This window comes from Nicotiana attenuata, chromosome 2, assembly GCF_001879085.1.
Source record: "Nicotiana attenuata strain UT chromosome 2, NIATTr2, whole genome shotgun sequence".
In the NCBI taxonomy this organism is placed as follows: domain Eukaryota; kingdom Viridiplantae; phylum Streptophyta; class Magnoliopsida; order Solanales; family Solanaceae; genus Nicotiana; species Nicotiana attenuata.
In genome coordinates, this window is record NC_031990.1 from 3,377,763 (window position 1) to 3,449,483 (window position 71,721).

Below are 71,721 nucleotides of genomic sequence, written 5' to 3' on the forward strand. Positions count from 1 at the left end.
TTGAAAGTTGTTTGTGAGAAAGGAGTCGTGCCCTTTTATAGTGTAGAAAACAAGCAGAAGTAGGTAAGAAGATAGTTTGGAAATCAATTACACAAGGTTTCCCTTTAACTAAGGGATTCTGATTTTAAACGGGTAAACTAATTAAGGAAGGATATTAATCAAACACTTCCAGAGGGGTAAATACATAGAGGTATATTTAAGGAAAAAGTCTTGATAGTACGCGGTTTGTGCAAATAAGGAAAGGAAATCAATTACCAGCCAGTAAATCACAAGGTCTGAATGAATCCAGTCAGAAAAGGTGAAGAAAGGTTTTACTTAAAGAAAATCAATAACAATCAATCAAACCTAAAAAGGATTCTGAATCAATCATAAGTTGGAAAACCTTTTCGAAAGAGAGAATTCATCACACATATAAAAGCATACAGCCACGCTTAAACACGAAGAAAGTTGTCATGCTATTCAATAGAAGAGTCTAGTGTAGGTGAATTTAAAAGTTCAGAGTCGTAAACAAAGAAGTTCAAACTGATTTCATAGACTCAGAATGAGTCTGAAAGAGTCAAGGGTTCCAAAATAGAACCCTAGTTCAAACACATGACCAAACCTTGGTAGAACCCCCAAATTCTAGAGTTTCCAACTGGAGTCAAGCATAGGGATGAGGAGGAAACAGGCTCAGAGATTTCTTTTCATAATTATCATAAGAAGACGAGCAAATACAATAGAAAGTTCGAAGCATAATGAGAGTACAAGAAACAGTAGCGAAAAACATGCTTAAACGGGTCTTAAAACAAGGTAAAGTAGAAGTGAAACAGTAAACACTTAAGAACATGGTAGAGAAATACAGTAGAAGAGCACAAGAACACCGGAACAGTATAGCAAAAGAACATATAGGAAAACACAGTGGGATAAACATGTGAGAGCATGGCATAGAAACACAGTAGAAGAAAGAACGGAGCACAGTAGAAGAACATGCATGCATGATAAAGGAAAACATAAGAACGCAGTAGAAGAACATGCGTGGTGGAAAAGAAAACATAAGAACATAGTATAGACAAGTACACACAAAGAAAAGAAAAAGAGAAGTCAGAGAAACATTTTAAGCTTTTCAGAAAACCTTAAATCGGAAAGAAGTAATTTTTAGTTTGGTCTTTACTTTTATGAACCAATGAAATACCTATGGTTTGATACATAATAAATTGTCCGTTATTTTTTACAGACAATCGAATAGGTTCGATAATCAATATCCCCTTCTTTATCAATTCTGTAAGAGTTAAATTCTTCTGAATCAGCATTATATCCAAACTCATTTCTCTCCTTTGGATTGACGATATAGCAATTTTTCTTGGATTTATCAGTCGAAACAGGAGACAATATACCTTGATATTCTCAATCATTAAAATTGGGGAAAACATTTAAAAACTCAAGTAGAGAACAGATATGTAACAGATATAAGAAAAAATCAGAGAAAACCTCGAATAGCTAGGGTTTCAGAGGAACCCTAAACGAGAAAGGCTTGGAAAAAGGTCTGATCTGAGTCGGATAAGTCCGAACGAGGCTTAAAACACCATAGTGTGCCGGAGTCGGGCCGGAGATGACCATAGAACCTTGAATCGGTGAAGATATGAATGGACACCATCGAGGTCAGACTTCGAACCTTCAGATACCAAATGTTTAAGAGCATAGGGAGATGAGTTTAAGCCCTCCATGGCCTGAGAGTCCATGGCTTCCGCTGAGATTGAGGTTGAAGCCGGTGAGAGAGGCTAGGGTTTCGAGAGAGTTTGAGAGGAGAGGGATTTCAGAGGCGGATGATAGAAGAGAATGAGGGGATTAGGGTAGTCTTTGGGGATTAAAAAGGCAAGGAATGATCGTGGCCGTTGATCAAAAATGATCAACGGCCTAGATTAGAAGAGAGGGTCGGGCGGGTTAAATTGGTTGGGTCGGAGGCAGGTTGGATTGAAATTGGGTCGGTCTGTTAGGGGTTTGAAATTGGGTCAATTAGGGGGATCAATTTGGGCCATAATTGAAACGAAATGGGGCCAGATTTTAAATAGCCAGTTTTACCTTTTTAATTCATAAAAATAGTAAAATGATTTCAAAAATAAATTAAAAGTACTGGATCAGTTAATAATATACAAATATTAATTTAAAAATATTGGAACCAATTTCATAATTATAAAATGTTATTGAATCTTAAAATAGGCTAAAATTGCAATTATATGCAATTTAGCTTTTAAAATACCAAATAAATTTGTAAAAATGTATAAAAATTACCCTAGCTATATTTTGGTATAAATATATGAATAAAATAAGTTATTCACCAAAATGATAATTTTGGGAATAGTTATTGATTTTTGTACTGCTAAAATGGGCAATAAATTGATTTAAAAATCCTTTAAAAATTAGGAAAAATACTAAAACACTTGGGTATGCTATTTTGAAAGTATTTGCATGTAAAAATACATAGGGAAAAATTGGGTATCAACATTGACGACAGCCTCCGAGTCATCGAGTTTGCTTAGGCTCGAAGGCCGTTATTCGTGAGCTCGGAGTTGCCTTGTTGGGGCCTTATGAGCCTGGAGTTCCGACCTTGGGGTCGTGCGGGTGCCAAATTGTTGACGCTAAGTCTCCGAGTATTTCGGACGCATTCAGTGGAGGGACCCCTGCTGTGAGCATGCTGAAATTTCCTTTTTTGGAGTACGAGATGCTGAAAGATATTCTTTTATTGCTTGGCGTAAATACATGTCGTTTTGCTGTTGTGAGCTTGGCCCGCACGGGCGCGGCTCCTTGGACTGTCTGGTCCGGTACATGATTCCCTATTGAAACTCAGTCTACCATTCCCCGGCCCTTCCGAGCGGACGACGCCTTCAAGGGGGAGTGCCCTTAATCGTTTGATTGCAAAGAAGGCTTGCGATCTTGTCGGATCCTCCTTAGGGGGTACGTTGCTCCGCTAAGAACCTTGCTGGCGAGACCCTCTTCGGGGTGGAAGTCTAGCCGAGGGGAAAGAGTGCGACGGTCTCCATCAAAGCCTTGGGATCTTCGGGTAGAGTTAGCACTTCCGAATGCCCTGGCCGGGTGTCTGCATACAGGTTAGTGAAAAATAACGAAGGAGAGAGGTATCGTTTTTGTCGTTTCTTTCACGATGTATCGAAGTAGAAATCGGGAGCTCATATCATTTCTCGTCGTTTACGCTCCGAGAAACGAGGGGACTATCTGTATACGGGTAAAACTGGTATCGTGATACACCCGGTCTCCGACATGATAAGCAAGCTCGAGATATGATAACAATGGGCCGAAACCGAGGTAAAGATCTTATCGATTCGGAATCTGGGACCATGTCGCCCACCCTCGAGAATATCGGGATCATGGTTCGGGATCAGTCCTGGCCTTGAATGACTTAGAAGAACATTTTCAAGTAATCGAGCACAACCAACAGAAATTCGTGATATCCATGACCAATCGGATATCACGGCGGGGATCTCGGCATGTAACGATAGGGAACCGGTAATCAGTTACTCAGAAGATTTTTACCTTTTATAGAATTGTACCAAGGGTGGGACTCTCTTACTATATAAACGGGGTCTAATTCACAACACACGTTGTAACAGGCATTCCATGGTAATATATTATTATTTATCTCTGTCATTAGCTCTTCTTTGTTCATCGGTGCTGGCTATAGTGAGCCCGGATCGAGGGTGAAGATTTCACTAAAGCTAAAACTATCTTATGTGTGTGGTTTGAATTTATTTTTTATCTTTAATGGTTCAATTTAATTCAATTTATTGCTTTGTATCAAATTAATCCACGGAACCTTAAAACCACTTACAAATTCAATTGTTATCCGATTTTGAAAGTAAACAAGTATTTGATAGCATTTAGTCGGGCACCCATGTGATAATTTAAGTTTCTTTTTAACTTTCCTTTTGTTTATTTTCTCATTTAATATTGGTTTAATTAAGTTCACTTGTCAATTCTAGAATTTTCTTCTTTAATTAAGCCAGAAATTTTATTTTTTCAGTTAGGACATGTATGGTCAAAAAATAGTTTTGGGACGTCTCGGAAATATTATTTTAGAGGGTCTTTCTCCTCCTTTTAAAAAATATCTTAAAATCATACTCTTATCCTTGTCAATCATGTGAACTTATTCGATTAAGCAAAATTTAATAACGAAAGATTTTTGGAGCTTATGATCTTAAACATGTCATAATAATTATGTCTATAAGAGTTTTGAATCTTGTGATTTTAAAGATGTGTAACATTTGTGTGGCTAAAAAGTTTTTCTTTACTGGTAAAATGAAAGTTTGCAAAATTATTTTCAAATTTAAAAATAAGTCATTCTTTTTTAAATAGACTATAAAAAGTAATTTTACATGAATTGAACCAAGGATATGTTTGAAAAGCCACCTGGTAATTGGAATTGGCAACCTAGTAATTATTCAATATAGTAATTACGATGACCTGTTTGTTTGTCATAACAACATAGTAATTATTCAATATAGTAATTACGATGACTTGTTTGTTTGTCATAACATAATTATAAAGTAATTACAATCGTATTGTTTGGTTGCACAAGTGTAATTACGCAGTTACATTAAATTTTAAATGAAGTAATTATCAAAACAAGTAAATTGGAACCATAAATATAACATAATTTCAAAATCCAAAAAATAAAAAAATAGTTTAGCATATGTCAAATTCCAACATAATAAAAATTAGTTACAACCGAAGACTAAGAAACATAATAAGTTTATAACCTCACTCAACAATAAAATTCTACTTTAATGACATCACTCATCATATGCTAAGTTTGTTAATGACTCATTATTTCTAATAGGAGGTGTTGTTTCAAAAACTAGAATAATAATGCAATTACGCTAAATGAAGAAAATAAAACAAATAAGAAATAAAATACATTGAGCAATTACATGGTATCACAAGAAGTAAAGGTCGAGAAATAAAAGATAATAATAGTATACAAAGAAAAATATATTTAACAATTAAAAAGTAAAAATAACATAAAAAATAAAATAAAAAGAAATTAAAATGATGAAAATAAAAAGTTATAAAGAAAATAAATTAAAATAAAAACAAAAATAGAAAAAAATATTAAAAGTAACATTGTTATTACACAGTGTAAACATAAACATGCCAAACTTTGTAATTACTCCCAAATCCAATTTTTAAGTGGCTTTCCGAACAAGCTCTAAAGGGAGTACGTTCTATCTCCTTAACCTTCACAATCTTGTTTTTCCTTTCCAAATAAAAATAGAAAAAAAAATTAAATTGAGATGAAGTAAACCCTAGTATAAATTAAAGCCTTCTCCTCATTGTTTAACTTCCGATTTATAATCCCATATTCAGATGATCATATTATTTAGTGATGTTACTATAGGGTAGAAATGACACAATGTCATCAATCTAAAGAGCTGCTATTTAAGAATTAGCCAGCGCATTCAGTATTTTAATTTTTTAATTTTCAAGACAAAAATATTCTCAAGTTCTGATTTTCAATTTAAAATTCAGGACAAAATAAGTACATGCTAATCTCTAAATAACATATTCGAAAATAACTATATATATATTGACCCGCCAAAGTTTGACCCAACTCACTGATTTGTAACCCGTTAATTCCAATTGTACTTACAAGTACCATCTAACTAATATACATATCGTTGCGAGTTGAGTTGACGAATAAGTAACACAAACGCAGTTGTTGTGTTCAGAATCTTCCTCAATTCTTATTACATGAGCTTTTCCTTCGCATATTTCCATTGTCTATCTGCATTTATTTCTGGGTCCTTAAATTTCTTCCCACCATGGTATGTTTTTAAGTGCTTGTACAGTTTTCTTGTTCTCTTCAGTATTTGTTTCTCTTTGTTTCATTTTGTTCGGATTTTTAGTTGCTAAGTCCTGAGTATTAAAAGGCAGCTTGATGCACGAAAGCATTGTAATTACTTCGGTTAATACTCTAAATTTTTATAGAACTAATATTAAGAGGTAGTTTGGTTGGGAAACAAGTAGGATTAACTATCCTGGAATTGTTATCCCACCCTCCATAGGGATAGAAATAATACCACAATACCGGATTAGTTATACTGCAATTTTATCCCAACCAAATATGGATAAACTCATCTCCAATTTAATCTCGGGATTAATTATCCCTTATAACTCGTACCAAACGAGACCTAAGAGTTCAGAGTCAACTCTAAAATTCACTATTTCACAATCCTAAGTCTGTGGAAGGGCCCACCCCAAGGGGGTGTGATATAGACAGTCTACCTTGACACGAGCATCAGTGGCTGATTTGAGCTCTTGCAAATAAAATCAGGAATATGATGTGTATATTTAATTATCACCAATTTTGGGCTTTCGGAATTTATTTAGTTTTATACCACCAGGTTCGCCACAGAGAAGGAAAATGTGTATTCTCTTCATTGACAGTTGTGAAAGAACTTTTTACTTGTGATTTGTTGTTTTGCGATACGCTGATTAAACAAAGGCGGAGCTAGAAATTTATATGAGGGGATTCAAAAAAAATATTAGAATGTCATAGAGTTGATCTTGTGACATAAAACAACTTTTGAACCCCCTTTATCATTACACTAGAATTTTCCCTTGTCTCAAGGGGATTACCAATTTATAATGCAGGGTAAGACTGCTTACAATAAAACCTTGTGGTCCGGCCCTTCTCCGGATCCGCACGCAGCGGGAGCTTAGTGCACTGGGCTGCCCTTTTTGTATATATCAAAAAAATTCCACCTATTTGCTCGGTATAATTTTTCGACAAAATGCCTAGTAGCTCCGCCCCGGGCTGTTTGCTATGTTTTCTTTACTTGTTATACGTAGTTTGTGGATAGTGAAATTGTTTAGATAAAATAAGAACTTTCATGGATAGATGTTTTTCAATTGTTTGTTATACGTAGTTTGTGGATAGTGAAATTGTTTAGATAAAATAAGAACTTTCATGGATAGATGTTTTTCAATTGTTTGTTATACATAGTTTGTGGATAGTGAAATTATTTAGATAAAATAAGAACTTTCATGGATAGATGTTTTTCAATTGTGTATGAATTGTTTTACTTCAACGTATTAAGAGGTTTTATGTCTTTTAAAACATATAGAACAATCATTTACCTGGTTATAATTGTAAGAATGCCAAGCATAGCGCAAGCTTGGCTGGATTAACTTACTAAAGAAACCAAGTGTCCAAAGTTCTGCTTGCAATCACTTTAACTAGTGGTGGCAATAAAGAAAGACTGGTGCTAATTAAAAGACATCGCTTCATCGCTTAAAGAGATGAAATGATGTGAAGCTAGCGATTCTTGCTTCACGAGCGAAGCCATATGCTTCAGTGAAGTATGTGTTTCTAAAAATGATGTTCAAGGTGATCCAAATGAGATTGGTTGGTTATTTGAATATCAACATTCAGAAGTTGGATTAATACAATTATTGTTGTATATTAGGTAGAAAATTAGTATATTAATTTCAATTTGATTGTTATAGTACGAAATTCTTCGGAAGAAGGTGGGTGTGGCCCCCTGTGGATGACAAGATGCGGGAAGCAAGGCTCAGATGGTTTGGGCACGTGCAGAGGAGAAGCCTTGATGCGCCGGTAAGGAGGTGTGAGCGGTTGGCCGTGGTAGGTACGAGAAGAGGTAGAGGGAAGCCTAAGAGGTATTGGGGGGAGGTGATCAGGCAGGACATGGTACGACTGCGGATTTCCGAGGACATGACCCTTGATAGGAAGGTCTGGAGGTCAAGCATTAGGGTTGTAGGTTAGGGGGTAGTAGAACTTTCCTTACTTCATTCCGGGGGTGAGGCGGGGTTGGATTAGGGTTGATCTTAGATAGCTTGCAGTTTATGCTGAATACACTCTGTACTTGCTGTTTATCTTAGCCCTGGGCCTTAGATACTAGTTATTGTTATTGCATGTCTTTTATCTTTTGGTTGTTATGCTTTCGTTACTATTACGGTTTATACTGGAGTTACTAATGAGTTGTCTTTTCTTATTTTCTTGTTTTTTTATTTCCGTTTTTCTGAGCCGAGGGTCTATCGGAAACAGCCTCTCTGCCCTATCGGGTAGGGGTAAGGTCTGCGTACACATTATCCTCCCCAGACCCCACCTGGTGGGATTTTACTAGGTAGTTGTTGTTGTTGTTGTTGTTGTTGTTGTTGTTGTTATAGTACGAAATTCATATATGTTTGGCATTTATTGCTTTTTCCTGAAGTTTGCGCTTTACTTCAAAGAATCGTGTGTGTCCCTTCTCACTTTTTGTTTTAAGCTCCATAGACCTTGTCGCTTTTTTGCGCTTTTTACTTTTGAAAAACACGGAGAAAGACTATCTGCAAGGTGAACTTAGCCTACTCAATATCGAACTAGAAGCACAGTGTACAAATTGCAATACAAACGAAGAAAAATGCTAGCTAGGTGGAAGCTACCCACTAGTTTTATATTGCTTTGCCTATAACTGTATTTTCCATACTTATTTCGCCATGTTCTGCAGGTGACAATATGTCTACAGTGTGGTGACAAAGGATTCTCTAACGCCTTTGTTTTCTGTGTAGAATGTCTAGAAGTTGCTGTGCATCGGTGAGTTGACACACTACTAAATGTCATTGTAAAGTTCAATGATTTTACAGTCTCTTATTAGCTTTTGTTTTTTGAGTTTTTGTTCTCTCTTTCGTGAAAATTTCAGGTTTGCCATTTTGCTTTAATTGATGATGGCCGGAAATACATTAGTTGATAATGGAACTAAGATTAGTCACTGCAAAATCACCAGAACATGTGCTTGTATTTTTAACTGTAATTATAAAATGAAAATATATTAAGACAGTTTTATATTCTTCTTGGTTTGGAAATATGACTAGTGTTCTTGTTCTTAGTCTTGATCATCAAGTGATCTGCTGTTGCTAGTCATAGTCTATCCGTATCATGTGTCAACTTCTTTTATTTCCTTGTTGTAACTTTTGTTTTCTATGGCATGATTGTCTTTAAATAATGATAAAGATTTTAGGTAGATGTCTTTCTTTGATTTTCTAATCCTCGGTTTTCTTTTAACTCTTCAGCTACTGCCTTGATAAAATTCCGGAAACATTTGATGAATATGTCTGTTGGGTTTGTGATGCTTGTGAGGTCAAGGTGCTGAAACATGTCGAGAAATGTCCCGAGATTGATTTGGTAGAGCATAGTCAATTAGGAGATGATAGAGAAGGTAGGAAGATTAGCGAGAAGGAGAAATGTAATCCTACTTATGTGATTGATAAGAAAGATGTAACAGCACTAGTAATTAGCTCTTCGGAGCAATTACAAGCAAGAACTGGTTGCAATGAACGAACTCAATTAGCTGATCTTTCTGCCTTGGCAACTAAGTTGTCGAAGGGAGAGACTGATTGTTCACTGACCCAGATGGTTGGGCAAAGTCTTCAACCTTGTGTTTCCAAGCAACCTCGTGAGGCAAATACTCAGCTCGACGCAATGGGTGATTGTTCTGCGATCACAGAAAAGGGGAGTATATTTTCGTCTAATGATTGTCATGGAAGGGAATCAAAAAGAGACAGGAGATCGACACCTGAAAATAGAACTGCTCTAAATGGAGACGCTTCTCAATCTTTGAACGGCAAACTGCCAAAAGATTTTATACATGGTGTCCAGGAACAAGCACAGCCTGTTTATGATCCTATTTGGAGGTCAGGAGATATCTCACGTATTATTCGCTTGTGAGATTTTATCATCAATATGGACCTGGTTTAGTAAAAGGGTAGCCCGGTGTACTAAGCTCCCGCTATGCGTGGGGTCCGAGAAAGCGCCGGACCACAAGGGTCCATTGTACGCAACCTTACCCTGCATTTCTGCAAGAGGTTGTTTCCATGGCTCGACCTTGTGACCTCCTGGTGTTATGTTAGCAACTTTACTAGTTACACCAAGGCTCCATTTCATGTACCTGTTTTATTGTGAATGAATTTTTTGTTTTCTTGCACTTTTTTTGGCAGGGGTGGTTTTAATATATGGAACCAAAAGTATGGGATACTTGGCGGACTTGTAGCGCATTTATCAGTCAAAGCATGCCAAAAGGTTTTTGAAGAAGCAAAATTATTTCCACCTTTGCTTAACCTGGAAATGCTTCCGAAATCTCATATATGGCCTAAGAGTTTTAACACATCAGAACCCTCTGATGTTAATATTGCATTGTATTTCTTTCCTTTGGATGCGAGGTAATTACTCTATATTTTCACTATTTTACACTTTGTTTATCATCAGATTGAAGGGGGTGCCTTGGAGCAACGGTCAAGTTGTCTCCGTGTGACCTATAGGTCACGGGATCGAGTCGTGGAATCAGCCACTGATGTTTGCATCAGGGTAAGCTGCCTACATCATACCCCCTTAGAAAACGGCCCTTCTCTGTACCCTACGTGAACGCGGGATGCTTTGTGCACCAGCCTGGCCTTTTTCTTTCCATCAGATTCGCTTGTTGTCATTCTATTTTTTCTCAGTACAGACATGTGATGGATTTTGATCATTTGGTTGAGGAGATGATTGGCGAACAACTTGCTCTCCGAGCAGTTGTGACAAATGCTGAACTATTGGTTTTCACTTCCACGGAATTGCCCCTGCTTCACTGGAGTAAGTTTTTATTTGATATTTGATAAACGCTGCTTCACTGAAATTTCTATTTAAGTTGCTTGAGAAAACTGGTTGGCAGGATTCCAAGGCAAACACTATTTATGGGGCGTTTTCAGAGCAAAGCAGGATTCTTGTAGCTCTCAAATTGCATCGAATGGGATTAAATCTATGATGCTTCAAACTCCAGGGAATGTTGGGGAGCAGAGAGTCCTATTAGCCCTTTAAGCAATAGCGCAAGCCTTGCGTCTAGCACTTCCTGAAGCATCTGAACTCCGAGCTTTTAGCTTTTCAATGGATATACCTCGGTTTTATTTCATCTCTTCAAGGTTTTTTCTAATGGCAGGCCTGTGCCTCTATTTCTGCTTTCCAGGGTACCTCTTCATCTAGTATCAGACGATTCTATTGATTTCTTCTCGGTGCAAAACATAAGGTTTGAAAACCTAGGAGTTTAATAATGAGCATAATGGCCTGCTCATTTTTGTACTATTTGACTGAAATGAAAAGTTTGTGGCCTCATGAATGCATTCAAGGACTGTTGGTAAGTAACCTGGTGAAAAAAGCGAGGAAGCTGACTCACAGGGCTTTGGTCTAGTGGTAAGTGCAATGTGTGATGTGTGGGTTAGGCGCACTGTGTGGGTTAGGCGCATGTCACGGGTTCAAACCTTGTCGCACACATATGCTTGGTATTTAAGTAGAGAAAGGTAGAGAAAAATTAAGAAGGGGGTGGAAAGCAGCAACTTCTAGTAATGTCCTGTGAAACTCTGTACCGGTTACCTATTACTTCCCATCAGCACAAGTACCGGGTAACTCTGTGCACTTAGACTTGAACAGATAGGAAGAAATTACCTTGCGTTCTTGCTTCTGTTTGGGATTTTAACCTGAGACCTTATAGTTTTCAACACATTTCACTATCCACTATTAGCTTGGATGTTTTGCTCATGTAGCCGAGGTTTAATTCTTTATAATTTATTCTGATTCAAGAATAAAATATGAAAATTTATTGAAATTACTTAAACAATAATGTCTCGCATATCAATATTGATCATAATTCATAACAAGTTGCTTCTTGTATGCTATGTGTCCAAACCATGAGCTACTTAGGGGTGGTCCGCTTCTATGGTTATTCATATAGAGGAGATAATTAAGTTATAGAAGATTTGCGAAATGTTAAAGTAATCAACTAGGAGGAATAATTCTATCTTTTTCTGTTTATGTAATACTCTTATCTGCGATATCCTTGAAAGTTTGACACAATTTCATTGACATCATTATTACATTAATTTCACAACTTATTTTATTACTTAATAATCATAGAATAGCTTAATAGATACTTATATTTGCACCATTTTCGATATGATTCTACAAGATCTAGTTTCATTCAAGTAACAGATTATAGCCAATGAGGATTTAGAATATCATACATTGATTAATCAAAGAAAGATTCAACAATGAAAAGAAAGACCGATTCTTTGGGATCCTTCCTTTTTTCAAACAAAATGAAAGAGATAAAATCAGGTTGATTCCCGAAATGCATTTTTGGATACTCCTCAATCTCCTGGTTGTATGGGTCTAAATTTGGCAACCACGACCGTTACTGAGTAGGGCGAAGAATGAGGTTACCATGATGCATTGTCTGATGGTCGTCGTGGCGAAAGGCAACGAACAAGGGCGGTCAGTCGACGCGTGGCGTCCACTATAATGTAACCTTAGTAGGAGACAATAAGAATATGCCTTTCGAATATTTTCAATGTGGTACTTTTTAGGGTTTCTTGGGAGATTTCCCTTATAAATAGGAAGAGTGAGTGAAGAAAAAGAGGGACGGAAAAAAGAGGACAAAAGAACACTTTGTAAACGTATTATCTGAGAGGGAATACCAAAAGTCTTGTTCACCTAAGAAGATCCTAAGATTCCCCAATCATCTTACACTTATTCCCCCCCCCCCCCCACCCACACACACATCGATTTCATCAATTAAGGTTTCATTGTGCATTTAAGTTTTCACATTTATGAGCATTTATTTGGTTTTAACATATTTGTTACATCGTTCATCTTGCTAACCCCCTCCATCACTTGATCTAGATTTTATTGTGCTTGACTAAGATTGCCCTCATCATTATCATAAATTATTTTAATCAAAAAGGTTTTGACATCTTTTGGTCAAACAATTTGGCGCCGTCTGTGGGGCATCTCTAGTTTAGATTTCAGTTTCATCTAGATCATAGAAAGGGATAGCCACATCTTCCTAGCTTCGCACAAACCAACAATGGCAGGAAAAGGAGATGCAAGGCTAAAAGCAATAGCACGTGTCACAACCAACATCTTGAACACCATCAACGAAGACAGCAGGGAAAATAACGAAAATGCAACACCAAACACCACACCTAGGGGAGACGCTTCACCTCCTCCGCACGAAAGTGTAACTGCTTCGTGCGAAAAAGAAGCCTCCACGTCTACAACAGGAGAGACACCACCGGTAGTAAGAAAACTACTGGAAGAGTGGCTAACAAGCACTCTGAACAACATGCTTGATAAGCCCGCCCAAAGGGATAATAGAGACATTGCACACGTAGATGTCACGGCGATCGCTGACGAGCAAGATGCTCCCCGCACAGGTAACACTCGTATTACTGTTGATGCAGGTAATGACACGCTCGCAGCCGTTTTAAAGAAAATAGAGGAAATGGAAAATGAGAATAAGGCACTCCGTGACCAGATGAAGGAGCACCAAGAAAGGGTCGACAAAATACTGGGCGCCCCAAAGTTGTTACCAAAATGGGACGTTGGTCGATTCATCGAGCAACCATACAATGAGGAAGCGCCCCCTACGCCATTCCAAAAACCTTCAAAATGCCACCATACCTGAAGATATATGACGGTACTACAGATCCAGAAGATCATATCATCCACTACATCACAGCCGTAAAAGGTGACGATCTTTCGAAAGAACAGATACCATCGGTGCTGTTGAAAAAATTTGGCAAAACCCTGACAGGGGGAGCCCTAACCTGGTACTCACAACTACCAGCACGTTCGATAGCAATGTTCGAAGAAATGGCGGACAAGTTTGTCACCACCATGTATGAGCCAAAAAGGTGGAAGCCAGAGTAAACGACATATTTGCCGTTAGGCAGATGCACGGCAAGGGACTCAGGGACTTCTTAGCTCGGTTTAACAGGGTGAGAATGAGCTTTCCAAATGTGTCAAAGGGAATGGCTGCACCGAGGTAAGAGCCGACGAGGACGACCTCAACGGTCCAATCCAACGGTTAACGTCAGTTCAAACTAAAGCAAGGGAAGATCATCGCAACGACGGTAGAAGAGATCAGCTGGGGGCCCGTCTCGGCCGAGAAAGGCATCAGCCCTACATCAGGACATCTATCCCACCTCCTTTGCGGCACACGGATGGTCCTTCTCGGCATGCAGCGCCACATCGACACGAGAAAGGTATGCCTTCGCTCCTATCTACTCACAATTTTTGTGTCTCTCCTTCAAAAATAGTGTATGCACTAGAGAAACTCGGTACAAATGTACAATGGCCGCAAAAGATGAAGTCCGACCCAAGCACTCGGAAGTCGAATGCTCTATGTGAATTCCACCAGGAAAGGGGTCACAAAACCGAAGATTGCATAGGATTGCGGCAGGAGGTAGTGAGAATGCTAAATCAGGGACACCTGAAAGAATTGCTGAGCGATCAAGGATGGGTTAACTTTGCCCGCGGACGCGAACAACCCTAGGGACCTCCAAAACCGCCTTCTCTCGCTCGCACAATACAGATGATCATTGGCGGGGGTGATGACACAGCAATCAATCATGTAAAGTTCACCACCACCCATAAACTCAAACGGTCGATCACTCATGAACGGTATGATGACCTCGAAGATAGTATCATCTTTGATAAGTCAGATACCGATAGTTTGTCTTTCCCTCACTACGATGCTCTTGTTATCACTTTACGTATTGCAGATACTGATGTAAAAAGAATAATGGTAGATGACGGGAGCAACGCGTGTATTATCCATCCTCGAGTCCTCATACAGATGAGACTCGAAGATAGAATAATACCGCGTTGCATAACACTAACATGTTTTAATAATGCAGTTGAGCGAACTTCTGGAGAGATAGTGCTACCCGTCCTAGCCGGAGGAGTCACCCTGGAAACGACGTTTCACGTCATGGACCAAGATACAGCCTACAACGCTACATAGGGCGCCCGTGGATACATGTCATGCGAGCAGTGCCGCCTAGTCTCTATCAAGTAATCAAGTTTCCTACTCCATGAGGGGTATTCAACTTCCGGGGCAAACAACGCACAACACAGGAATGCTATTGCATCGCCTAGGATTGCGCACACACTCAACAACTAAAAGGGGCAAGTACGGAAGCATAGCAATCAGCGATGTCGGGAACCAAACTTAACGTACGGACAGACGTTATCAAGGACCCCGACATCGTGGAAGCATCCGAGTCGACAATAGAGGATCTCGATCCCATCCTATTAGACGACAATGACAACACAAAAAAGGCTTATATCAGGCATAACCTCTCAGAACTAGGTAAGCTTCGTAAATTCTTAACTGACAATGCCGATCTGTTTGCCTTCTCCCATGCAGATATGCCAGGCATCCCGAAAGGCATCGCCACACACAAACTGAATGTTGACCCCCTCTATCCGCCAGTGCGGCAAATAAGGAGGAAATTCAACGTCGCAATCAATAAAGCCGTCATCGAAGAAGTCGATAAGCTACTCGCAAACGGCTACGTCCGAGAGTCAAAATATCCTTAGTGGGTCGCCAATGTGGTCATGGTAAAGAAGAAAAATGGAAAGTGGCGGATGTGTGTAGATTTCACAGACCTAAACAGGGCATGCCCAAAAGACTCCTTCTCATTGCCACACATCGACCAGCTCATCAACGCAACAGCATGACACGAGTTGCTAAGCTTCTTAGATGCCTACTCGGGTTACAACCAGATCCTCATGGAGGAAGAAGACCAGGAGAAAACCACTTTCATCACTCACCAGGTAACGTACTACTATAGGGTCATGCCGTTCAGACTAAAGAATGCAGGGGCAACGTACCAGAGGTTTGTCACCAAGATGTTCGAAGATCAACTCGGCAAAACAATGGAAGTCTACATCGACGACATGCTGGTTAAGTCGAAAAGGAAAGAAGACCATATCGATCATCTGAAGTAGGCCTTCGACATACTAAGGCAGTACGACATGAAACTAAACCCCGAAAAATACGCCTTTGGCGTAACCTCGGGCAAATTCCTCGATTTCCTCGTGTCGCAAAGAGGCATCGAGGTCAATCCAGATCAGATTAAGGCCATCGAAGGAATACCAGAAATGTTAACCAGCAAAAAGCAGGTGCAAAAACTGACAGGTCGGATAGCTACCCTGTCAAGGTTCATCTCACGGTCGTCGGACAGGTGTCATAAATTTTTCAGTGTGCTAAAGAAAGACAACGAGCTCCAGTGGAATTCGGAGTGTGTAGACGCCCTAAGAAAACTGAAAACCTACTTGTCCTCACCACTGTTACTCGCCAAGGCAGATCCAGGTGAATGCACCCTCGTCTACCTAGCCGTCTCCGAAGTCGCGGTGAGCGCGGTTTTGGTCCGCGAAAACAATGGTACGCCATTTCCGATTTACTATATCAGCAAAACTTTAGTTGACACCGAAACGAGGTATCCCCACCTCGAAAAATTGGCTTTGGAGTTGGTCGTAGCTTCACGTAAGCTCAGACCATATTTTCAGTGTCACCCCATAAAGGTGGTGACGACTTTTCCCCTCAAGAGCATCCTGCACAAACCCGAGCTGTCAGGTAGATTGGCCAAATGGGCCATAAAATTGAGCGAGCATGATATAACATATCAACCGCGAACTACGATAAAATCGCAAGTACTCGCCGACTTTGTCACTCACTTCAGTGCAGAAATACTGTCCAAGGTCGAGCAAGAAGCGCTTCGCGCCTTCCCTGGGCGACCCGACCTCTGGGTCCTCTACACCGACGGCACATCCAATGCATCAGGATCTGGATTGGGACTCGTAATCGAAGTCCCAGCGAGCGAAGTGATTCGCCAATCCATACGATGCCCTGAAATGACTAACAATGAGGCTGAGTATGAGGCCAAAATTGCAGGACTGAAATTGGCACTCAAATATGGCACACAACGAGTCATCCTCCATTGCGACTCTCAACTTGTCGTAAACCAAGTTACTGGGACTTTCCAGATCAAGGAGCAAAGGCTACAGAAATACCAGACCAAAATCCATAAGTTGCTACCAGAATTCGACGAATGTTGACTCGACCAAATACCACGGGCGCAAAACATCGAAGCAGACGGTCTCGCCAAGATCGCAACAGTAACTAAAAATATCACCAAGGAGAACGTGATCACCCTCCTCCACTCATCAATAGACCAAGTCGAGGTACATTCTGTAAATTTAACTTGAGACTGGCGGAACCGCATCATATCATATTTGCAGGAGGGAACACTCCCACAAGATAAAAAAGAAGCCAAAAATCTTCGTATACAAGCAGCCAGGTACAGCCTCATAAACCACGACCTTTATAAAAGGACGTTCGGCGGTCCTTTGGCCAAATGCCTTAGACCAAATCAAACAAGGCGTGTGCTCGAAGAGGTACACGAAGGCCACTGCGGTGCCCATATAGGCAACCGGGCCCTCGTCAGATGTCTTATTCGTGCAGGATACTACTGGCCCACTATGAAAAAAGAAGTCGCAGATTACATCAAGAAATGTGAGCAATGCCAGAAGTATGCCCCTATGATATACCAAGCGGGCAAACTCCTTCATTCCGTCACTTCTCCATGGCCGTTTATAAAATGGGGGATGGATATCGCCGGACCCCTCCTGGCAGGGCGAGGTAAGATACGCTTCCTTTTGGTTTTAACTGATTACTTTTCCAAATGGGTGGAAGCAGGTGCGTTCGCTCAAACACGCAAACAGGAAATCATCGCGTTCATCTGGAAAAATATCATATGCCGCTTCGGCATCCCCAAAGAAATCTGTTGCGGCAACGGACTTCAGTTCATCGGTAAAAAGACAACTGAGTTCTTCGAAAAATGGCACATCATGCGGATACCCTCCACGCCATATCACCCCACCGGCAACGGTTAAGCAGAATCCTCCAACAAAACAATATTGAATATATTAAAGAAAAAGCTCGAGGACGCCAAAGGGCTATGGCCGGAACTGCTACCAGAGGTGTTATGGGCCTACCACACAACGCCAAAAACCAGCACAGGTGAAACGCCGTATTCACTGGTCTACGGTACCGACGCAGTTATACCCGTTGAGGTCGGAGAACCAAGTCTGAGGTACTCCAACGAGAGTGGACCAAACAACGACGAAAACAAAATACAAGACCTGGACGAGGTAGAAGAATGGAGGGACATGGCTCACATAAGAATGATAGCCCAAACACAACAAGCAGAAAGGTACTACAACAAGAAGGCCAAAGTACGACCACTCAGAGTCGGGGATTACGTCCTCAAGGCCAAAACACAAGCAACAAAAGACCCGAATGAAGGAAAATTGGGAACAAACTGGGACGAGCCATATAAAATCACAGCAACGGCAAGCAAAGGAGCATTCCAATTAGAAACAATGGAAGGAAAACTACTACAAAACAACTAGAATGTCGCCCACCTCAAATATTTCCACTTTTGAGAAATGACGCTACCTAAGTCGTACTCTTTTTCCCTCACCCGGGTTTTGTCCCAATTGGGTTTTCTCGGGGAGGTTTTTAACGAGGCGACGAGGGGGACGTCTCAATGTTCAAAGTACAATTCATTGCCCAGCTTGCCGATAGCATCTCCAGGCCGAGCAGTGAAGGGACTAGGTATAATGAAATTACTCCACTGAATGTACAAAATCGACATGTATCTCTAACGCATGAATGAAATTACTCCATTGAATGTACAAAATCGACATGTATCTCCAACGCACGAATGAAACTACTCCAATGAATGTACGAAATTGACAAGTATCTCCAATGTATGAATGAAACCGGCATATGGGACACTCTAGGGAATAAAATAAAGCATGTTACCCCCACACCGTCCTTCGGAAAACACGACGAGTTAACATCTTGACACGGTCAAAATAACCCCCACGGCCAAGGCCATCTCTATAAGAAGAGTTCGATACCATTCGAACCACGACGGGTTAACATTTTGACATAGTCGAAATAACACCCCACAGCCAAGGCCATCGCCATAGGAAGAGTTTGATACCATTCGAACCACGATGGGTTAACATTTCGACACAGTCGAAATAACACCCCACGGCCAATGCCATCTCCACAAGAAGAGTTCGATACCATTCGAACCACGACGGGTTAACATTTCAACACAGTCAAAATAACACCCCATGGCTAAGACCAATATTAAAGAAAAGAGTTCGACATCACTCAAACCACGATGGGATAACACTTCAACATCAGCTCAAAAGTAACATCCCTATGGCTAAGGCCAATATTAAAGAAAAGAGTTCGACATCACTCGAACCATGACGAGATAACACTTCGACATCAGCTCGAAAGTAACATCCCTATGGCTAAGGCCGTTACCAAAGAAAAAAGTTTGACATTAACTTGAAACAACACCCTTACGGCAAAAGCCGACGCCGAAGACAGGGGCTTGACCTCGCCCGAAACGCAACGGGCCAACATTTTGACAACTCGAAGCAAGCACGACTGTGACAAGGGTCGTCACCAGATAAAAAACGCAAAACACAACAAGAGAACAATTCAGAGGTACACAATAAAAAGTAACTATTCCATTACAGTTGTTATATTACAAAAGTTTTTACAAAGGGCTCAAGAACGCCCCCACAAAAATGGCAAAGCAAAATAAATACAACCAAGTCCTATGCCACATCACCCCCGTGGCATATTCCTCATTGTACCAAGAATCGGAGGCAAGCTTGTCCGCATCATGGAAATCGACATTGTCTCCACCAGGCGTGCCGGGGTCATAACCACACGCCTCTTGAGCGGCACGTGCTTTAATACGCACCTCTCAGAGTTCTGCCTCAGATATTCTCCCATCAGCGTGAAGAGACTTATATACGTCAAGCTGGGCTTCGGCATGAACCCATAGCTCATATAATTCTCGAGGAACGACAGGGTCGGCCGAAGAATGGGATGTAGAGGGCTGCGACTGTCGTCGCACGTCCTTCGCATTTGAAGAAGCAACTTGTTCATTTAATGCAGACAACTCCGCCTCCAGATCTCGGATACGTCCTTCAAATCTCGCCACCTTAAGCACAGATATCTCCACCTCCTTGTCCCGTTCTGATCTGCAAACACGAAGGGCGTCCTCTAGCCGATGCCTCAGAGACGGCAGCTTCCCTATCCCTTTCGGTATGAGCCAATCCATCAGCACTCGCACTCAGCTCGTATTTAAGGTCGACGACCTCCGCCACTTTCCTGTCAAGCTCGGTAACCAAGTTGGCCACCTTCGCTTAGAGGTCGGCATTCTCGGCCATCACCCCCTTACTCAACTCGAGCTCATCTTCCTTGGCCTTAGAGCCGACTCAAGTTCACTGCAACGGGCAATGGCCTTCATCAGGTTCTCATCTCGCTCTTTCAGCTCTTCGACCTTCTGCGCCAATTGATTCTCTTTCTGCTTAAGCCAATCGTAGAACAGCTGAAAGTCGTTGTCCTGAGTAAAGAGGCCGGCCAATGCACAATTCTTGGTGCGGTATTCTTGATATTTAGTGGTCATCTCCCATAGATGGCCGTCCTCCGCCTATCCCTACGTTCACGCCCGATCTCCATGATGAGGGTCTAGTATGAAAAGCAAAGTCAAAGCAAAGAATGAGCCGAGGATACAAAACAAAACCAAAAACTAGAAGAAAAGAACGAAGCATCTACCCGTAGAGCCATGCCGGAAATGCTCCGTGACAACTTTGCGTCGCTCATCGCCTTAAGTGTCGCACTCTCAGAAGCAGCGCATAAGGGGGTAAACACCGACGCTGCATGCTCACTGTTCGACAACAAGTCGTAGTCTCCAAGAACGACAATATGTCGATCGGAACCCTCTGTTCTTACTTCTACACGAGTATGACGTTCCAAGAAATCTCGTACATCTTCTGGGTCGACGTCCGAACCCGGACCGTCGCCCTCGGCGTGCACGACGCCTCCAATGGCAGACAATGCGCACCCTCGACAGAGCACGCAGAAACCCTCCTTGGTATATTCCTTCGATCCGGGGAGACCTTCCTGCCAAAATGGCATCTGCCATAATAACAGGCACCGGTGCCGTCTCCGACGCACCAGTTCTGCTCTTTCCAGTATCAGTGGCAACTTTCTTCCCGAGTTATACCCTCCTCATTTTTCTCGACGGAGATTCATCCCTATTGGAGGGCTCGTCCACAAGGTGATAGACTGCTCGGGAGGAGATCTCATCCCGAACAATCATGTCACGAGAGGAGTCTCTAGCCTGTACGGGCTAAGCACGGCCCCCTCAGATGGACTCAGCCAAGCTAAATTGCATCCCCGTTGATGCGACGACCTGGCGAAATGCAGGGACTGGGGCCTTCTTCTAGGAAGCCCTACGACATGTCATCATAGGGAGTCGTATCAATAAACGGCGGCAAACAGGAAAGGTCAAAACAGAAAAACATTTACCAGATGGAACCTTCGGCCCAAAGCATTTCATGAAAGTGGGTCAATCCCGAGTTTCCACCGCGTGAGGTAATAAGCGGGCTACCTAGTCCTCGATACCGGTGATGGGACAAGGTGTACGCCTCACAACTGCATGGGAAAGTTACAAATAAGTACAAAGTTGGAAAGAACAAAAGTAAACTACAAGTACCAACACCTACGGTTATGATTCCACCGTTCTGGGAATCCAGCAGGGTCCGACACCATATGCTCAGTTCTAACAAAGAAGTATTTATGCCAAAATCTGCGGCTTGCCCGATTATCCGTTCCGACCACTAGCCCCCTGGTCCCACGGTGCCTCAAATGTATCATAGTTCCCCTGTGAAAACTAGGGGAAAACAAATGTAGAAGGTGATGAGGCCAACTTCACACCCGTGTACTTCGTCAATACCAAAAATATCTTGTACGTGTATGTAGAAAGTTGCGCCGGGCAAACCTCATAAAACAGACAGAATTCCTCCGCTAACAGAAGAAGAGGAGGAGTGGCCAATCACAAAAGGGTAAATGTAAAAGGCACAATACCCCGGTCTATGGACATCTACAAAGTCCCTCCCAGCCGGAACCATCTCAACATGGGAGGGAATGTTATACGTAGATCGAAGGTCATCTATTTGGGCCTGCTTAGTCTCAGAAATCACCGGAGCAGGAGAAGGAACAGGCTCTTTAAGAAAATCATTCCGAGACATGGGGTTTCTCGGTAGTATATTCTCCACGGTGGGAAGGTTGTCCCCTTCCTCTAGTGCCATATCCTCACCACTAGGGGGAGGTACCATGGAAAGCGGGGTGGTGTCGAAAATCTCTTCGTGGCAACGATGTGTTTTAGGCATCTCGATGGCAGAGGGTATATTGATAAAACACAGAACAAAGAACGATAAACGGAAGAAGGTGAGAAGAAAAATCACGAAAGTAGAGCTGAAGATACGAGAAGAGATGGCCAAAGAAGATAATACATACACTAGAGAGGAAATGACCAAAAGTTCTCAAAAGAGCCAAACCTTCATATGTTTATAAGGTTGGATTGCACCAGAATTGAAGCAAAAGGCTGCAAGTGGCACCAAAACCAAAGCGATAAGCCAATCGGTCTCTGTCTCGGGAAGACGCGTAATGATGACGCACGTGGGAGTGACATCATTTCCCGATAGGCTATGCTATCTGGGATACCATGGAACGCACCGCTCTTTCGTTATTGATCAAACTGTCATGATCCAACCGCCAAATTTCTCCGCGGGTATGGGCGACGTCCGCTTATCAAGGACGCACAGGGCCGCGACCTCAACAAGCGGATGGACTAACTGTATGGGTTCAAATTTGGCAACCACGACCGTTACTAGGACGAGGAATGAGGTTACCATGATGTATTGTCTGATGGTCGTCGTGGCGAAAGGTCGTGACCAAGGGCGGTCAGTCGACGCGTGGCGTCCACAATAATGTTAACTTAGTAGGAGACAATAAGAATATGCCTTTCGAATATTCTCAATGTGGTACTTTTTAGGGTTTCTTGGGAGATTTCCCTTATAAATAGGAAGAGTGAGTGAAGAAAAAGGGGGACGGAAAAAAGAGGACAAAAGAACACTTTGTAAAAGTATTATCTAGAGGGAATACCAAAAAAAAATCTTGTTCATCCGAGAAGATGCTAAGATTCCCCAATCATCTTACACTTATTCCCCCTACATCTATTTCACCAATTAAGGTTTCATTGTGCATTTAAGTTTTCTCATTTATGAGCATTTATTTGGTTTTAACATATTTGTTACATATTTCATCTTGCTAACCCCCTCCATCACTTGATCTAGATTTTATTGTGCTTGACTAAGATTGACCTCATCATTATCATAAATTGTTTTAATCAAAAAGGTTTTGACATCTTTTGGTCAAACACCGGCTAGTCACGAAACGTGAGAAGCAGATGACTAATCATCTGTTTCCCAAAGAAGTTGAAGAATTTCTTGGGAATCCTACAAAATCTACTCGTCCTTTTATCTCTGATTAGATGGTCAGAACTTCATCTTGGTTCGAATCCTACTGAGAGGTTCATTAGAGATTAGAAATTATTGAAGAAAAAATAATTTTTTTTCTTTTGGGGGGAGTAATTAGTTTTTTAGCTATTTGCAAACTTGTTTTTAGCTTTATGACCCTACCTCTTTTTTTTACACAGGAGAGATTTATTTTTACACGTAAGAGATCTGTCTTTTACACATAAGAGATCTAAAAAGGTCATTTTCTTAAATTCAAAATTGTAAAGGGTCTTGATGTACAAATAACACCTTCTTTTTCGTCTCTCCAAGCGATCGAAAGATAAAAAAAATGGTTAATATATTAAAGATAATTATGTATTTACAAAATAAATATTACAACTTACATTGAGAATTGGCAATTTTGATTTTAAAAAGTAATGCTAAAACTAGAAAATGAAATAACAAATAAAAGAAAAAGATACAAAATAAAATAAATCCTCTTCATCCCTCCATATTGAATATTGCAAAAAGATTCAATATAAGGTCCTGCAATTAAAGGTGTTCTCCAAGACACCAAAACACACTCTCTTCATCATCAAAGTTTACCGGAAAATATCGAATCGTTTTTCTAATCAGTTTCCGATGTCGGTAAGTTCTTCTTTTTTTTCTTCATCTGATGTGCACAAATGCTTAATTTTATGCTTAATAACTGTTGTAAACCTAGCTCTTATATGCATAGAATATGAAAATTATAATACTGTTTTTCTGAAATTTGGTAAATTTATGAACAGATATTCGAGTACAATGGAAGTGCTTTAGTGGCTATGGTTGGGAAAAACTGTTTCGCTATTGCCAGTGACCGGCGGCTTGGTGTACAGCTGCAAACGATTGCTACTGATTTCCAAAGAATTTTTAAAATACATGACAAGCTTTTTATTGGCCTTTCTGGCCTCGGTACTGATGTCCAAACCCTGTAATTTCCAATTCCTCTCTTCTATTGAGTATTTTTCTTACTATTTTTTCTTCCTTGCTAATTGGATTGGGCGTTTGCAACATTCTTTAGAGTTTAAATCCTAGCATTAAAAGAAAAACTATTACTATAAGTGATTTCTTTTCATCTGTGATCTGCCTAAGCCTTGATCAGCAGTGTTACTCGGTACCTTTACTTGGTGGGAGATAGTAGGTGCGCATAAGCTGCCCAAACACCAATATTGTCAATAAAAAGAACATTTTTTTTGGCATCCAAGGGGGTGGCTTAGTGTTCAATTCAATGAAGGGTAAAGAGAACCATGAGGTCTCAGGTTTAAATCTTGCAGAGTCAAAAATACTAGGTGATTTCTTTCAATCTGCTTAAAATGTGGGCCACATTACCTGGTACCTATGCTATTGGGAGGTAGCAGGTACCCGTGAAATAGTTGATGTGCATGTCAAGCTAGCCCAGACACCACCATCGTCCAAAAAAGATTTAGAAAATTATCGAGGTGCGCGAGAGCTGGCCCAGACACCACGGTTATAAAAAAAATTTAGAAAATTGTATTGCTGTAGAAATGTTAAGCATGGAAGTTGACTGGAGCTTGGAGTTAGTGATAACTGACTAAGATGCTTCCTGCAGGTTGGGGATGTGGGGAGTGCGAAATAAAGGGTGGAACTGTGTTTTTTGTTCCTTATTTGGTGCTGCTTTCTTGTTGATTGTGGGATGGTGAGGGAGTGCATCAAAATCTGTTTATTAGGTTGATTTGTTTGGATTTTGTACACTGATATGTTCTTTTGATTACGGTTTCTTTAGGTATCAAAGGCTCGTCTTCCGTCACAAGCTATATCAGCTTAGAGAAGAGAGAGATATGAAGCCTGAAACTTTTTCCAGCCTTGTATCTGCTATTCTTTATGAGAAAAGGTTGGTAAACTAGCTATTTGTTCTGTGGCAATGTTGACGTTTACTTCCTGAAGATTACTCACGGTTAGTGGTGTTCAATTCAAGGAAAACCGCAAGACCAAACCAGACTGAAAAATTGTATCAAACTGACTTAGAAAACTGGCGTGTATTTTGTTTGATTTATTTTGGTACTGACCAACAAAAAACTGAACCAAACCAACATACAAATATATTTGTTTTTATAGATGTTTGCAATTGTATAGGAAGTTCTCTTTAATATGCCTATCTTATCTTTAACAAATTTTTGCTGGTGAAGGACTTCAGTATGCCACATAATTTTATAGGATTCCTGAATTTTATTCCTTTGATTAAGTAAAAACGAACTGTTGTTGGCAAAAGGGGAAAAAAACAGCCCTCATTTTAACTTGTTTCATGTTCCCTACCAATTGCATATTGGAAAGTGGAAACTCCTTAGTCAAGGGTTTTTGATGATCCCATTTTGCCTCCCATGGCGGAGCTTGAGCTGCTGGATTCCCACTTTTAATGTAACCAATTCCTGCCAATACAACATATGAAGAAATATATATCCTAATGTTATGTTGTTTCTTTAGTAGTCAATGTGCTGATTATAGTCTTGGTAAGTCATTTAATCTTTATCTTTAGCTTTGTTTACAAGGACGTCGTTATGGGGAGTTGAGTAGCAGACTAGCAGTAAAGTGCTATTGTACACTTACATTATTGCATAATCTATCTGTCCGCTTAGTTCTGAGATATCTCTGGAACCTAGTTGTAGAGTCATAATACCTCTTGGTGTGTACAATACTTCCTGAAATATGTCGGAGGAAAATAACCTGAAATAAGTTGCAAGTCATTGAAGCACATTTAAAGCTGTGAAATGTATTGTTCTTCATAGCCGAGGATCTTCCGGAAACAGCCTCTCTAACTTCACAAGTTAGGGATAAGGTGTGTAAACATACTACCCTCCCGACACCCCACTTGTGGGAATATACTGGGTATGTTGTTGTTGTTGTTGTATGTATGGTTCTTCATATCTTGTTGTATCTTGTTTTTAGTCTAGATTTGAGTAGATAGGTGATGAAAATATCTGGTCCCAGCACAGTGTTATTTATTTTCTGATTCTTTTAAATCTTTGTTGGCCCCAGTCTTTCTCTTAGCTGTAATCCAATTAAGCCAAGCGGAGCTCCAAATTTTTTTGGTTGAGTCAAATGTATGTACCAACTTTGAAAGTCAAGGTCAAATACAACGCGAACGAATGCTTGGTTTTTATCACAGAAGTTTGAACTCTCAATTTACCTGCAAATAATCCATTAGATCTTAGTTTTAAGTTGACTTTAGCTCTTGAGTGGGGCGAGACATCGTTTGCCATTTAATAGACTAGATCTGAGATCTATCATCTATTAGATTAAAGAAAAGAGAGAGATGTGAAGAATGATTAGCAACAAATCAGAGGAGAGAAAAAAGGACTCTTTAGTGTGAACATGTTTCCTAAATCGTATACAAAGGTTACTCGAGATAGGAGGATGTACCTAGAAGAAAAGAAGAATCAGATTCTAATTTGGGTAAAAAAAACACACTGGATGACATGTTCTTACTTTCCAATAATTTTTCCTATTGAATTATAACAGAAGTCTAACCCCAGAATTTGTGAATATTTCTTGGCAATCCCCTCATGCAGACATGTGAAATATCACACACAATGAATATACAGGTACAGTCCATATTAAGTGACAAATTAAAAATCAAGCCGAGCTCTCGAACTTCCTTGTCGAACATCTTGTTGTTCATATTTAGCTCAAAAATTCATCGAGCCTAATCTTAGCATTTGCAATTAACAAGCTTGATGACAATTTAGATAAGATTAAGAATGAAGTTATTTGTCAAGGGGATGTGCCTTGGTGTATGCTATTTGCTGATGACATAGTCCTGATAGACGAGACGAGGGTCGGTGTTAACGAGAGGTTGGAGGTCTGGAGACAGGCTCTCGAGTTTAAGGGTTTCAAACTAAGCAGGTCTAAGACAGAATACATGGAGTGCAAGTTTAGCGCCGAGTCGAGCGAAGTAGGCAGGGACGTGAAGCTTGGAGCTCAGGTCATCCCCAAGAGGGACAGTTTCAAATATCTCGGGTCGGTGATTTAGGGGGACGGAGAGATCGACGAGGATGTCACTCACCGTATTGGGGCGGGGTGGACGAAATGGAGGCTTGCATCAGGAGTCTTGTGTGACAAGAAAGTGCCACCGAAACTCAAGGGGAAGTTTTATAGAGCTGTGGTTAGACCTGCCATGTTGTATGGGGCGGAGGGCTGGCCGGTTAAGAACCCTCATGTTCAGAGAGTGAAGGTTGCGGAGATGAGGATGCTCAGGTGGATGTGCGGGCACACCAGGTTAGATAAGATTAAGAATGAAGTTATTCGGGACAAGGTGGGGGTGGCCCCAGTGGATGAGAAGATGCGGGAAGCGAGGCTCAGGTGGTTCGGGCATGTGCGGAGGAGAAGCCCTGATGCCCCGGTGAAGAGTTGTGAGCGGCTGGCGGTGGTTGGCGCGAGGCGAGGCAGAGGGAGGCCTAAGAAGTATTAGGGAGAGGTGATTAGGCAGGACATGGCAAAAATGCGGATTTCCGAGGACATGGCCCTTGATAGGAAAGTCTGGAGGTCTAGTATAAGGGTTATAGGATAGGGGCTTCTAGAGCTTTTCGTACTTCATTCCCGGGGCTAGGTGGGGTTTGGTAGGACCCTCCATAGATGACTTGCGTATTGTATCGTGCCCCCTTATGGTAGTTACCGGTAGGTATTATAGCATGCCTTTTAATTTATGGTTTTATGTTTAGTTGACTATTTATGCGATTTCTGCTGGAGTCACTAATGCTCTTTTGCTTTTCGTTTTTTCTTTTTCCTCCTCTTTCTCTTCTCTTTCTCCTGAGCCGAGGGTCGATTGGAAACAGCCTCTCTGCCCTTTCGGGTAGGGGTAAGGCCAATGTACGTATTACCCTCCCCAGACCCCACTTTGTGGGACTATACTGGGTAGTTGTTGTTGTTGTTGTTGTTGATGACAATTTATCACTCCAAGTAGCTGTTTAGTTGGAGAAAACCTATCAAAATTCGTGTCTGGGTTGTTTGGTTGGGCATCCATAATTGATGCTTCTTCCACTTGTAATAACTACGTTATCCATTTGGTTTGTCTAGGTTTGGTCCATACTTTTGCCAACCTGTAATTGCTGGATTAGGAGATGATGACAAGCCTTTTATTTGCACAATGGATGCTATTGGAGCAAAGTACGTTGAGTTTCTTCCTACTGGTTCATGTTTGAAATTTGGAGACTTATGTACTCTGCCAGGTTCTCTGTGGCTTTGCATGCTTACAGTATTGTTATTTATTCTTCTCGTGCAGGGAGCTTGCAAAAGATTTTGTTGTTGCTGGCACTGCATCTGAATCACTATATGGTGCCTGTGAGGCCATGTTCAAACCTGACATGGTTTGTTACGGTTCTTGCTTTTATTTTTATAGTTACATAATCTCTAGCTTGAATGACATATATCACATCAAATTTTCCTTCCCTAATGGAGATAATCATCCTAGAGTTGCTGAGGCTGCTTTTATTTAATGCTTATTTCAGCTGGTGCCTGAGAATTAGTGTATTTGGTATACATGAACGTGGAGTCTTTTTAGTCACTGTTCTGTGTCGATTTAGTAAAATTGCCGGCAGGTTTGACGAATTACTCTTTCTAGCGGATGCCGCTTTATGGGTGAAAAATCAGTTTTATTAGATCTGCATTGGTGTTTTTAGTGTAAGGAGTGGTGTAAGGATACAAAATCACATCTTTTTATGTTGTCAGTTCACAACATAATTGTGGAATCTTACACTTTTTTAGTTGATCTGACTTTGATGATGCTTATTAGGGAGCAAAGATATCACCTGTAGAAACCACAGAGGATTCACTAGGAGAACAAGGCAACATGGGAAAAAAGTAAACCACCATGCATTTTTTGGTCTATTTGGAAGAGAGCAAGAGGTTAAGTCGTAGTAGTGGGAAGAAGTTTTTATTTCATATCACATATTCTTTTTGTTGTAGAGGAAGCAACGCAGTGTGTGTATATATGATGGGGATAGCCAGATGGAGTATGGTGGTTGAGCCGCTCACTCGCTTTAAAATAGTTTCTGACACCAGCTTGGTGTGTTGTTACTGAAACGATCTTTGACTAATAAACAAAATGAATAAGATGAACTTTATTCACATTAACTGTTAGAGCAGGTATTTAAGTTTCTCTCGAGGTTCAGATCTTCCTATCCAACATTACATGTGTATGCTTTAGAATTTTTCTCTCTGTTACTTCTTTGCCATGTTTATGTTGTTTGCCATGCATTTATTTCACATTTTTATTGGCTTTGAGGCTTTTTATTGCATGGTAACATTCAGGGACCAGAAGAATTGTTTGAGACCATCTCTCAGGCACTTTTGTCATCAGTTGACCGTGACTGTTTAAGTGGTTGGGGAGGACATGTTTATGTTGTGTAAGTATTCAGTTGCTTTCATATGCTCATTTTATTAATCATTTCTCCTTAGTAATATCTGCCCGAGTCCCTGAACGAAACAAAATTACTCTATGATAATCACCCATCATGTATTATGTTCTAGATGTTGGTCTTTAAGGCAACAAGGAACTGTGTGCCCAACATGTTTAGAGGATTAGGTAATTTTGGGAAAATGCCCTCCTAAAAACAGAAACAGAAAAAGATGAGCCTAAAGTATGGTGGCATTATTGGGCATGGGGAGGTGGCTGGGTGAGAGTGATGAAATGATCGCCATTCAAATGTTGGAGACATGGGTTCTTACTTGAGGCTTAGGAACGGGGAGAACTGGGTTGTGGAAGATGACAAGCTGGGGGCCTAAGCAATAGCAGAGAGAAGGGTCTTGGCAGAGGGATGGTTGGTTGGAGGCAATAGTTATTACCTTTTGTAGTTGTTGCATGTGGAAGTTCTCCCCCAAAGCGTGAGCTGTAAGGGATTGTTATTGCACTTCTATTTTTGGAAAGATCAAGGACTTTGGTTGCCATTAACTCTTTATGTGAGGCATTTTCCAGCTCCAAGTAGAGTACTAAACTTTAACATACGCTCTTTATGCATCTCTCTGATTTTCCTTCCTTTTTGCTTTTTCTTTCATGTTATTTGGTCCTTAGTTGAAGTGAGTAATCTTTTTTCGGTACTCCCATCTTATTTGGTCCAATCTGTGTGTGGTTGCAGTACACCAACTGAAGTGACAGAGAAGATCTTGAAGGGAAGGATGGACTAAATACTTGTAGGTGCTATACTTGTTCAACATTGCATTCATTCGGAGGACATTTCACTTTGGTTGATGAATACTTCACATTTCAATTTGATACTATCGTATACGCTTCTCTCCAACTGTAGATTCAGTGGTTGGTCACTAATGAATGTTAACATTCTAGTTAGTTGACAATTAGCTATTTGAGCTTTCCGACGGATTTACTTTACATTGTCGGTGTAGCGTGTGTCAGTTGGGCCGGATTCTCCAGCCAAATGGTCAACCCTCTACATCCTGTCCCACTCGACCACCAAAATATGGTGTGTTGAGGATAGAGTTAGTTCTCTATTGAGCACTTACTCTGCCTTCCTACTGTTGGAATTAATTTTAATTTTTGTTTTTATTGTTTTGGTCGACCTGTTCTGATAAAATTTCACCAATAAAATCTTACAGCGATCTTCCTAACATTACATAGCCGGTCAGTGTAGTAAATCAAATTCTCTCTCACCAAGTACTAAATAAATGGGAAACTTTGGAACAGATGTTATGAACATTCAGATAGAGTTTTAAGTCGAAGGAGATCGACTTCTAGATACTGTGTTTCTGTTGGAGGTATTTTGTGTTACAAAGCATAGTCTCTCAATCTAGTGTTAAATCAAATACAGAGCTATGGCACAATCTACGTTGAACTAATGGTCTTTGCTCCAACTGCAAGTTATGTTGTTAAAATCAATTGCTCTTCATGTTGTTTCTAATCCAGTATTTCAAAAGAACCAAACACATCGAGATTAATTGTCATTTCGATTGTTAAAAGATGCATCAGAAAATTATCTCAAATCAAGATTGTAAAACAGTTAGGAGAATCTTTGCTAAAGCACTGATGGAGCTCGACTGTAGCATATACGTAGTAATAATCTGGCATGATTACCATTTATGCTAAATAATCTAGCACCACATTCAAGCTCTAACTGAATGTCTTCACTCTGTATATGATTAAGCGAAACAAAACACCCTTAGAAGACCAGAAGTTTAAGAAATAAAGTTCCGGGAATGGACTTAATCCCTATCTTACTCGGCACAAGCTCAACACTGTGGATATCTGTAATATCTGGACCAACTTACACGTAAGTCGACTTTTCATCGAGTACTTGCTACTTGCCACCATCATAGGTACTGGATAATTTTGTTCACCAAGTTTTATGCAAATCGGAAGAAATTACCTAGTGTTTTTTGACTCTGCTGTGATTTGAACCATGATTTCCTAGGTTTGCACCCACTTCATTGATCACTAAGCCACACCTTTGAATGCCAACTATGCAATTGCATTTTCAACAATTAGGCCTTTGATCCCATGAACCAAATATGTGAGACTCACTATCCAAGACTAGTGCCAAGGTCTATAATCCAACTTCCTTTCTGAACTAAGAAAGATGGCTCAACCTCCTCAGCAGACCTTAGGAAGTTCTTACTAAGGCATAAGAAAGCTCAAAAATCTCAATTACAAAAATAAGTTCCATTTAGCTAACTTTTCATCATCCCAGAATGTCATTATCATGTTGACACCATAAAGCCTCAGCCAATAGTGGCTGATTAACAGTAACATAAGTTTCTGCGGAGCCGATCACATGACAAGGAACAAACTGTATATGGGATGCTAGAAAAGTTCTAAAATAGAAATAAGTTTTTTTTAGGAGAGATTGCTTCAACTGTGAGCAGGAGAGCAACACCGAATTTGAACGCAGTAAAAACTGAAAAGAATGATGAAATCAGTAACCCGGGGGGGGGGGGGGGTTGGTTACAATGTTCCTTGTAATTCTAAAACTGCATATATCTGGATAAAATACACAATGAATGACTTTTACAAGCTGATTTTCGTATGCGTACATACATTGCAAATGTGTATCTGTGCTGGCTTGTATATATCAGTTTGGTTGGCAAAGACGGTCACCTATAGATTAGGGATAAGTGTGAGATTTGGAGAATTTTATGGTTTTAAAGAACACCTACTTTGCCTTAAAAGACATATATTTAGTATTAGAATGAAATGGACCTGAATAGAATGGAATGCATACATAAGTTATGTAGCTAACACCATATATTTCGGATTGTGGTACTTAATTTATTGGAATACTCTTACAGCTCAATAAAACCTAACACTTGGAGACAGTTGTGATGCCACTTTGACGAGTTCCAAAGATTTGAAAACATGTCTACCCTAAAACTTCGGCTAGACTTTAAAACATAACTGATCCAAATTAGTAAGATTGTATTACATATTTCAAATGAGTAAGTTTGACACACGCATGATATGGTCCATTAGCAGATTAATAGATGGGTAAAAGTTTTATGTTTGACCGCTTAATTTTGCAGACCAAGAAAGAATCACTAATCAACACCAGCAACTAGAGTTCAAGGGCAGCCTGGTGCACGAAGTATCCCCCATTCACGCAGGGTCCGGAGAAGGACCGCAACCCAAGGGGTGTGATGTACGCAGCCTACCATGATGCAAGATTAGTGGCTGATTCCACGGCTCGAACCCCGTGACCTATATAGGTCACACAGAGACAATTTTGCCGTCGCCACTAGAGTTCAAGAACCAGCCAATTTTGCCAGTCCACAAACAGGGGTTTACTACCTTTATACATGGGAACTTCCATGTAAAACAGAAAAGTAAGTAGCTAATTAAGAGGTTCTCTCGTCACACAAAGACAACGTTACACATCCAGACGCATGTGAGGCTCGCATTAAAGATAATCAGGTTAGTCACTATTAAGTAAGCAAATTACAAAACAGGACTCAAAATGAAAACCTGGTAGCATACCTTTTGGTTTTGATCCCAGCAGAGAATATGCAGGGCAAAGCCTAGTGAGAAAAAAATTTGAGCTCATGTCTATTTAAGTCGAAGGAGCAGTATCAAAGGAATGTAAAATCTGTTCCAACGTATTTCTTCTAACTGGGTCGATAGGACTTTCTAATCCATCAGAGTGTGCAATGTTTAACAGATAGAGCTTCCCAGACGCTACAAATGCAGCAGACAATATCCTCTTCATCCCTCCTCTGGTGCTATCAATCTTGTACTCAAACTCATACACTTGAAGACCTCCTTCTCCCGCTCTTTCTGATACTGCAACCACCTCAGCCTCCTTTGTACTCTCCTAAGAGTAAGACGACATAGTATTATTAGTTGCCAATAATGTTGGGCACAAAAGCCAAAACTGTGGATAAGCTCCCATGTAGCCAGGAGGCACGAGTACAAGCCACGGAAACAACCTGTTGCAACAATGCAAGGTAAGGTTGCGTATATAAGACCCAATGTTGCGTACATAAGACCCAATATGGTCCAGCCCTTCCTCATATCTCACACATAGCAGGAGCTTAGTGCACTGGACTGTCCTTTACAACAGCCAAATTTTCCAACATTCATGGATAAAAATTTAAGAAATAGGGATGGGGAATTAATACGCATTGTAGCACTCAACCCATGTTACCTTTTTGCAAATTCTACTTCTCCAGTGATTTGAAATAAATTTATATTTTTATTATTCTTTTCCGGTAGGATCTACAGTATAACCTTTACATCTTTCTATCAAATCCCAAACTTAAAAATCTCACTTGCTGACAGGACTCCTCCTTTACCCTTCTTTAGATTCACAAGTGGATTACACGGTGTCCCCCCACAACTGCGATTCGCAACAGATTTACATAAGATGGCTTTCTCTTCTTTATTGTTTAAGAGAGTGATAAAACTTTTATAGTTAGAGGGCGAGCTTCTCTACTACATACAAATATTTTGCCCACAGAAAATGACATTGCTAAGGAAATGGAGATTACGAGAACAAAATATGTGAACAATAACCACTAGACTTTCGACCTAATCAATACTCCTACCTTTTGAGTTCTACCCAAGTACTTGGTTAAAAACCAACAAAATCTGGTTGAATAATCCCTCATTAGTAAAATGGAATTACGAATCAACAACAAAACAGAAACAGAAAGAGAAGAACAGCAAAAGTAAAAGGATTCTGACCTTGCGCTTTTCAGCCAGAATTAGCTTATCTGCCACGAATTGTGGAGTCCCGAATTGGCTAAGGTTTGTTATTTTTACAGGGATAACCACAACGCCTACATTGTTGGATCCCTTGTTTACATCCTGAAACAGGACAGTTGCCCCAGCTTTATCAACCTAAAGAACCCAATAACAGCACAATCAGTTTCCAAAACCTCCTCATATGGTATAACTTTGATGGCGGAGCTAGCAAGAGGAAAGGAAGTTCAATTGAATCCCTTTTCGTTGAAAAATTATACTGTACAAATATGGTAAAAAAAATTGGTTATATATAAACTGTTGTAACACCCTACATATGGTAAAATTCTATTATAGGGGTGCAGAAGTTGCTTTAGGTTGCAAGTTCAAATGTTAACTATGACATTCTAGTATTTTTTGAATTCCTTTATATAAATTCAATTTCTAGCTCCGCCACTGACTTGTTTGAGTAGGAATATTTTGGTTTTCCTCGTTCCTTCTCTTTGATAAGAATAGGAGAGTACTTTTTTCCTTTCCGTTGTGTGTGTACATGATAGAGTAAGAATTGTCCAATATCAGCCATGATAACATTTTTTAGAAATGACACCAGTTTCAAATATCTTGGGTCGGTGATTCAGGGGGACGGAGAGATCGACGAGGATGTCACTCACCGTATAGGGGCGGGGTGGACGAAATGGAGGCTTGCATCAGGAGTCTTGTGTGACAAGAAAGTGCCACAGAAACTCAAGGGGAAGTTTTATAGAGCTGTGGTTAGACTTGCCATGTTGTATGGGGCGGAGTGCTGGCCGGTTAAGAACTCTCATGTTCAGAGAGTGAAGGTTGCGGAGATGAGGATGCTCAGGTGGATGTGCGGGCGCACCAAGTTAGATAAGATTAAGAACGAAGTTATTCGGGAGAAGGTGGGGGTGGCCCCAGTGGATGAGAAGATGGGAAGCGAGGCTCAGGTGGTTCGGGCATGTGCGGAGGAGAAGCCCTGATGCCCCGGTGAGGAGTTGTGAGCGGCTGGCGGTGGTTGGCTCGAGTCGAGGCAGAGGGAGGCCTAAGAAGTATTGGGGAGAGGTGATTAGGCAGGACATGGCAAGAATGCGGATTTCCGAGGACATGGCCCTTGATAGGAAAGTCTGGAGGTCTAGTATCAGGATTGTAGGATAGGGGCTTCTAGAACTTTTCGTACTTCATTCCCGGGGCTAGGTGGGGTTTGGTAGGGCTCTCCATAGATGACTTGCGTAGTGTATTGTGCTCCCTTCTGGTAGTTACTGGTCGATATTATTGCATGGCATTTAATTTATGGTTTTATGTTTAGATAATTATTTATGCGATTTCTGCTGGAGTCACTAATACTCTTTTGTTTTTCTTTTTGTTTTTCCTTTTCCTTTTCTTTTTCTTTCTCTTTTTCCTTTTTTTTCTTTTCTTTTATTGTTTCTTTTTTCCTGAGCCGAGGGTCGATTGGAAACAATCCCTCTGCCCTTTCGGGTAGGGGCAACCCTGAAAATGGCTATATGTGCACTTACCCTTAACATTTTTGTTATGACTACAACAAATCCAACAAGGCTAATCTTACCTATTAGACTATGCAATAACTAAAATACACATAGTCAAAGATGACATAAGAAGAATTTGCTAGACAAATGAATTGTTTATGAGGTGATTAAGAAAATAATTTTAATGGGGACATAAGTTCATTTCCTTTTTAATCTTCGTGCTGAGTCAAAATATACCATATGAATTGAAACAGAGGGTGTATTTGGAAGAAATAGGGGCAAAGAAAGGGGGATGGACCTTAATCCAAGAAGAAGGTCTGAGGAGAGTGAAACCTTGAGCAGAATCAGTGTATCTTTCAAGCTCTAACACCTCACCATCAATGGCCAAAGCGAAGCTTGAGAAACGGTCCCACAATAAGACCGTTAAAATGGATAAATTAAGCACTCGCCTCCTTGAAACAATTGGAACCATTTCTTCCATAGATTTGTTCGTCTCATTACTGTGCGGAGTGGAGAATGATGCGACAGTTAAACCTCGCTTTCTCTTTATAATCTGTGGTGGAGTAATGGGCATAGGTATAATAAGGTTTAGGAAGAAGCCATTGTAGGCAATTGAGCGAGCTACTGAGCTAAAGGCAGACATTGTATAACTTAATAATAATATAATGAGAGAAGATGAAGGGAAGGGTCATCTTATTTTTTTAGAGGCAGTTATGGTTAGGATATTTTTTTCTGGCGGTAATTCTTTTAATTTAAGTGATATCTATATATTTAAAAACTATATAAAAAGTAACCCAAATCATTATTTATTTATTTAAGAAATTGAACAATTTACCGTTTATGCTTATAAAATAATTTAAGAAAAATAACTGTTTGACTGGTAGAATTACTCTTGTGTTGAGACACAATGAGATTCGATAGTCTAAATCAGTACATTATTATAGGATGTTTGGCAGTGAAAAAATATTAGCTAAACGAAGATTTTAAACAAAAAGAAAATGTAAAAAGAATTTACTCTTTATTCCTAATTTACTTTGATACTGCGTTCAACTACATACATAACTTTCCATGTTGATCATAAATTTGTGTGCAAAAATTTACTAAAATTACAATAAATAATAAATATGAATTCTTAATTTTAAAAATACAATAGGTTCAATGATAAATTCTTTAAAGGTTGAACCCAAAGAATTTAAGTTAGGACTTTGCTTCTTATTTCAATTTATGTAAGTGAATTCTAAATATAAAGGTCAAAATACAAAATAAATCAGTTTGATTTTAACCTTCAACAACAACAACAACAACATACCACTATAATTCCACAGGTGGGTCTGAGGAGGGTAATATGTATGCAGACCTTACCCTTACCCCGAGTGGCAGAGGCTGTTTCAATTTTAATTTGTTTGTATGGTAATATCAATTTTAATTTCAATTTAACCTTCAATTTTTTAAATGAAATAAAATATTTAAAAATTACACTAAAAAGTACAATTATTTTTAATAATTTACAAAAAGAAACTTCAAGTCTAACATGCATAAAATGGGCCGGGAGTAACACCTATAGCGACAAAAATATTATTTTCTTCATTTATTTCTATGTCTTATTTTTCTTTGTAATCGTAAGAAAAATTATGTTTTATATTTAATAGTTTTTTTTAATTTTCTAAATCTTGTGGTCTTGAGAATTAAAAAGTTTTTTTTTTTTGTTGTAATTGTGAGATATATTACCATACAAACAAATTAAAATTGAATGGTAAAAACTTTTAATTCTCAAGACCACAAAATTTAACTACCATTTTTACATATTATAGACCTTTTTTAGTACTTATTTCTTAAATTCCAGGTGCAAAACTAATGCACATAATATTCATATTTAATTTTCAATACCATTGTTAATTTAAAATTCTTCCTCTGTAATTTTACAATTGTTATGTGGCCAAAAGCTAATTTGGTATGCGAAAGAAGCAATTGCAAAACTTGCTTAAATTTCAGTTCTGAGCGGTGGAAAATTGTGCGACGTGGAAGACGATACATTCAATAATCATACGTCGTTTAAGAAAAGGGAATTGAGAAGAGCACATTTCAAATTAAACCTGGAGAAACCGTAGTCCAGAAATGGCCATGTCCATGTCTCTACGACTTTGTTGCCGACCCTCTTTTTCTGTAAGTTATTATTATTGTAATCTTCATACCCAAATCTCTATGTCATTTTCGTGAAATTTATGTTTATCTTATTTTCTGGTAATTTCAATTATCCTTGACGATGCTGAAATTGCAACACAGTTTTGTGAATATCAGTAGCTAATTTTATCTGATCGTTGACTTTGTTGATTTTATTATGCAAAACGCGCACACGTTTTAGATTTTTTGTTTTTTGAAGAATTATCTATTCAAATGCTAGGACCCAATATAATATATTGTGATTGCCTTTAAGATGATAAGTTTTTGGTGATACTGATAAAATTATTGCCTTTCAGTGATTTATAATTATACCAAAATTCTATTAGTTTATATTTGTTTTTTTGCATAGTATTGTAACGAGATGAGTTTAACTGTAGTAACGTGGTTAGTGAGGATACATATAGCTGACCCAAACTTGTTTGGGATTGAGGCGTTGTTGTTGTTGTTTTCTTATAAAATTATGGTGTGTGTGAACTGAATGGGCAGGGCTTAAAGAATAAAAGAGATTTTCTGGCCTTAGATTTGGCAGGTAAGTCGGTTATCATGAATAGCAAGTTTGTAAGATATTGTACTTGATTAGCTGGCGCTGATTTGCGAACATTTTTTTTTCTTGTTTACAGCTAATCATTTGAATATCCCAATGGGTAAATGGTTTAGTGGAGTAAAAAAGTCCACTCCCTTTGAGGGATATGTTAAGTTTGTGCAAACAACAGCAAGAATAACATTTCCAAAGATCTCATCAGATTGTAAAGATAATGCGCCATCAAATTTTTTGAGTCACAAGCAGATGGTTCCTTATTCGGATCCCCCTAGCATGAAAGATGTGGACAGTTTGTATGAATTCTTTGACAGGAGGTAGGAATTGTACTTTAGCTGCACCTTTGATTTAAAGCGCTTTCTTATGTGTTTTGTGGAATCAGCCATCAGGATAGGCTGCCTGCTTTACACCCCTTAGGGTGAGGTCCTTCTCCGGACCCTACGTAAACGCAAGATGCTTTATGCACCGGGCTGCCATTCTTATGTGTTCTCTTCTACAGAAGATAATGTTCACTACATCATGGCATCAATTGCTGACAAGTTTTATTCCATTGTTTTTGTAGTACCAAGCTTGTTGTATTGACGGGAGCTGGCATGAGCACAGAGAGTGGAATTCCGGACTACAGGAGGTTGGTTTAAAATTAGATGAGCAGGCTCAATGTGCTTAAACGTTTGTGATCATTCTCTGAAGTTGGTATCTGAGTTACATTTCTAAAAAAGGGAACACATTTACTTTAAAGAAAATAAAGTTGTCAATGTTTGACTTTTATGCTATCCGAGTTACATTTCCTAAAAAAGAGACACATTTTGCTGTAAACAGAAGAAAGTTCTCAATTTTTAGTTTGTATGCTATTTGCTGCAGTAAAACTTTAAATTGATTATCTTTGTCAATATGATGTCCTGCTTAGGTTCACAGGCTCTAATTTTCATAACGTGACGCGGTCAACACAAGATCCACTGCTATTGAATCCGTTGTAGGCGAGACTAGTAAAAAGAACACCCTGAGAGAAATTCTTTTTAGGAGCTATGTAACAAATATTACGCTCTCTTGGTTATCATCGTATCTGAATTACTCAAATCTGGGTGTATTAAAGAGAAAAACAAAAAGAGAAACACGTCCAGATTGCTATCAATATTAAAAGCCGATTTTCCTGGTATTGAGCATTTAGCTAATTTGCATGAAGTGAGGATTAAATTTGAAAGTGCAAGCTAGATATGCTGTTCGAAAAAATGCATGAAGGTATTGTGAAACAGAATTTTTTTTTTATATACTTTGTTTTGAGTATTGCCTGCACCCTTGGCCTGTTTCTATAGGGTGGTACGTCTTGAATGAGTTTAAAGATGGAGTAGGGGATTTGGTATTACAGCTTTGTGCTTCTTCTAGATTTTATATTGGGGCCTGAAATTTTTTGTATGATTAAGTAACATAATTTAGGCAAATGGTAATTCTTTTCCTTCTTTTCTTGGCAGCCCGAATGGAGCTTATAGTACTGGTTTCAAACCAATTACCCATCAGGTGACCTGAAGGCATGTGTTTTGATTCTTGGTTCCATTAAAGTATCATGAGTGTCATAAATATCATTTTTCCCATCTTACAGAGGAAAAAAACGTAACAATCTGATCCCGAAGGTAGAAAAACAGTTGCTACAGTTTCATAAGAGAAGCTGCGAAAATAATATGTTTACACGAAAAGCTTGAAAATAATTTTGCATGATCAGGCAATAAATTCTACTGTGTTTAGTTCTGTTCATATCTTGACATATATATATATATAAAATTTCTTTTTTCCCTTCTCCACAACAAATCCTACATGAATTTAGGTTTTGGTCATCTCTAAACATGTATGCATATACTTTTTCTTGTATAAGATATTTGTCTACTAGAGTTATAAGGAGTTGGTAGAGGACAAGAAGTCTTCAATTTAAGAATTGCATGAACTGAACTGGAAGGGAACTGGCAATCTACTTGGTAATAAGATATTTTTCCTACAAAAAAACAGATCATCTAACCTTGCATATACTTCTTTGGAGGCTTTTGCATCCCCAATATTCACTCCTATATAGTAATATTTTGTTATAACATGACTCCAGCATAATATTACCGTAGCAGCACTCCTCCCTTTCAACCTATCTTATTGTAATTCTATGCATTTCATCTTTTTTTTTTCTCGTGAAACGGAAAAGGATAAAAAATAAATCCAACTTATGCCCAAAGAATCAAAAATTTGGAGCAACTATCATTCGAACTGTTTAAATTCTTTTTATCTGGCTAGGTAATATGCTGACTCTTCAAGCTTCTACAGTTCATGATCTTCTTCCATTTTACCCCACTTCTGATGATTTTTTTGGATAGATTTCCTTGCCCATCTCAGTACCCCTATTTATGTGATGCCTCTCACAAATTTTCCTATCTTTTATTGAACTAGCATGGCTTCTTCTATTTGTTTAATCAGCTATCCGAAGAACCACTGAACAGTAGTTTGATCTCATCTCCTTTCTAAATCTAATCATTCTTCACTGCCATAATCACTGTACCTTTTAGAGCATCCTTCCTCAACTGCTCCTCTCCTTTTTCTTATTTTATTCATGCAGCTTATATATTTCGTTGTTCCTTAAGTTAATCTATGCATGCATAGTTTTCCTAAAGATGCGGATGTGCAATCATAGACTTGGTAAAAAAAAATAGCTTCAATAGAAAATTTGTTAGATCGTATATGAGCTGAGTTGTCGCTGGATTTTCTAAAGATAAAGTTTTACATTCATTTCTAGTTTATTACTTTCTTGTGTCAGCATCTACTTAATAGGTGCAGTCAAAAGATGCTTCGGCTCGTATTATGCCAGTTATCCCTCCAAAATCAGTGTTTTCTTTAATCCTCCTGTTCTTCACAGGATATTCAAAAGTTTAAGTCTTCATCTTCCTGACAGGATTTAGAAAAAGTTTCAGCTTGTTTTTTTAAATTAACAGTGGTGTCTAGGTCAGCATGTGCTCCATTAGCTATTCAACCCGGTAAGTGCTACCTCCCACCAACACATGTACTGGGTAACTTTGGTATTTGAGCTCTGGTCTTCCATGATTATCCCAGTTTATTTACTGCTAGGACACATCCTTGGTGCTAGAAAAGTTGTCAGCTTTCTTTGAAATTTGCAGTGTTAGCTTCTATTTGGTCTTCCTTCAAATAAGGCTTCTCACATTACACTTGTTTATCTACAGTGCATACATTCATATTTTCTGATAGAATTTTTCATTGTCTTTTATTGCAGGAGTTTCTCAGATCAATCAAGGCTCGAAGGCGTTATTGGGCACGGAGTTATGCTGGCTGGAGACGTTTCACTGCTGCTCAACCTAGTACAGGTCATATAGCTCTATCATCTCTTGAGAAAGCAGGCCATATAAGTTTTATGATTACACAGAATGTGGACAGGTGGTTGGCTCGTCTTTTCATTTAACTTTGATTTTATGAGCCTTTTAACACCAACTTGTTACACTTCCTCAGGTTGCATCATCGGGCTGGCAGCAGTCCACTTGAATTGCATGGGACTGTCTACATTGTTGCCTGTACAAATTGTGGTTTTACTCTACCTCGAGAACTGTTTCAAGATCAAGTGAAGGCTCATAATCCCAAGGTTATTTTTGTTCAACTATTCTATTGATCTAGCAATGTTCATATAACCCCATACACGACATTGAATTCAACTAGGTCCATGGGGCTTGAAGCAAAAAGTGTGAGTGAAGCGTGGCCCTCTTTGAAGTGAAGCGCACAGTTTATGGAACCAAACATATATGAATTTAGCAGTACCGTGATCATATGGAAATTAACATAACTAATTTCAACATCCTATATAAAATGATGCTGATATAAATCCCAAAGTTGAAATTCAAAATGTTGCTCACTTCTTGTTGAGATCACTTTGTCCGTCATTGTTTGAAGTGCTCATCAATGAAGCAATATCCCCTTACTTTGCATATCTTCCTTGCTTTAAGCGACAAAGGGATGGCTTGTAATAACACTGCTTATACTTGTATGGAAAAAGGACAACGATGGATACTTTGGCATGTAGAATGTTATTGATTTCATTGTCACAGTGACTTTTCCACTAATTTTTTCATGTATCAAGACACGTTGGTGAACCTAGACCTGATTTAGTGCTCATTTTCTAAGCTTTCTTAGGTATTTCTATCTGTGTTATTCATACTTCAATTGATTGGGCAATATCTATTCACTGGTTTGGTCCGTTGGCATAAATTGAATTGGAGAAGTTGTAGTACTGCAGTGGGCAGAAGCTATCGAAAATTTGGACTACGACAGCCGATCAGACAAGAGCTTTGGAATGAAGCAAAGGCCTGATGGGGATATTGAGATCGATGAGAAATTCTGGGAGGAGGATTTCTACATTCCTAATTGTGAGAGGTGCCAAGGAGTTCTGAAACCTGATGTAAGTCTTTTTTCTATGTATTAGATGAGCTAGTCTGTATAAACTTGGAGCAGCCTATTTTTTCTCCTTCTTTATGTTTTTTTTTCTACTGGAGATAGGTCTTGTAGGATTCCAGGAAGAGTAATTTACAGTAATTGCTAGATTGTGCAGAAATTGCATGAGATGAAAACTCCCTTGTTATTACGAATATGCTGAAGAATATTATTGATTGAAAAACTAGCGTTGCACCATGGAGAACAAGAATAGCCTATAGGTAGAGATTTCAAAATTCTGATAAGTGCCAATAAGTACAGAATACCTAGTAAAGAAGTCAAATAAGAAGAGTTTTCCCATTCTTACTTGGGAAAAATCTCGAAAGGAAGAAGTCAAGTAATTAGTCTGCTGATTTTAAATAAAATTCATATGTATAGAAAGGAGATATCCTCACAACCGCCAAAAGTTGATTTTTGAAAAACTTTATTTGCCACATTATACATCATCTACGGTGCTTCAGTTGCTGAACATCAGTGAACATACTTCATTTCTCCATAAGTGAGATGGAAGTCCCAGAAGCTCAATATAACTAGAGAGAGGTATTGTTTGGACAGAAGCCCAATGTGCATTTAAGCAACTGCTTAAGGAATTGATGTACCATTGCCCCTTCCTCAGCAACCTCTGAACATCCTCTCCGTATTACAACTTGCTCATAATATAACTAATTGTTATAGTAACATTTAAAAGGTTAATCTCCTTCATTGACAGCCTACTATGTAAAAACTTCCCTACCAACTTTATGGTTCTGCCAGTTTCAAGGTGCCATCTCTAAGGATAAAATCCGATGGTATCTTCCCACTGTCTGTTAAAAGTATGAGAGGAATGGCAGGAATCAGAAATATAAATAGAGAGAGATTATTGGGTTGACAGTAAATCAGAGGCCCGTTAGGGGGAGACAAATACAAAAGTTTGAGAGAGCAGAAGCACATCATCATTGTTTTCAGGTCTGACCAGATTATATATCTCAATGCAGATGCATAAGATGAATGTTAGATAATACGAATTCCCCTGTTTTATGTCACGGGATCCTATTGGTTAATAAAAAGGTACTAGGACTTCAAGATACTGTAAAACATACTAAAATAATCCCAGAAGCTACTTCAAGAGTTATCTTGAACTGTCACAAGAAATTGATATTTAGTTGTACCAATGTTAGTCCGACTTATAACATATAGCAGTTCTTGCTCCGTGCTGATTATAGCTCTGCATGTCAGAAGGTACGTTTGATCTTGCAGTTCACCCATAGGAAACTTCAATCTCAATTGCGCTTTAGGATTACCAGAATGCTAGAATTTTGTTGTATCTTTTAATAGTTTGTTTAAAGTTTCTGCTACTTAGTACAATATCTAGTCAATGGAATGTTGACCTCTAAAACTGCATTAAGAAAAGGAAGAAAAACATCAGTCCACCTTTGCCTAGCGATTTTATATAATGGTTATTTGATTAATTATTTCTTCATTAAATTTATGGCTGTAACGGCAGTAGTATATTGGTATTGTCATTGATCTGGTGCAATTGCAGGTTGTCTTCTTTGGGGATAATGTCCCTAAAGCTAGAGCTGATGCTGCCATGGAAGCTGCAAAGGGATGTGATGCCTTCCTTGTACTTGGTTCATCTATGATGACCATGTCTGCTTTCCGGCTTATCAAGTAAGAAATGCATTGGTTCTGTCTTCCATTCTTTTAAAAGAAACTCTGGTCTACCTGGAAAGCTTTACCTTGTTTGCTCATTTGATTCTTGTATTAGTGCATCATTGATGAATTGGTCTCAGAGCAAGCATAAGTTTTTCAGCTGGGATAGGGAATGCACGAACTGAGGGTTCATTTGTGAGAGTGGTCCCTTCTGGTTTACCTTTTTTTTCCTTTTGAAAAGAGTTTTTAATGGTTTAGGGAATGATAAGATTATCTCTTTGCATAAACTTGTTAGATTTTAGACATCATAATTTCCTTCTTTCTATTACTTCTTTTCCTTTCCCCGCTTTTGGATAAAATCAGCATCAGGACAATAACCATTAAATTGCTTTGCACAGAGCTGCGCATGAGGCAGGTGCTGCTACTGCAATTGTAAATATTGGCGTTACACGAGCTGACGCTATTGTACCTTTGAAGATTAGTGCTCGAGTTGGAGAGGTTAGTTTTTGTATAGTACGAGAATAACAAGATGGGGAACTCGAACTTCCAAATACCATACTGTGGGAATTTTACTATTCTGATATGCAAAATATAGTCTACATATTGCTAAAAAAGAAAAGCGGGCTAGTTAATTCCCTCAATATGGAATATTGGAAGTTCTAGTTTCCTCGTAGCCATCCTCACATCTATTTGCAGTTTCTCTTGCTGCAATTGTAAATATTGTCACTGGAACTGTAGCTAATAAAATTATGGTGCAGATACTCCCAAGATTGCTCGATGTTGGATCCTTGAGTATCCCTGCTCTCTAGTTCCAGATACAGGATGGTGTTATTAGCATCCGGATTCTTTTTCATCAGTTGCTGCAACGGATTGTACACTTGGCTGGAACGTGCAACTTTGCTGCATTTAACATGTCGCACACTCACTACCACCTTGATGTTGTTGTAACTCTTAAAAATGAACAGCTCAAGTACCCCACATACTCTATTGACACCTTTACGTATAGATCTCTGTATTTCAATACAGTTCGACTATTTAGAAATGGATATTGGGCTTTTCTTATTAGTGAATTGAAGCTGAAAGTCAAGAGCGCAAACGATATGGCTTGGAACTGGCAAATCTTTAAAGGCTTTTGCTTGTAAATCTAGGATTCTACATGAACCTAGTTGAATGCCGATTTCTTTGATAAGATCAACTCAGATCTTTGGCTAAGCTTTTGTAATGCTAAAAGCAATTCTTTTTTATCCAAATTATCAGTTCATGTTTGGAGATTTACCGAGTTTGGCGAAAAGAAAAGTTTCTGCTGAACTACTTTTGCTTTTGGGAAAAAAGCTACCGAGAAGAAAAACAAGAAAATTAATTTCTGCCAAACGTGTTTATTTACTAAACAATTACTATACCTTTTGAAGATCGCAAGGAAAACTAACCATTAGAACATTGAGTCATCGTCTCCTCCTTTACCATACTTTTTCGGGAGAAATGCAAAAATAGCCAAAATTTACAAGTGGTCATTCAAAAATAGCCACAGTTTCAAAAGTGATTGAAATTTAGCCACTTTTTATGTAAAGATAAATCTGAACGAAAACACTGTTCAAAATCTGGAAAATACTCCAGCATAATATATTGGAGTTCCAATATAAGTATACTGGAACTCCAGCGTATTAAAATGGAGTTCCAGCATAAGTATAGTAGAACTCCAGCATATTATAATGGAGTTCCAGCATAAGTATACTGGAACTCCAGCTTAATATATTGGAGTTCCAGTATAATATACCGATCCGGTATAATATACTGATACAGTATAATATGCTGGAAATTCATACACATGTGCTCCAATCTCCAGTATATTATGCTGGAACTTTCCGCATGTTGGAGTTCCAGCATAATATGCTGCAAGTTCATACACAGGTGCACCGATCTCCAGTATATTATGCTGGACCGGTCCCTGTTGCAGTAAAATAGTAGCTATGTTTCAATGACTTTGCAAACGCTGGCTATTTTTAAATGACCAGTCCGAAAACTGGCTAGCCCGTGCTATTATTCTATTCTAGGTTTCATACGGCTTGGAATTGGCTGAACTTATGATGCTCCCTTGCACTTTAAGGTTTCGCTTGGTTGGAAAACAAGTTATCCATGATTAATTATTTCGGGATTAATTATCTCGGTGTTGTTATATGGGATAACTTTTTTCAAATTTAATCCCACGATTAACTATCCCTTATTTCTCGCACCACACGAGTGCTAAAGCTTGTATAAGCTTTTATATACCAAGTCGAATATCAGATTTCTTTTATATATATATATATATATATATATATATATATANATCATATCTCATATATATATATATATATATATATATATATATATATATATATATATATATATATAAACTAATAGGTATCCAGAACTAAGTCGATTAACTCAGATGGCCACATATGACTTATTAAAAGGAAAAGATACCGGAGATTTCTTCATTTAATTAGAATTCGAGATATCTGGATTTCTTTTATAAAAAACATATATTTAGTGGGCATTTGGACATAAGAATTAAAAATTTAAATAAAAAAAAGTGAATTGTTTTTCAAATGAAAATGGTATTTGAAAATTAGAATTGTGTTTTGACACGAAGATAGTTTTGGATTGTTTTCGAAGTTTTGTGAGTGATTTGAGTGAAAATTTTGAAAAACAGTCTTTTGGAGTTTTTTAAATTTTCGAAAAATTCCAAAATTCATCTTCAAGTGAAAATTGAAAATTTTATGGCCAAACAGTAATTTTTCGAAAAAAAAGTGAAAAAATTCTTATATCCAAACTGTATAGGTCTAAATTTGGCGTATCGAAGGTAAAGTCTAAGTAAGATAAAGGGTGGTGTCGACCAAGTTATAACAACTGGGGATTGCTCTCAAGACGTTTGATGCCAAAAACGGGCAGCTGAGATGAGGGGACAACGGTAGCATAAGTTCATAATATAGACACAAGGAATATTCCTTAGTATATTCCTTGCTTTGTACTTTTAGGGTTTTTGGGAAATGTCCCTTATAAATAGGAAGAGATAGAGAACATAAGCGAGATCTTCACTTCTTGAAAAAAGTATTTATGTAAAGATTTGACCTGGGAATATACTGAAATTGTCTCATTCATTGATTACCTTGTTTGAACCTACATTTTTGGTTCTACATTCGCGAGATCCAAGGATCCTAGAACTCTCTATTATTCCATTCATTCCACGTTGTTGTTACGAGAAGGAATCGTTTGAGTCTCACAATACGTGGGAAGTAAATCCTTTTTGTTATGCTAGTAGCATTAATCTATATTCATTGCACATTTATGTTGTTGCATTTATGAGCATTTAATCAGCTCAAACATATTTATTAACATCTTCCATCTTGCATACTTCTTTAGTATCCGGTCTAGAATTTATTATCCTTAACTAAGATTGACCCTTCTCATCAATATTAATTGGTTTAATCAAAGAGCTTAACATTTTTTGGTTAAACAATTTGGCGCCGTCCGTGGGGACTTTTTAGTTAAAATTTTAGTTTCTTCTAGATCATAAAAAGGGACAGCCATCTTTTCCTCGCTTTGCATAAACTAACAATGGCAGGAAAACGGAGATACAAGANCACATCCACAACTGAGGAAGCACCACCGGCAGTGAAGAAACTATTGGAGGAGTGGCTGACAAGTACCCTCAATGATACTTGACAAACCCGTTCAAAAGGCGAATTGAAATGCCATATCGGCAGATGTCATAACGATCACCAGCGAGCAACCAGCTCCCCCAACAGGTAACACTCACACCATTGTTGATGCAGGCAATAACGTATTGACAGCCATTTTAAAATAAATGGAAGAAATGGAAAACGAAAATAAGGCACTCCGCGACCAGATGAGAGAACATCAAGAAAGGGTCGATAAGATACCGGGAGCTCCGAAACTGCTACCAAAACGAGATGTCGGCCGATTCGTTAAACAACTGAATAGCGAAGAGGCAGCCCCGCATGCCATACCCAAAACTTTCAAAATGCCGCCATATTTAAAAATATACGATGGTACCACAGACCCAGAAGACCACATCATTCACTATGTCAGGGTAGTAAAGGGAAACGATCTATCGAATGAGCAAGTACCATCAGTGCTACTAAAAAAGTTTGGCAAAACCCTAACTGGAGAAGCCCTAACCTGGTACTCACAACTACCACCACGGTCCGTAACAACGTTTGAAGAAATGGCTGACAAGTTTGTCACCGCCCACGCCGGAGCTAAGAAAGCGGAGGCCAGGGTGAACGACATATTCGTCGTTAGGCAATCGCCAGGCGAGGGACTCAGGGACTTTTTCGCTCCGTTTAACAGGGTGAGAATGGGATTACCAAATGTATTAGAAGGGATGGCAGTAGCAGCCTTCCAAAACGGGTTGAACAGAAACGGGTCGAGAGCAACCAGGAAGCAGTTAAGCAGGCTCATGAAATAGCCTCCCACCACTTGGGAAGAAATTCACAACGCCTATTGTGCCGAGGTGAGAGCAGACGATTATGACCTTAACGATCCAACCCAAAGTTTAACATTAATCCAAATAGATCCAAGGAAAGACCGTCGTAATGACAGTCGAAGAGATCAGCCTGGAAAAAGTCTCAACCGAGATAGGCATCAGCCCTATGTCAGAACCACCATTCCACCATCCCCTCGACTTATGAAAGGGTCGTCCAGGCCGCACACAGGGACTCAGCGAAATGAAAGAGGTATGCCCCCACTCTTATCCACTCACAATTTTTGTGTTTCTCCTTCAGAAGTAGTGTACGCGCTAGAGAAGCTTGGCACGAAGGTGAAATGGCCGCAAAAAATAAAGTCCGACCCCAGTACCCGAAAGTCGAATGTCCTTTGTGAATTTCACGAGGAGCGGGGTCATAGGACCGAGGACTACATAGCCCTGCGGCAACAAGTGGTTAACATGCTGAACCAAGGACACCTGATGGAGCTAATGAGTGATCGAGGACAAGCCAACTTCAGCCGCGGACGGGAACAACACCAGGGGCCTCCAAAGTCATCTTCTCCTGCCCACACCATTCAGATGATCATCTGTGGGGTTGACGAAGCAGCAGTCAACCACATAAAATTCACCAACACACATAAGCTGAAGTGGTCAATCACTTACGACCAGTATGATGACCTCGAAGAAAGTATCATCTTCGATAAGTTAGATACCAACGGTTTGATTTTTCCTCACTCTGATGCTCTTGTAATTACCTTACGTATTTCAGATACCGATGTTAAAAAAATAATGGTAGACGACGGAAGCATCGCGTGTATCATCCATCCTAGAGTACTCGCACAAATGCGACTCGAGGATAGGATAGTACCACGCTGCATAACACTAACGGGCTTTAACAATGCAGTCAAACGGACCTCAGGAGAAATAACATTGCCCGTCCTGGCCGGAGGTATCACCTTAGAAACGACGTTCCACATCATGAACTAGGATACAACTTACAACGCAATCATCGGACGACCATGGATACATGCCATGAAAGCCATCCCGTCTAGTCTATACCAAGTGATCAAATTCCCTACCCCGTGGGGAATATCCAGCATCCGAGGCGAACAATGCACAACCCAAGAATGCTACCGTATCGCTCAAGATTGCACATTCACTCAGCAGCTAAAAGGAACAAGCTCAAAAGCATATCAATTAACGAAGTTGGGGTCTGAACCCAATAATCGAAAAGACGTTATTAAGGACCCAGACATCATGGAGGCCGCATGATCGACAATAGAAGATCTCAACCTCGTACAACTGGATAGTAGCGACAACAACAAAAAGGCCTATATAGGCCATAAGCTCTCCGAGCCAGGTAAATTTCATGAATTTTAACCAATAATGCCGATTTGTTTGCTTTCTCCCATGCAGATATGCCAGGGATTCTGAAAGACGCCGCCACACACAAATTGAACGTCGATCCATTCTACCCTCCAGTACGACAAGCAAGAAGAAAATTCAACGTTGCAATCAATGAGGTCGTCCGTGAGGAAGTGGATAAACTACTCGCTAACGGCTCCATCCAAGAATCAAAATATCCTCAATGGGTCGCCAATTTAGTCATGGTCAAAAAGAAAATTGGGAAATGGCGAGTGTGCGTGGATTTCACGGACCTAAACAAGGCTTGCCCAAAGGACTCATTTCCTTTGCCTCATATCGATCAGCTCATTGACGCAACGACAGGGCACGAGTTGTTGAGTTTCCTAGACGCATACTCAGGCTACAACCAAATCCTCATGGAGGAAGACAACCAAGAGAAGACCACTTTCATCACCCACCAAGGAACATACTGTTATCGAGTGATGCCATTTGGCTTGAAGAACGCATGAGCGACTTATAAAAGATTGGTGACAAAAATGTTCAAGAACCATCTCGGCAAAACAATGGAAGTCTACATTGACGACATGTTGGTCAAGTCAAAAAGGAAGGAAGATCACATAGACCATCTAAAGGATGCCTTCGAAATACTGAGGCAGTACGGTATGAAACTGAACCCCAAAAAATGTGCCTTCAGTGTAACTTCGGGAAAGTTCCTCGGGTTCTTGGTGTCATAGAGGGGCATTGAGGTCAATCCTGACCAAATCAAGGCCATAGAAGGAATATCTGAAATGTTAACCAGCAAGAAACAGGTACAAAAATTGATGGGTCGTATAGCTGCCCTATCAAGATTCATCTCGCGATCCTCTGACAGATGCCACAAGTTCTTTAGCGTGCTGAAAAAGGACAACGGGCTCCAATGGAATACAGAATGCATCGAGGCCTTGAGAGAACTGAAAGCATACTTATCATCTCTCCCGCTACTCGCCAAAGTAGAACCCGGTGAACGCCTCTTTATATGCTTGGCCGTAATAGAAGTTGTGGTAAGCGTAGTACTGGTCCGCGAGGATAAAGGAATGCAATCCCCGATCTATTACATTAGCAAAACTCTCGCCGATACCGAAACGAGGTACCCTCACCTCGAGAAGTTGGCATTGGCGCTGGTCGTAGCTTTACGAAAGCTCAGACCCTATTTTCAATGCCACCCCATATCGATGGTGACAACCTTCCCCTTAAGAGGTATCCTGCATAAATCTGAAATGTCGAGGAGATTGGCCAAATGGGCTATAGAATTGAGCTAGCATGATATAACGTATCAGCAGCGACAGCGATAAAGTCATAGGTACTCGCCGACTTCGTCGCCGATTTCAGCGCCAAAGTAATAATAGAGGTCGAAAAGGAAATTTCAAGGACATCGTCCGATCTGCCCGACCTATGGGTCCTATACACTGACGGTGCGTCCAACGCGTCAGGATCTAGATTGGGACTCGCACTCGAGGTCCTGACAGGCGAAGTCATTCGCCAATCCATACGGTGCCCTGATATGACTAACAATGAGGCCGAGTATGAGGCCGTAATTGCAGGATATAAACTAGCTCTCAAATACGGAGCACGCCGAGTCATCCTTAGATGCGACTCATAACTTGTAGTCAACCAAGTCACAAGGACTTTCCAAATGAAAGAGCAGAGGCTACAACAGTACCAGGCAGAAACTCATAAATTGCTACCGAAATTCGATGAATGCCGACTTGACCAGATACCTCGAGCACAAAACATCGAAGCAGACGGTCTTGCCGAATTAGCAGCGGCCACCAAGAACATCACAAAGGAAAATGTGGTCATGCTCCTACATTCATCAATAGACCAACTCGAGGTACACTCTGTAAATTTGACTTAGGACTGGCGCAACCGTATTATAACATATTTGCATGAAGGAACGCTCCCAACGAAAAAAAAAAAAAGCCAAAAAATTTCGAATGCAGGCGGCTAGATACAGCCTCATAAATCACGAGTTATACAAAAGGACATTTGGAGGCCCCTTAGCGAAATGCCTAGGGCCGAATCAAACAAGGTGGGTACTCAAAGAAGTACACGAGGCCACCGTGGTGCCCATACCGGCAATAGGGCCCTCGGCAGATGCCTCATTCGAGCAGGATATTATTGGCCCGTAATGAAAAAGGAAGCAGCCGATTATGTCAAGAAATGCGAACAGTGCCAGAGATATGCCCCTATGATACACCAAGCGGGCGAACATCGCCATGGACGTTCATCAAATAGGGAACGGACATCGTCGGACCCCTCCCAGCAGGGCGAGGTAATCTACGTTTTCTTTTAGTTTAAACTGACTACTTCTCCAAATGGGTAAAGGCAGGTGCGTTCACTCAAATACGCGAACAAGAAGTTATCACATTCATATGGAGAAACATCATATGACGCTTCGGCATCCCCAAAGAAATCAGCTGTGACAATGGACCCTAGTTCACCGGAAAGAAGACAGCCGAGTTCTTCGAAAAATAGCACATCAAGCGAATACTCTCCACGCCATACCACCCAGCCGGCAACAGGCAGGCCGAATCCTCCAACAAAATAATACTGAATATCTTGAAGAAAAAACTTGAGGATGCCAAGGGACTATGGCCAGAATTACTCCAGAGGTACTGTGGGCATACCGCACCACGCCGAAAACAAGCACAGAAGAAACGCCATACTCACTAGTCTACGGGACTGACGCCATGATACCGTTTGAAGTCGGTGAACCCAGTCTGAGATACTCCAACGAAAGTGGGCCGGGCAACGACAAAAATAGAAAATAGGACCTTGATGAAGCGGAGGAGCGAAGGGACATGGCTTATGTAAGAATGGTAGCCCAAAAACAACAAGCAGAACGGTACTACAACAAAATAGCCAAAGTACGACTACTCAAAGTCGAAGACTATGTACTCAAAGCTAAGACACAAGAAAACAAAGATTCAAGAGAAGGCAAACTAGGATCCAATTGGGACGGGCCATATACGATCACGGCAGCAGCAAACAAGGGATCTTTTTCAACTAGAAACCATGGAGGGAAAACTACTACAAAACAATTGGAACGTCGCCCATCTCAAACACTTCAACTTTTGAAAACAGACGCCCCCCACGTCGTACTCTTTTTCCCCTCATCCGAGTTTTGTCCCAATTGGGTTTTCTCGGAGAGATTTTTAACGAGGCGACTAAGGGGACGTCTCGAAGTTCAAGTATAGTTCATCGCCCCGCCTGCCGACTACTTCTCCAGGCCGTACGATGAAGGGACTGGATACATGGAAACTTCTCCAATATATGTATGAAATGAAGAACGCTTGTAATACTCTCTAATGAATGAAATAAAGCTACATTTTTTACTCTCCACCAAGATATTCTCCAATGAATAAAATAAAACAACATCTTTACTCTCCACCGAGTCCCCACACTCCATATTCGACATCGCTCGAATTGTTTTACATTCGACCTCATTCAAATAAATTATTTTACATTCGGCCTCGCTCGAATCATTCCACATTCAACCTCGTTCGAATTGTTTTACATTCGACCTCGCTCGAATCACTCCACATTCGACCTCGTTCGAATTGTTCCACATTCGACTTGTTCGAACTGTTTTACATTCGACCTCGTTCGAATTATTTTTTATTCGACCTCACTCGAATCACTCCACATTCGACCTCGTTCGAATTGTTCCACATTCGACCTTGTTCGAATTGTTTTACATTCAACCTTGTTCAAATTATTTCACATTCGGCCTCGCTCGAATCACCCCACATTCGACCTTGTTCGAATTATTTTACATTCGACCTCGTTCGAATTATCTTATATTCGATCTTGCTCGAATCATTTTATATTCGACCTTGCTCGAATCATTTTTTATTCGACCTCGCTCGAATCATCACACTTTTGACCTCGCTCGAATTACTTCAAGATATACGATCAACTACGCCAAGACGCTAGACACAAGCAACCGAAAAACTCAGGGACTTCACCACATAGCAAACACAAAAATATAACGACAATCTGGAAACACGTAGCAAAAAGGTAATCATTCCATTACAACTGTCATATTACATTACTTTTTACAAAGGGCCAGAGACGCCCTCACAAAAATAGCAAGACAAAACAAAATAAGTACAAAGGCTTTACGCCGCGTCATCCCCATCGGCGTACTCATCATTATATTAAGAATCGGAGGCGAGCATGTCCGCATCATCATCAAAATCATCCCCGCCGGCGTACCGGGGGCATAACCATAAGCTTCGCGGGCGTTAACACGGACACCCTCGAGTTCTGCCTCGAAAATTCTCCTGTCAGCCTTCAGGGACTTATACACATCAAGTTGAGCCTCGACGTGAACCCACATATCGTATAGCTCTCGTGGTACGATGGGGTCGGTAGAGGTATGAGACGTGAATGGCTGAGACTATCGTCACACTTCCTCAGCCTTCAAAGCAACAACCTGCTCATTCAATTCGGACAACTCCGCCTCCAGATCCTGAATTCGCTCTTCCAACCTCATCACCTTGAGAGCCGACGTCTTCACCTCGTTATCCCATTCAGACCTACAAACACAGAGGGCGTCATCTAAAGCCGCTGCTTCAGACAGGGTGGCCATTCTATCTTTTTCGGCACGGGTCAATTCCTCGACCTTGATGTTCAACTCGCCCCTCAGAGCGACAGCCTTCATTTCCCTCCGCTCAAGCTCAGCAGTTAAGGAAGCCTCCTGCGCTTGAAGGTCGGCATTCTCGGCCATCACCCCCGTGCTCACTTCGAGCTCATCGTCTTTGGCCTTAAGAGCTGCCTCGAGCTCGCCGTAGCAACCTATGGCTTTCATTAGCTCATCATCACGCTCCTTCAGCTCCTCAACTTTCCTCACCAACTCCTCCTATTTCTGTTTGAGCCCGTCGCGAAATAGCTGAAACTCGCTTTCTTGGTTGAAGACGTCGGTCAACGTTCGATGCTTAGTACTGCACTCTTTATACTTGGAAGTCAACTTTTTAAAAAGGGTCGTCCTCTGCTCCTCCTGCCGGTCTCGCTCAATTCCCATGATTAGAGTCTGGCATGCGAGAGGAAGAAGTCAGCACAAGTAGATTACGCAAGCGAGGCAAATCCTAAACATAAAAAAGAAAAAGAAGAGAGGGGGGAAGGCACTTACTCGGAAAGCTATGCCGAAGATACTTAGTGATAGCTCTGCATCGCTCAACGTCTGCAACGCCGTGTTCTCAGAAGCCGCGCACAAGGGGGAAAAGGACGGTACCGCCCGCTCAGAGTTAGCCAAAAGGTCATAACCCACGGGAATGATTATGTGCCTGTTAGGACCCTCCGTCCTCACCTCTACGCGAGTGTTCCTGTCCAAGAAGGCCCGTCTCATCGAGGTCGATGTCTGAACCAGAGTCGTCGTCCCCCGCAAGTACCACTCCTTCTTCTCCGGCCTCCGACGACGCACCACCTTCTGTGGTCCGTACAGGCTCCTCAACTCCATGTACCCCCTCGGCCCTAGAAGAACTCCCCTCCTTCATCTGCTATTAAAACGGCCCCTGCGCTTGGCACACGTGCAGGCACCGCTTCCTGAGCAATGGTTCTCTTTGGTTCAATACTAGTGAGGGCGGCCTTCCCAAGTTCCACTCTTCGCCTCTTTCTCGATGGCGACTCCTCTCCATTAGAGGATTTGTCTACAAGATGGTAGATAGGCCAGGAGGAGATCTCGTCCCGTGCAGCAATACTCTAAAAGGGGGGGGGGGGAACCTGTTTAACCAAAAATTAGATTTTAGGTCAAAGCTTGAATTTAGAAGAACTCGGGTTACTGATAATCGGAAAAGTATATAAGAAAGAGATTTTGAATAATATAATCAGAAAGTAAATAAAACAAAGTATATTCCAGTCGTGTTTTTCTTTCGTCCCCCCACAGTTGTTTGTGACTTTCCCTTTTATAGCTGTTTTGGGAATACAGATTTTCCCTTTGTCATAATAAGATAATTATGGGTAATTAATGACCTTAAATGTTACGTTATGCAATCATATACATTAAATACATATTCTCTAACGTTTCTAGTTTTTAATACTCATTAAATGTTGTATCTGGGCTCTTTTTTGCTGTCAGATTCATTCCTTTGTCTCTTCTCGATCTTTGACCTTTGAATGTCTTGAATAGGTACGAGCGTTGAATTATTTGTATGACTGCTCGTGCCTTCTTCAATTAACTTGCTCGTATCTGTTGTTGCTCGTGTCTGTTGTTGCTCGTATCTGTTAACCAACCTTACTTCTTTGACTGTTTGACCAATCTATACGTCATGACTCGTCATCATATACATAAATATAATTTTCCCAATACAACTAGTCCCCCTACTTTCCATTTATTCATCAGTTTGAATATTTGGGAAGTGGAATTCATTTAAGGGAGAATTTTTGTCGCCATTAATGCTCTGACAGAGTTTGACGCTTCACTTATTACTTTCATTTAATGCACTAAACACGTGTCATCTTCTTATTGGTCATACAATTGTATAGCAGTTTCTTAGGCTTTTTTTTCGGCTTCCCTGTCCACGAAGTGTCAGTTTTCATTATTATGGACTTCCCATCACTATACTCTTTCCTTCTGACGGTCATTCATCGGTATAAATATAACTTCCATCTTTGTCTTCTACCATTTAAAGCGTATTGAACACTTTAATTTTTCAAAACTTTTATTCACTTCTTCTTCACTTCAATCTCCTTTTTCATGGCTTCTCCGAACCCTAACCCTAGAAAAACTCCTATTTTAGACAGCTTTCCCAATGCCCCCGTTAGGCATAGAAGAGGTGGTGGTGGTAGACTCTGTAGTTTGGGATCTGTCCGTGGTAGTAGTTCACTCACACCTTCTTCTAGTTCTGGCCCTTCTTCTAGAACTGGAGGTTTTCTCAAAGGTTTTTTTCCAGAAACAAAGAATCCTCTGAACCTTTACGTGAACCTTTAGTGGAAGAAATAGTTCCAACGGACTTATCTTTTTACCATGACAGGGAATCTCTCAGAACTCAAGTCGCCTCTTTAAATCGAGTCGATACTTATCCTTCTCAAATTACTGACCCTTTAATCCCCATAGTTCGTAGAGATTGTCATTGGATTGATGATTTCCCTATCATCATTCCTAATCCAAATCAGAGAATCACCTCTTACATTATTGGATTTTCTTTTGTTTATACGTATCCCTTTACTTTAGGGTTTAAACCAGCCATTGATCCAGTTATTCTGGATTTTGTCGCTTTTTTAATGTTAGCTTGGGTCAAATTGGCCCAATCGTTTGGAGGGTTGTCGCCTGCTTAAGGCACCTCACTAACTTGGTAGATGCTGAATTTACTTTTCCCCATCTAATTCATCTCTATTCCCCTAGACTTTTTTGCAACGACGTTTTTACCCTAGCAGCCAGGAGCAAAAGGGTTTTAATGAGCCCTGAGGACGATAAAGACCGTGGCTGGTATGCTCGGTTTGTTGCTACCCCCACTGCTGGTTTAGTGGGTGAAAATAACATTCCCTTCCCAGAGAAGTGGAACTTTGCACGTAAGTATTAAATCTTCCTCGTGCCTTTCCCTTTCAAGTTTTATCACCTTTTCTAATGTCGCGTCTTTTTCCTTTTTCAGCAACCATGGGTGTCGTGGAAACCGTGCCCAACTTCCGTGATTGGGTAGGAAAATTATTGAAGGCCGCTCCAATGGAGGGTAGGTCGTGGAAAAACCTTTCCAGCCGTTATGGTTGGAAAGTAAAAACTCATGGTGAGGGTTTCTATTTTTCCTTATCTGTATCTAAATATCTTCTTTATTCTAACTTTTATCCTTCTTTTTATCAGGATTTGCTATTCGTGGGGTCACCGCAGAGTCGATCATAGATGCTCGTGACTCTTTGAGTACTCGCACCTCTTCAGCCCAAGATGTATTCTTGGGTTCTTCAAAAAGAAAAGTTACTGAAACTGAAGAAGAAGATTCAGAGGAGGAAGATGAAGGTTCCCTGGTGATGAGGCCTCGAGCCCGGAGACGTATCGTCTCTGATGATGAGGCTGAATTTTTCCCTCATCTATCTCCATCCAAGTCTGTTATTACTCCAGTTATCATTCCTGATGATGACGTCTCTCCTCACGACACTCGTGAGTCTATCGATCAACTTTTTGCTAGTGGTTTTGGTAGTGAAAACTTAGGACCTATTTTAGATGAAATTCCCTTATCTTCTTCTTCATCTCCCGTACCTATGATTGCTCCTTTACCTTCATCAACTGTTGCTTCTGTTCCTCCTTCTGTCGCTCCTCCTTTGTCTGTTCCTCCATCTACTGTTCACCATGCGGAGGTGGGCTCTTCAAGTAAGAGTACTACTATGAGGAGCGTAACCATTGAAGTTCCTGCTAACAACAGCCTTTTGAGAAAGTCTGGTCAGGCTGATATTTGGCTCGACCTTTGATTGGCCCCATTGAAAAAGCAAAACTTGAAAGCCACAGCAACCTGACCCTCATGAATGACATAGTGCATGCCACTTTAAAGGTATTCTTCTTTCCTATTTTTCTCCATTCTATAAAAATATTCGACTATGGGATTTTCACTTCTCTTTTATTTGCAGGCCAATCTTATTGACACTGAGCTGATGAGCAGAATTTCCCTCTTGGAGAAGGTAGCACGTGAGTCTCAGTTTGAGGCAAACAACTGGAAGGAACAGTTTGGCAGTATTCAACTCGACATGGAGGATTTACAAGAGAACAAGAGTGCCTTAGAACAACAGGTTCGAGCACTTACTTCCGAGTTGGGGGTCATCAAGGCTTCGTTGAATCAGGGGGAAAAAGAAAGAGAACGTCTTGAGACTCCATTTTTCGAACAATTATCCAAGGCCAGTGAAGGCATTGAAGGATCTTTTGAACAAAAAAGAAGTTTATGCCGGGGAATTAGTTCAGAATTTGACTAAGGCACAGGAGGATCTTCGTGCCTCTGTGGATAGTATGCATGCTTTGGAGAGTTCTCATGCCACCCTTCAATCATCTTTCAATTCTGTTTCAGCCAAAAACGAGGAACTTAAGAATGAAGTGACTGCTTGGGAGAAAGATTATGAACTTCTTGAAGAATCTACCAATGTTGAGGTAAGTTGGACCTTCTTAAAGTCTCGTCGTGATACCTTGGTCGAGATGAGTCAAGAAAATTTCAACTTGGAATCTGAATTAGCCAAGGTAAATGAAGCCATTGAACGAGCACAACAACCGCAAGATTTTTCATCTCCCGAGGTTGAAGTTCCCATGATTGAAACTACCTTGGATCCACAGTTGAAATTCCAGTGACTGTTGAAATTGCTACGAGTGTCACTCCTTCCTTGAGTTCCTCCGTTCCTCCTGCTGCTATATTTGAAGCTCAACCTTCAGTTGTCGATGGTGCTGCTCCAGTTGAGCCCACTGATGAACTCTCTTCAGTTCCTTCTTTTTAGAAGAAATTTTATAACTGTTTTAAATTCTCTTGTTGCAGGTGCCAATCTGGAAAACCATGTTTAAGATTTTTGGTTTCTTGTGATAGTTTGTTTTTGTAATCAAACCCTTGGCTATCACTTGAGGGTTGATTTTTTAGAAATACAAGTCCCCAAGTCTTGTTATGGGGCATTTTGTATAAACAATTCGATGACTAAGTTTATACTTAGTCTTTAGTTTTAAATATTAGGAAGCTTTTATTTATCATTGCACTTCCGTATGTTCTATCCTTGCCTTTTTATTTTTAAGGACTTAAAGAATAGTCTGCATTTTTGTTCTTTGAAAAATGCTTCTGTTAATCCCATGACTAAATAACATGAGTTTTATAAAAGAGGGCCCTTTTATATTTTGACACTTAATGAAGAAGACGTCTCAACTTCATAATGGTGTGATCATACGATAAAAGAAATAGGAACACACATGTTTTTTGCAATAACTTCGAGAAATTTTTATTTCTGAACTTTGACAAGTTTTGAATAATACTTTACATGTGCTTGAATTACATCTATAACTTTCTCGTAACTGTTTTTTCTTGTAACAGATTTTTTAAAAAAAAATAATAAACACGAGGTTTTTCTTTATAACCCGTTTTAGAACAATAAATGCAAGGTTTTTCTTTACAACCTGCTTTAGTACACAGCTTTTACCCTAATTACAGTAAGGATTTCTTTAGCCTTGGCTCATGACTTCATTTGACTTTTATTACTCTGCACTTGACTTTTTCCCAGGCTTGATTTTTCTTCAATCTTCTCTGCCCTCTTTATATATACTTGTGTATATTATGTAGTCCCCCAAGTGTTTGAGTGTTGAAGTATGAAGCCTCGAGCACTTGATAGTTTCTCTCATTTGGTCCTTTTCCTGAAAAGGAAATACATACGGGACTCGGAGGTACGATTATAGATGAAGACTGCTTAACCCGTTTAAATTTCTATCAGAATAATTGTAACCCTGGGCCAGGAATTTTAGTTTATTCCATTTTGCCTTACAGGTCGTGACTCATCATTTAGTACGGGTTAGCGTTTTGCCTATCATCTAAAATCGTTAGTAAAATTTTAACAATTCAAAAACAAATATAATTTAACATGGTGATACCTGACCGTGGGTTTTTCCTTAGAAGTAGTATCTCTTCAAATGAACTGCATTCCAATGTGAAGGAAGCACCTTCCCGTCCATTGTTTCCAACTCGTATGCTCCTTTTCCTGCAATATCTCGAACTCTGTAGGGTCCTTCCCAGGTTGGACTTAGTTTACCCGCGTTGGCCGCCTTTGTAGATTGAAAAACTTTTTTAAGCACGAAGTCCCCAGTTTTGAAGTATCGCAGTCGTGCTTTCCTGTTGTAATATCGTTCGATCACTTGCTTTTGTGCTGCCATTCTTATTAATGCGGCTTCTCTCTTGCCTTCCAGTAGATCCAAATTGACCCGCATCTCTTCATCATTAGACTCTTGTGTTGCTTGTGAGAATCTTGTACTCGGTTCTCCTATTTCAACTGGGATTAATGCTTCAGCTCCATAAACTAAAGAGAAAGGAGTTTCACCTGTGCTCGTCTTTGTTGTCGTGCGATATGCCCATAAAACTCCGGGTAACACTTCAGGCCAATTACCCTTTGATTCCTCTAAACGTTTCTTCAAATTATTGATTATGACTTTGTTCGTTGATTCTGCTTGCCCATTGCCTACTGGGTGATAAGGTGTAGATGTGATTCTCTTAATTTTCCAGCTCTAAAAAAACTCAGTGATTTGAGCTCCGATAAATTGAGGGCCATTGTCGCATACAATCTCTTTTGGTACACCAAATCGGCAGATGATATTACGCCAAATGAAGTCTTTGACCTCCTTTTCTCGTACCTGTTTGAATGCTCCTGCTTCTACCCATTTAGTGAAGTAATCAGTAAGTACTAGCAAAAATTTTACCTGTCCTTTTGCTTGTGGTAATGGACCCACGATATCCATTCCCCACTTCATGAATGGCCATGGTGATATGACCGCATGTAACAACTCCGCGGGTCTATGCATGTTGTTACCGTACCTTTGACATTTATCACATTTAGCTACAAAACTTTCCGCTTCTTCCTCCATTTTAGGCGAGTAATATCCTGCTCTAATCAAAGTTCTTACTAGTGATCTTCCTCCTGCGTGATTCCCGCAATGGCCCTCGTGTATTTCCCTCATTACATACTCCGTTTGAGAAGGTCCGAGGCATCTTGCTAATGGACCACCGAACATCTTACGATAAAGATTCCCTTGTTTTAAACAGTAACGAGTAGCCTTTTTTCGAAGTGCATGCACTTGCTTCTTGTCACTAGGGACGGTTCCGTACTGTAAAAAAGCAACAATTTCGTTTCTCCAATCCCAAACTAAATTATTAAAATTTACCTCATTCTTATCTGGATCGAGAACTGAGTGAAATAAATGTATAATTGCAGCATTTTCATCTTTTGCTATATCAGCTACGGATGCGAGATTAGCTAAGGCATCTGCTTCGACATTTTCATCCCTCGATATCTGTATGACCTTCCAAGTTTGGAATTGCTTTATCAGTTCCCGTACCTTTTCCAAGTACTGTTGCATCCTTGCTTCCCTAGCTGTGTAAGTCCCCAGTATTTGATTAACCACGAGCTGCAAGTCACTTTTGATCACTACTTGATTTATACCAAGTTCTCGTGCCAACTCTAAACCTGCAATCACAACTTCATACTCCGTTTCATTATTAGTAACGGAATGACATTTAATAGCTTGCCTAATAGTTTCACCCGTAGGTGGTACTAAAACAATTCCTAATCCTGCACCTTTTACGTTAGATGAGCCATCAGTAAATAGGGTCCATGTTCCTGGATTAGCCCCATTAAGTACTTGTACTTCTTTTTCTGCTTCTAATTGCATCCCTTGGCTAAAGTCAGCGACAAAATCAGCTAATATCTGTGATTTTATTGTTGTTCTAGGTAAGTACGTGATTTCATATTCACTTAGCTCTATGGCCCATTTAACTAACTTTCCCGATAATTCATGTTAATGTAATATATTACGTAGGGGATATGCAGTCACTACGACAATGGGATGACATTGAAAGTAAGGTCTTAACTTCCTAGATGCCATGATTAGAGCAAGTGCTAATTTTTCCAATTGTGGATACCGTGTCTCTGCATCTAACAAAGATTTACTAACATAATAGATAGGAGATTGTTTATCCTGCTCCTCTCGAACCAAACCCGCGCTTACCGCAACTTCTGAAACAGCAAGGTAGATGAAAAGTTTCTCCCCAGCCTTGGGTTTTGCTAGCAAAGGTGGATTTGACAAGTATATTTTCAAATCCCTGAGTGCTTGATGACACTCCTTATCCCATGCAAAATGATCCTGCTTCTTAAGAGCAGAGAAGAATTTAAAACATTTTTCTGATGATTTAGAAATGAACCTTCCCAAAGCTGCGATTCTTCCTGTCAGTCTTTGAACCTCTTTCTTGTTGGAAAGTATATTCGGAATTTCTTCAATGGCCTTAATCTGCGCAGGATTCACTTCAATACCACGGTTAGAAACAAGAAAACCTAAAAATTTTCCTGATGCCACACCAAACGCACATTTTTCTGGATTCAACTTCATATTATATTTTCGTAAAATTTTAAACGTGTCAGATAGGTGTGATGTATGATCTTCTGAATGTTGGGTCTTAACTAGCATATCATCTATATATACTTCCATGGTTTTACCTAAATGTTCTTGAAACATTTGGGTGACCAACCTTTGATACGTTGCACTTGCATTCTAGACCGAAGGGCATTACCCTGTAACAGTAAGTCCCCCTGTCTGTTATAAAAGAGGTTTTTTCTTCATCTCCTGGATCCATCTTGATTTGATTATAGCCTGAATATGCATCTAAAAAACTTAACAGCTCATGCCCTGCAGTAGCATCAATTAATTGATCTATGTGCGGTAAAGGAAAAGAATCTTTTGGACAGGCTTTATTAAGGTCTGTGTAATCTACACAAACTCGCCACTTACCGTTCTTCTTAGGAACCACAACAGTATTAGCTAACCAGTTAGGATATTTTACCTCACGAATTGAACCAATTTTTAGCAACTTTTGAACTTCCTCTTGAATCACCTTATTTTTGAAAGTTCCTTGTTTTCTTTTCTTCTGCATGACGGGAGGATATGATGGATCTTCATTTAACTTATGAGTCGTGACTTCCGGTGGTATCCCTGTCATGTCAGAATGGGACCAAGCAAAACAATCCGCATTAGCTTTTAAAAATTCAATCAATTTACGTTTTACCTCCGGGCTAAGATTAGCTCCTATGTACACTTTTCTCTCGGGCCAATGTACAAATAATACCACGGCCTCTAGCTCTTCTATCGTTGTTTTGATGTTCTCATTCTCCTCCGGTTCTTGAATGGTATCAGGTCTTGAATCTAGATCTGTTTGCTTTTGCTCAGGTGAGGTTGACTCCGTGTTACCCTCACCTAAATTCTGTAATTGCTATTTGTCTTCACCTTTAACAGTTGAATCTGCAACGGAATTGATGCTTCTAGATGTTTGTTGATCGCCTCTGATTTGGCATATTCCCCATGGAGATGGGAATTTAATAACTTGATGTAAAGTTGAAGGAACAGCTTCCATGTCGTGAATCCATGGCCTCCCAAGAATCATATTGTAAGCCATTTCCATATCCACCACTTGAAATTTGGTATCCTTAACGACGCCTTCTGCGAACGTGGTAAGTATTGCCTCCCCTTTTATTACAACACTAGAGTTATCAAATCCCGACAAAGTATGCACCTTTGGGATTAATTTATCCTCCGCTTGCATCTCGCGCAATACCCGTATTGAAACAATGTTTACGGAACTACCTGGATCAACCAAAACTCGTTTCACGTTAGTACCATGTACAAGTAAAGATATTACCAGTGCGTCGTTATACGAAGTTATGAGTCCCTCGGCGTCTGCGTTGTTGAATATAACATTCTCTTCTTCCAGTACATGTCGAGGCCGCTTCCCATATGTAATTGTCACTTTTGAAACCTTTTTATATGATACATCATTGATCTCTTCACCTCCGCTTATTACGTTGACAGTTCTCTTGGGCGAAGGTGGTTTTGGAGGCTCCTGTCTGTTCTTCATGTATGCTTGTTTACCTTTCTCACTGAACAACTCAGTAAGATACCCTTGTTTTAACAAATGATCAACTTCACCTTATAGAAACCTGCAATCTGCTGTTTTATGCCCATGATCGTTATGAAATTCACACCAATGATCAGGGTTTCGTCTGTTCGGATTTGATCGCATTTCCTTTGGCCATCGTACCTTATCTCCCATGCTTCTTAAAACAGCCACGAGTTCAGAGGTGCTTACGTTGAAGTTGTAACCACCGAACCTTGCCTTTAGACTTCCATCATCGTCTCGTGACCCGCGTGTGTTTCGATCATTCCCGAACCTTGATGAGGAGCCTGATTCCCTGTTCCTAGGTTTGTGATCGTACCTTTGATTATCTTGTCTTGACCGTGAGTCCTTTCCCGCAGGTCCCATGTATGGTTCGTACCTGTTTTTACCGGATCTCTTTTCATTTTCCACACGCCTTGAGCTTACATTTTCTTCGGTTTTATGTCGTAAAATAATGTCTTCTTCAATCCTCATTTTTGTACTATATCTGTTGTAGACATCATTCCACGTTGTTGCTGGGAATTCTCGAAGGCTTTCTTTGAGTCACCTCGTGGCTTCTGAACTCTTCTCATTCAAATTACTAGCAAAGGCTATGGCTGCCCAATTGTCAGGTACTCGTGGCAGCGTCATTCTTTCCTGTTGAAATCTATCTACGAACTCTCTAAGCAACTCTGAGTCTCCTTGCTTGATTTTGAAGATATCTTCCATTCGCTTTTCAACTTTTTGAGCTCCCGAGTGTGCTTTGATAAATAAATCTGCAAGCTCAGCAAACGAATTTATAGAATTTTCGGGTAAAAGAGAATACCAAGTTAAGGCTCCTTTAGTGAGTGTTTCACCGAATTTTTTGACCAAGACCGACTCAATCTCTTGCTTAGTCAAATCATTGCCCTTGACACCTGTTGTGAATGCAGTAACGTGATCTCGTGGATCTGATGTACCATCATACTTTGGAATATCAGGCATCTTAAACTTCTTTGGAATTGGGAGGGGAGCAGCACTTGGCTTCCATGGTTGTTGGGAATATTTATCTATATCCACTCCCTTGATCACGGACGGTACTCCAGGTATTTGTTCTATGCGTTCATTTTGCTCCTTAAGCTGTTTCTGCAAGGTTAGTACTAGATTTTGTAAATCAGAGTTAACTGGATTACCTGGGTCTCTCTCTTGTGTTTCACTAGGGGTACCACCGCTGCCTGAATTAACCAATCCTGAACGAGGATTCTCCAAAGTGTTATTGTTTGGAGTAGATGTGGGTGGAACAGCAGGTAATTGGCTAACAAAAGATTGAAGAGCGTTATTGACTTGAGAGGCAATAAGTTTTTGCAGAGCCTCATTCATGGTTTCAACATTTTCGAATTGAGCCTGTCCATCTGTGTGAGATCCATTAGGAGTGCCTTCACGAGACCGTCGTGGGGAGCCTCGTGGAGAACCTTGTGGAGAGCCTCGTGGGGAACCTCCCTGAAGTTGTTGGATTGTCTGAATTTCTGGGTTTCCTTGAGTGTTGTCATTGTTGTTCGACATGATTGATGCAGTTAAAAAAATTAGGTTGAGATATGCTTGATTATCAGATTCCCGGTAACGGAACCAATTTGTTTAACCAAAAATTAGATTTTAGGTCAAAGCTTGAATTTAGAAGAACTCGGGTTACTGATAATCGAAAAAGTATATAAGAAAGAGATTTTGAATAATATAATCAGAAAGTAAATAAAACAAAGTATATTCCAGTCGTGTTTTTCTTTCGTCCCCCCACAGTTGTTTGTGACTTTCCCTTTTATAGCTGTTTTGGGAATACAGATTTTTCCTTTGTCATAATAAGATAATTATGGGTAATTAATGACCTTAAATGTTACGTTATGAAATCATATACATTAAATACATATTCTCTAACGTTTCTAGTTTTTAATACTCATTAAATGTTGTATCTGGGCTCTTTTTTGCTGTCAGATTCATTCCTTTGTCTCTTCTCGATCTTTGACCTTTGAATGTCTTGAATAGGTACGAGCGTTGAATTATTTGTATGACTGCTCGTGCCTTCTTCAATTAACTTGCTCGTATCTGTTGTTGCTCGTGTCTGTTGTTGCTCGTATCTGTTAACCAACCTTACTTCTTTGACTGTTTGACCAATCTATACGTCATGACACGTCATCATATACATAAATATAATTTTCCCAATACAGAACCCTCGTTGACAAAGCTTGAGTACGACCTCCACGGATGGACTCAGCCAAAGTAAATTGCATCCCTGCCGATGCAATAGCCTGGCGAAACGCCGGCACTGGAGCTTTCATTTTTGAAGCCCGTCGACCTGGCATCATAAGGAGGTCATATTAACGAACAATGGCAAACAACAGAAAGCCGAAGCAAAAGTAACACTTACGAGATGGGACCTACGATCCAAAGCGTTTGTAAAAAATCGCCCAATCACGAACACCCGTCATGTGGGGCAACACGCGAGCCACCCAATCTTCAATACCAAAGATAGGGGAGGGTGCACGCCTCTCCGCCGAAAAAACAAAGAAGACACAAATAAGCGGAAAGCAAAAGGTCGGAAAGAAGACAACAAGCGTATGCCAAAAATACTTACGATTATGGTTCCACTGCTCGGGAAACCCAGCCGGGTCTGCCACTAAGTGCTCGATTTTGATAAAGAAGTACTTGTGCCAAAACTTCCGATTCGTCCTGTCGTCCATTTCGACTATCAGCCCTCTGGTCCCACGGTGCCGCAGATGTATCATAGTACCTCTGTAAAAACTTGGTGAGAATAAGTGCAATAAGTGGCGAACGTCGACCTCACAACTAGCCAGTTCCGCATACTTCGTCAGCATCAGAAAAGCTTTATACAAATATGGAGATAGTTGTGCCGGGCAGACGTTATAAAACCGGCAAAATTCTTCCGCCAATGGAAGAAGTGGGAGAGTATAGCCAATTAAGAAAGGGTAGACATAGAAGGCACAATATCCAGGTCGATGGACCTCCAAGATGTCACCACCAGTCGGCACTATCTCGACGTGGGAAGGAATGCGGTATGTAGATTGAAGCTCAGCTATATGAGACGGTCTGGTTTCAGAAATCACCTGAGCAGGAGCAGTAGCAGGTTCCTTGAGAAAATTTTTTCTAGATAAGGGGTTTTTGGGGACTATCTCCTCCACGGTAGGAAAACTCTCGTCCTCTTTAACCATGAGATCCTCACCACCGGAAGGAGGGTCCACCGATAACGGAGTGGCATCAGAAATTTCGTCGTGAATACGAAGGGTTTGCGACATTTCGACAATAAAAGGTATCTTGGAAAAGAAGGTAACAACTGAGTAAGAATGGGAGATATAGAATCGTGAAAGCAAAGTCAAGAGCAGACACTGGCAAAGAAGATCAAAGGAGAATAGTGTTCATGCGAAAGAAGGGAGGGTGAAAACTTCTGAAAAACGAAACCCCCATCTATTTATAGGGCTGGGTGGCGCGAGAATCAAAGCAAAGGATTGTCAATGACACCAGAAACGAAGCGACAGGCACGCAGACGCTATCTTGGGAAGATGCGTAATGATGACGCACATGGCTATGACGTCACCCCATGGTAGCCACACCAATCACGACTTCACCAGTCGCGCTGTTCTCTCCATTTGGGTCGACCCTGCTTATTCAACAACCAAATTCTTCTAAAACGAAGGCAAATCAGGTCCGCTTATTGAGGGCATGCAGGACCTCGACCTCAACAAGCGGAGGGACTAACTGTATAGGTCTAAATTTGGCGTATCGAAGGTAAAGTCTAAGTAAGATAAAGGGCGGGGTTGACCATGGTATAACAACTGTGGATTGCTCTCAAGACGTTTGATGCCAAAGAGGGGCAGCTGAGATGAGGGGACAACGGTAGCATAAGTTCATAATATAGACACAAGGAATATTTCTTTGGATATTCCTTGCTTTATACTTTTTAGGGTTTTTGGAAAATGTCCCTTATATATAGGAAGAGATAGAGAACAAAAGGGGGATCTTCACTTCTTGAAAAAGACACTTTATGTAAAGAGTTGACCTGGGAATATACTGAAATTGTCTCATTCATTGATTACCTTGTTCGAACCTACATTTTGGTTCTATATTCGCGAGATCCAATCATCCTAGAACTCTCTATTATTCCATTCATTCCACGTTGTTGTCAGAAGAAGGAATCGTTTGAGTATCACAATACTTGGGTAGTAAATCCTTTTTGTTATGCTAGTAGCATTAATCTATATTCATTGCACATTTATGTAGTTGTATTTATGAGGATTTAATTAGCTCAAACTTATTTATTAACATCTTCCATCTTGCATACTTCGTTTAGTATTCGGTCTAAAATTTATTATCCTTAACTAAGATTCACCCTTCTCATCAATATTAATTGGTTTAATCAAAGAGCTTAACATTTTTTTGGTTAAACACAAACGAGCTCTTAGAGTTGGTTGGTTGCAACTTTAGGAGTTAATTCCAGTATGCATACAAAATTGCCCAAACCATTTGACCAATAAGGAAGAAACTTCGAGGGGCGGGATCCACAAACATAATCTCACGGAGCACGTCATAATGTGGTCAACACTTCACATCATCTGAGCTGTCCTATGAAAATCGAAAAATTTATTATTATTATTATTATTATTATTATTATCATTACTATTATTATTATTTGGTGGCCTAAAGTGCTTTAATTTCTAGTCAAAGGGCTATTAGCCTTTTGAATTCATTGTCCTTTGCCAGGTTTTAGCACCTGATTGTCCTTTTTTAGATTTGACCAATTTCATTAAATTTTATTGGTTGTTATATTTGCTTTTTCTGGGTTGGTTTTATCTGGTGACTGGCTTTATTTAGAGAAAATCAATTCTCGTGCTTTGGAAGTGTTGACGTGTATTTACAATTGGCAAGAGCTGTTAGCTGTATAACAATTGTTACTCCTTCATCTGTTCCATTTTAGGTACTAGTAATATTTTTTCATTTTTAATATATACTTATAATGAGAAAAAAAAATTCAGTTTAAACTTTTTATTTTATCATTAATGACAAGCAATATATATAGTCAAAGCAATGTCATAGCTTTTATAAAAATCATTGGTTTTAAAGCTTCTTTCTTGAACTTTATGCGTAATCAAATAACTTCATATAAAATAATTAATATGGAGAACGTGTGGAGTTTTAATGAAAGTTTTGATCATCGGCGGGATCAGCCAGTGTCCCCGTGTGTAAGGCCCTTTCCTGAAAGAGGTCGAACAGTTCCTGTCCCATTTATATCGGGGTTCTTCGCACCTGGATAGTACCAGGACCCTTGTGCCCCGGCCCTTGATCAAATAAAGTTGCCCCCTTATGACCCACAACTCAAAATGAGCCTTGCGACGAGACGCGGACATTCCCCATGCTGCGGTTCCCTCCGGTCCGTTCCCGGGTTGGGTTAGGGGAACATCCGAGCGATTGCCTTCGCGGATCCAAACGCGCTCACAAGGCGCACAATAAGAATAAGACCAATAGATACTTCATTCGAGTGTGTGTTCTCTCAGAGTATCTGAAGTAAGTTATTGGCATCACGGGCGGATGTAGAATATGGCCGCCGGGTTCAACTCAACCCAATACTTTTACCGCGGAGCATAAATTTATGTGTAAATGAGCATAAATTTATGTGTAAAATTACAACAAATGATCGGTCTAAACCTATAACTTTAAAATTACAATGAGTTCAACGCTAAACTCCTTAAAAGTTGAACCAACAAAATCTAAATCTTGGATCCGCCTCTGTCTGGCAGGGCAAGACTATCTTAGAGCTGTACTTGCTAATTGGTTGGTGGAAAATGCCAATGGAAGGAATGCAGTAGTTGAAATGTTTAGACTGGTCCTATCCTATTGCATCTATATTATCTGGCAAGAACGAAATTTGAGAGTTTTTCAAGCTAAACATAGATGTTGAGATACTCGTACGTTTGATAATTCAAGAAGCAGTTTTTAAAGGAAGTTTGAAGCCAAAATTAGCTAGGAGGTTAAAAGTTTTAAATTTTTATCCTCAATGTCTTGGGCAATACTTCCTCCGGTCCACAATAAGTGATCAATTTGTTTTTTTATTTTGGTCCAAAATAAGTGTCCATTTATATAATCAAGAAAATATTCAATTTGTTTTTTCAAAATTACCCTTATATACGTATCCCTAAAAAGTCTTTTACTCCTCACATTAAATTATGCTGCAATATTTAATTAAGGGTAGTTTAGTCACACTAACTATTTTTGTCTAGAATTTAGTATTTCCTTAATGGGTGTGCACAAAGCAAATTGGTCACTTATTATGGACCGGAGAGAGTAGTTGACAGGGGTTGTAGTTTTGAATATCTGCTGCTACTTCGGACTATATCCAAGTTTAGTTGTCTATAGCTTGTACATATTTTGCTATTGGTGAATAAATTTTGTAATTACCAAAAAGGGAATAAAGAGAAAGTAAAAAATGAACAAAAATAATAACAAATCACACTTAGGG

At 40.0% G+C, this 71,721-nt stretch overlaps 4 protein-coding genes across 7 annotated transcripts; 3 read left to right on the forward strand and 1 right to left on the reverse strand.

Annotated features, from left to right (window-relative positions):
• On the forward strand, nt 5,666–11,543 carry LOC109243063. Of its 2 annotated transcripts, XM_019409964.1 has the most exons (7): nt 5,666–5,813; nt 8,499–8,584; nt 9,061–9,681; nt 9,985–10,066; nt 10,253–10,351; nt 10,486–10,615; nt 10,695–11,543. In XM_019409964.1, exons 1-7 carry the CDS (start codon nt 5,811–5,813, stop codon nt 10,838–10,840), a joined length of 1,167 nt encoding a protein of 388 aa, XP_019265509.1. In that variant the 5' UTR covers nt 5,666–5,810; the 3' UTR covers nt 10,841–11,543. The 2 variants fall into 2 exon arrangements, with proteins under 2 accessions (XP_019265509.1, XP_019265505.1); XM_019409960.1 differs by lacking the exon at nt 10,253–10,351 and having other exon boundaries at nt 9,985–10,206; nt 10,491–10,615.
• LOC109243074 (proteasome subunit beta type-3-A-like) lies at nt 23,756–30,823 on the forward strand. Of its 2 annotated transcripts, XM_019409970.1 has the most exons (8): nt 23,778–23,911; nt 24,055–24,236; nt 24,876–24,962; nt 25,050–25,157; nt 28,337–28,426; nt 28,542–28,626; nt 29,570–29,664; nt 30,394–30,823. In XM_019409970.1, the coding sequence occupies exons 1-8, from the start codon at nt 23,906–23,908 to the stop codon at nt 30,440–30,442; spliced, it is 702 nt and encodes a 233-aa protein (XP_019265515.1). In that variant the 5' UTR covers nt 23,778–23,905; the 3' UTR covers nt 30,443–30,823. The 2 variants fall into 2 exon arrangements, with proteins under 2 accessions (XP_019265523.1, XP_019265515.1); XM_019409978.1 differs by lacking the exon at nt 24,876–24,962 and having other exon boundaries at nt 23,756–23,911.
• Nucleotides 33,215–36,623, reverse strand: LOC109243092 (psbP domain-containing protein 2, chloroplastic). Of its 2 annotated transcripts, none has more exons than XM_019409993.1 (3): nt 36,240–36,623; nt 34,443–34,598; nt 33,215–33,570 (listed from the first exon to the last, which is right to left on the reverse strand). In XM_019409993.1, exons 1-3 carry the CDS (start codon nt 36,582–36,584, stop codon nt 33,310–33,312), a joined length of 762 nt encoding a protein of 253 aa, XP_019265538.1. In that variant the 5' UTR covers nt 36,585–36,623; the 3' UTR covers nt 33,215–33,309. The 2 variants fall into 2 exon arrangements, with proteins under 2 accessions (XP_019265538.1, XP_019265531.1); XM_019409986.1 differs by having other exon boundaries at nt 33,478–33,685; nt 36,240–36,621.
• LOC109243106 (NAD-dependent protein deacylase SRT2) lies at nt 37,798–46,027 on the forward strand. Its single transcript, XM_019410000.1, has 11 exons — nt 37,798–38,104; nt 38,609–38,651; nt 38,743–38,977; nt 39,223–39,288; nt 40,130–40,175; nt 41,920–42,080; nt 42,153–42,282; nt 42,931–43,092; nt 44,647–44,774; nt 45,155–45,254; nt 45,515–46,027. Exons 1-11 carry the CDS (start codon nt 38,057–38,059, stop codon nt 45,563–45,565), a joined length of 1,170 nt encoding a protein of 389 aa, XP_019265545.1. The 5' UTR covers nt 37,798–38,056; the 3' UTR covers nt 45,566–46,027.

Bases quoted from the DNA above. Each gene is read 5' to 3' on its own strand.
- LOC109243063 (XM_019409960.1), top strand. The intron at 8,585-9,060 runs GTGAGTTGACAC...TTAACTCTTCAG, and splicing joins CTAGAAGTTGCTGTGCATCG to CTACTGCCTTGATAAAATTC. The intron at 10,207-10,490 runs GTAATTACTCTA...TTCTCAGTACAG, and splicing joins TTCTTTCCTTTGGATGCGAG to ACATGTGATGGATTTTGATC.
- LOC109243074 (XM_019409970.1), top strand. The intron at 25,158-28,336 runs GTTGGTAAACTA...TGGTTTGTCTAG, and splicing joins GCTATTCTTTATGAGAAAAG to GTTTGGTCCATACTTTTGCC. The intron at 28,627-29,569 runs GTTTGTTACGGT...GGTAACATTCAG, and splicing joins CCATGTTCAAACCTGACATG to GGACCAGAAGAATTGTTTGA.
- LOC109243092 (XM_019409993.1), bottom strand. From the start codon at position 36,584: ATGTCTGCCTTTAGCTCAGTAGCTCGCTCAATTGCCTACAATGGCTTC. The intron at 34,599-36,239 runs GTCCATCCCCCT...TGGGTTCTTTAG, and splicing joins GACCTTCTTCTTGGATTAAG to GTTGATAAAGCTGGGGCAAC. The intron at 33,571-34,442 runs GTCAGAATCCTT...TCTTACTCTTAG, and splicing joins TTCTGGCTGAAAAGCGCAAG to GAGAGTACAAAGGAGGCTGA.
- LOC109243106 (XM_019410000.1), top strand. From the start codon at position 38,057: ATGGCCATGTCCATGTCTCTACGACTTTGTTGCCGACCCTCTTTTTCT. The intron at 38,978-39,222 runs GTAGGAATTGTA...TTGTTTTTGTAG, and splicing joins TATGAATTCTTTGACAGGAG to TACCAAGCTTGTTGTATTGA. The intron at 40,176-41,919 runs GTGACCTGAAGG...CTTTTATTGCAG, and splicing joins TCAAACCAATTACCCATCAG to GAGTTTCTCAGATCAATCAA.